The 60,948-nt window shown below is 51.4% G+C and overlaps 1 protein-coding gene across 1 annotated transcript; it reads right to left on the reverse strand.

Moving 5' to 3' along the window:
• Positions 1-13,008: 13,008 nt before the first annotated feature.
• On the reverse strand, positions 13,009-52,113 carry snx20 (sorting nexin 20). The gene is made up of 4 exons (XM_072518230.1): positions 51,980-52,113; positions 42,528-42,690; positions 40,438-40,589; positions 13,009-13,838 (listed from the first exon to the last, which is right to left on the reverse strand). The coding sequence occupies exons 2-4, from the start codon at positions 42,676-42,678 to the stop codon at positions 13,167-13,169; spliced, it is 975 nt and encodes a 324-aa protein (XP_072374331.1). The 5' UTR covers positions 42,679-42,690; positions 51,980-52,113; the 3' UTR covers positions 13,009-13,166.
• Between the last annotated feature and the right edge of the window lie 8,835 nt (positions 52,114-60,948).

The following is a 60,948-nucleotide window of genomic DNA, read 5'->3' on the forward strand; positions in this document are numbered from 1 at the left end:
AATGCTGCAGCCGGCAAGACTGTGGGTCACATATCAAGGGAAGCACCACGACTTTGAAACGGCGGATGAGGCATGGACATTTATTGTTGAAGAGAAATTGGAATGAGTGGGTTATTAAAAAAGAACGTTTGAGACAAAGTGGTGGGGCGAATATGGGGGGCGAAGAGGGGGGAAAAAGGGGGGAGAGATGATTTTTATGTTGTTAATCCTGCGACCTGGTAACTTTTCTCTCTTCCACAGGTTGTGGGGGAGGGAGGAAGGGAGGTGGAGGAGTTGGGGGCGTTGGCCATTGGGGGCGGGGCCAAAAGGGAAGCGCGGGCTTTGTTCCCGCGCTATGATAATTATGGCGGGAATAGGGAAGCAGGAAGGAGGGGGCGTCGCACGGTGCGAGCCGAGGTCACGGGGGGAAGCCGAGGTCGGCCAGAGTTTGCTGACTTCTGGGAGCAACATGGGGGGTGTAACTATGCTAGTGGGGGATCTAGCAGGGGGGGGGGGGGGTGGGAGGGGGGATTTACTGGGTTGCTGCTGCTGGGGAGAAGGGGGAGCTGGTATGGGGTGGGCGGGGCGGGGGGGCACCGCGTGGGGGGGACACAGCTGCGTGGGAACCGGGTGAGGAGCTGGGTAAAAGGGGATGGCTAATCGACAAGGGGGGGGGGGGGAAAGAGCCCCCCAACCCGGCTGATCACGTGGAATGTGAGAGGGCTGAACGGGCCGATAAAGAGGGCACAGGTACTCGCACACCTTAAGAAACTTAAGGCAGATGTGGTTATGTTACAGGAGACGCATTTGAAACTGATAGACCAGGTTAGACTACGCAAAGGATGGGTGGGGCAGGTGTTTCATTCGGGGCTAGATGCGAAAAACAGGGGGGTGGCTATATTAGTGGGGAAGCGGGTTATGTTTGAGGCAAAGACCATAGTGGCGGATAGTGGGGGCAGATACGTGATGGTGAGTGGCAAATTACAGGGGGAGGCGGTGGTCTTAGTGAACGTATATGCCCCGAACTGGGATGATGCCAACTTTATGAGGCGCATGTTAGGACGTATCCCGGACCTAGAGGTGGGGAAGTTGGTAATGGGTGGAGATTTTAACACGGTGCTGGAACCAGGACTGGACAGATCGAGGTCCAGGACTGGTAGGAGGCCGGCAGCAGCCAAGGTGCTTAAAGACTTTATGGAGCAGATGGGAGGAGTAGACCCATGGAGATTTAGTAGACCTAGGAGTAAGGAGTTTTCGTTTTTCTCCTATGTCCACAAAGTTTATTCGCGAATAGACTTTTTTGTTTTGGGAAGGGCGTTGATCCCGAAGGTGAGGGGGACGGAGTATATGGCTATAGCTATCTCGGATCACGCTCCACATTGGGTGGACTTGGAGATAGGGGAGGAAAAAGAACGGCGTCCACCCTGGAGAATGGACATGGGACTAATGTCGGATGAGGGGGTGTGTCTAAGGGTGAGGGGGTGTATTGAAAAGTACTTGGAACTCAATGATAATGGGGAGGTCCAGGTGGGAGTGGTCTGGGAGGCGCTGAAGGCAGTGGTTAGAGGGGAGCTGATATCAATCAGGGCACATAAAGGAAAGCAGTAGAGTAGGGAACGGGAGCGGTTGCTGCAAAAACTTCTGAGGGTGGGCAGGCAATATGCGGAGGCACCGGAGGAGGGACTGTACAGGGAAAGGCAAAGGCTACACGTAGAATTTGATTTGCTGACTACGGGTACTGCAGAGGCACAGTGGAGGAAGGCACAGGGTGTACAATACGAATATGGGGAGAAGGCGAGCAGGTTGCTGGCCCGCCAATTGAGGAAAAGGGGAGCAGCGAGGGAAATAGGGGGAGTGAGGGATGAGGAGGGAGAGATGGAGCGGGGAGCGGAGAGAGTGAATGGAGTGTTCAAGGCATTCTATGAAAGATTATACGAAGCTCGGCCCCCGGATGGGAAGGAGAGAATGATGTGTTTTCTGGACCAGCTGGAATCTCCTAAGGTGGAGGAGCAGGAGAGGGTGGGACTGGGAGCACAGATTGAGACGGAGGAAGTAGTGAAAGGAATTAGGAGCATGCAGGCGGGGAAGGCTCTGGGACCGGATGGATTCCCAGTTGAATTTTACAGGAAATATGTGGACTTGCTCGCCCCGCTACTGATGAGAACCTTTAATGAGACGAGGGAAAGGGGACAGCTGCCCCCGACTATGTCAGAGGCAACGATATCGCTTTTCCTAAAGAAAGAAAAAGACCCGCTGCAATGCGGGTCCTATAGGCCTATTTCCCTCCTGAATGTAGACGCTAAGATTCTGGCCAAGATAATGGCAATGAGGATAGAGGATTGTGTCCCGGGGGTGGTCCATGAGAACCAAACTGGGTTTGTGAAGGGGAGACAGCTGAATACGAATATACGGAGGCTGCTAGGGGTAATGATGATGCCCCCACCAGAGGGGGAAGCGGAGATAGTGGTGGCGATGGATGCCGAGAAAGCGTTTGATAGAGTGGAGTGGGATTATTTGTGGGAGGTGTTGAGGAGATTTGGCTTTGGAGATGAGTATATTAGATGGGTACAGCTGCTGTATAGGGCCCCGATGGCGAGCGTGGTCACGAATGGACGGGGGTCTGCATATTTTCGGCTCCATAGAGGGACGAGGCAGGGATGTCCTCTGTCCCCATTATTGTTTGCACTGGCGATTGAGCCCCTGGCAATAGCATTGAGGGGTTCCAGGAAGTGGAGGGGAGTACTCAGGGGAGGAGAAGAACACCGGGTATCTCTGTATGCGGACGATTTGTTGTTGTATGTGGCGGACCCGGCGGAGGGGATGCCAGAGATAATGCAGATACTTGGGGAGTTTGGAGAATTTTCAGGATATAAACTGAGCATGGGGAAAAGTGAGTTGTTGTGGTGCATCCAGGGGGGCAGAGCAGAGAAATAGAGGACTTACCGCTGAGGAAGGTAACAAGGGACTTTCGCTACTTGGGGATCCAGATAGCCAAGAATTGGGGTACATTGCACAGGTTAAATTTAACGCGGTTGGTGGAACAGATGGAGGAGGACTTCAAGAGATGGGACATGGTATCCCTGTCACTGGCAGGGAGGGTGCAGGCGGTTAAAATGGTGGTCCTCCCGAGATTCCTTTTTGTGTTTCAGTGCCTCCCGGTGGTGATCATGAAGGCTTTTTTCAAAAGGATTGAGAAGAATATCATGAGTTTTGTGTGGGCCGGGAAGACCCCGAGAGTGAGGAAGGGATTTTTGCAGCGTAGTAGGGATAGGGAGGGACTGGCACTACCGCGCCTAAGTGAGTACTACTGGGCCGCCAATATCTCAATGGTATGCAAGTGGATGGGAGAAGAGGAGGGAGCGGCGTGGAAGAGATTGGAGAGGGCGTCCTGCAGGGGGACTAGCCTACAAGCTATGGTGACGGCGCCGTTGCCGTTCTCACCGAAGAAATACACCACAAGCCCAGTGGTGGTGGCTACTCTGAAAATCTGGGGGCAGTGGAGACAGCATAGGGGTAAGACGGGAGCCTCGGGGTGGTCCCCGATAAGAAATAACCATAGGTTTGCTCCGGGGAGAATGGATGGGGGATTTGGAACATGGCAAAGAGCAGGAGTAACACAATTGAGAGATCTGTTTGTAGATGGGACGTTTGCAAGTCTGGGAGCGCTGACCGAAAAATATGGGTTGCCCCAAGGGAATGCATTCCGGTATATGCAACTGAGGGCTTTTGCGAGGCAACAGGTGAGGGAATTCCCGCAGCTCCCGACGCAGGAGGTGCAGGACAGAGTGATCTCAAAAACATGGGTGGGGGACGATAAGGTATCAGATATATATAGGGAAATGAGGGACGAGGGGGAGATTATGGTAGATGAGCTGAAAGGGAAATGGGAAGAGGAGCTGGGGGAGGAGATTGAGGAGGGGCTGTGGGCTGATGCCCTAAGTAGGGTAAACTCATCGTCCTCGTGTGCCAGGCTAAGCCTGATACAATTTAAGGTGTTACACAGGCGCATATGACTGGAGCACGGCTCAGTAAATTTTTTGGAGTAGAGGATAGGTGTGCGAGATGCTCGAGAAGCCCAGCAAATCACACCCACATGTTCTGGTCATGTCCGGCACTACAGGGGTTTTGGGTGGGGGTGACAAAGGTGCTTTCGAAGGTGGTGGGGGTCCAGGTCGAACCAAGCTGGGGGTTGGCTATATTCGGGGTTGCAGAGGAGCCGGGAGTGCAGGAGGCGAAAGAGGCTGATGTTTTGGCCTTTGCGTCCCTAGTAGCCCGGCGCAGGATACTGTTGATGTGGAAGGAAGCCAAGCCCCCGGGTGTGAAGACCTGGATAAATGACATGGCAGGGTTTATAAAGTTGGAACGGATTAAGCTCGTCCTAAGGGGATCGGCTCAAGGGTTCACCAGGCGGTGGCAACCGTTCGTCGACTATCTCACAGAAAGATAGAGGGAATGGAAAAGAAGAAGACAGCAGCAGCAACCTGGTGGCGGGGGGGAGGGGGTGGGGGTGGGGGGTAGGGGAGGGGGGGGGGGGAGGAACCAGAAGGACTCTCAGGGATGTTAGTGTACATGTATAATATGTATAGGTTGTTGTTATAGGTAATTGTATATTGGACTGTTGAATTGTATTTTTGGAGAGTATTTATTTGGGACAAGGCAGTTGCCATTTATTTTTGTTTTTTAATTTTGATGTTGTTTATATATTATTTATTTCTTGCTTAAAACTGGCCATTGTTATTTATATTGTTATATTACTGTGTAAAGGATACACAATGTACTGTCATGGTTGGCCAAAAATTTTGAATAAAATATATATTTTTTTAAAAAGCCCTCCAGCGAGCTCCGCATATGTATTGACCCAAAATACCTCAATAACAATATCATGAGGGGACATTATCCCATACCCAAACGGGAGGAGATCACGAGTGAAATGGCCCAGGCGAAAATATTTACGAAACTGGATGCCTCTAAGGGGTTTTGGCAGATTCAACTCGATCCATCCAGCCGAAAGCTATGCACCTTCAATACCCCTTTCGACAGGTTCTGCTACAACCAGATGCCATTTGGCATCATCTCGGCATCCGAGGTCTTTCATAGGATCATGGAGCAGATGATGGAAGGCATCGAAGGGGTGCGCGTATACGTGGACGCCGTTATCATCTGGTCCACCACACCACAGGAGCACATATATCGTCTCCAACGCGTTTTTGCCCGCATACGGGAAAACGGCCTGCGCCTCAACCGAGCCAAGTGTTCCTTTGGCCAAACCGAGCTGAAGTTCCTGGGGGCCCATATCTCCCGGTCAGGGGTCCGTCCGGATGCAGACAAGGTGAGCGCCATCACAGCCATGCCGCAGCCGGCAGACAAGAAAGCAGTGCTACTCTTCCTTGGCATGGTCAACAAAGGGCAGCACGGTAGTATTGTGGATAGCACAATTGCTTCACAGCTCCAGGGTCCCAGGTTCGATTCCGGCTTGGGTCACTGTCTGTGCGGAGTCTGCATATCCTCCCCGTGTGTGCGTGGGTTTCCTCCGGGTGATCCGGTTTCCTCCCACAGTCCAAAGATGTGCAGGTTAGGTGGATTGGCCATGATAAATTGCCCTTAGTGTCCAAAATTGCCCTTCGTGTTGGGTGGGGTTACTGGGTTATGGGGATAGGGTGGAGGTGTTGACCTTGGGTAGGATGCTCTTTCCAAGAGCCGGTGCAGACTCGATGGGCCGAAGGCCTCCTTCTGCACTGTAAATTCTATGATAATCTATGAAACTTCCTGGGGAAGTTCATTCCCAATCTTGCCTCCCACACGACGGCTCTGCACCACCTCGTCAAAAAGTCCACAGAGTTCCAGTGGCAACACACACACCAGCTGGAATGGGAGGAGCTCAAACTCAAACTCACCACTGCACCGGTATTGGCGTTCTTTGACACTCTCGTGCCACCAAAATCTCGACTGATGCCAGCCAATCCGGCATTGGAGCAGTGCTCCTGCAGTGGGATGACACGTCGTCATGGGCCCCAGTTGCCTATGCATCGCGAGCCATGACCCCCACAGAGCAGCGCTACGCGCAGATCGAAAAGGAGTGCCTGGGCTTGCTAACCGGTTTAGACAAGTTCCATGATTATGTATATGGTCTTCCCCGGTTCACTGTCGAAACTGACCACCGCCCCCTGGTCAGCATCATAAACAAGGACCTGAACGAGATGACCCCTCGCCTCCAGCGTATCCTACTTAAACTCAGGAGGTACGACTTCCAACTGGTCTACACTCCAGGGTATGACCTCATCGTGGCGGATGCCCTATCCAGAGCAGTGAGCACGCCGCCAGATTCGGAGGGGTTCGTATGACAGGTCGAGGCACAGGTGGCCTTCACATCAACAAATCTGCCAGCTGACGACTCCAGTCTGGCCCGTATTCACCGAGAGACCGCGGCCGACCCCCTACTACAACGTGTGATGCGCCACATGACGGGAGGGTGGCTCAAAGGGCAGTGCCCGCCGTTCTACAATGTCCGAGACGACCTGGCCATCATTGATGGTGTCCTTCTGAAGCTGGACCGGATTGTGATTCCGCACAGCATGCACAAGCTGGTTCTCGACCAACTACACGAAGGCCACTTGGGGGTTGAGAAGTGCAGACGGAGGGTCCGAGAGGCGGTATACTGGCCGGGCATCAGTGACGATATTGCCAACGTGGTGCTCAACTGTCCCACCTGCCAAAGGTTTCAGCCGGCGCAACCTCCTGAAACGCTTCTGCTCCATGAGCTGGTGACGTCCCCCGGGACGAAGGTGGGTGTGGACCTATTTCACGCGCTCGGCAGGGACTATGTCATCACCATTGACTACTTCTCCAACTACCCAGAAGTCATACGCCTGCCCAATTTGACGTCGACTGCTGTCATCAGGGCTTGCAAAGACACCATTGCTCGCCACGGCATTCCGATGACTGTCATGTCGGACAATGGGCCCTGTTTCGCCAGACAGGAATGGTCACCGTTTGCTGCCTCGTATGGCTTCACACATGTGACGTCCAGCCCTCTGCACCCCCAGTCAAATGGAAAGGCGGAGAAGGGTGTTCACATTGTCAAGCGGCTCCTCTGCAAGGCTGCTGCTGCCGGGTCGGACTTCTGCCTCACCCTGCTGGCCTATCGCTCGGCCCCACTAGCCACTGGTCCCTCACCAGCCCAGCTGCTGATGGTCCGCGCCCTCCGGAACACTGTGCCTTCCATCCTGGCACCCACAATAGACCATGCTCCGGTACTGCACAGGGTGCAACTGCAGCGCGGTCGCCAGAAGAGGTCATATGACACACGGGCAACTGATCTTCCTGCCCTGGCCCCTGGAGACGACGTCCGCATCCATCTACCAGAAGGTGGCTGGTCAGCACCTGCCGAAGTTCCCCGACGCATGGCTCCCCGCTCGTTCCTGGTTCGCATGCCTGATGGATCCGTGCGTAGGCGCAATCGCCGGGCTCTTCGCATACTTCCACGCTCGCAACGAGACCTTACACTGACACCGTGTCCTCCTGTGGTTCCTGATAGCGACTTCGTGGAGCTGCCTGTTACCATGCCCCTTCCGTCGCCGCCCGTGGCCAGGCCTGCACCTCAGCCGGTGGTTCCAGACCCACCCTTGAGGCGGTCAACCCGAATTCGTCGCCCACCTACTAGACTGGACTTATGAGACTGTTTACACATTGAACTCATGCAACCACTATTTTAACATGCTTATGTTCTTATCGTTCCAGGAATTTGTTTTATCGTTCCACATTTCCACGTTCTTTGTTATGGTACAACCTCGTTATTATTTCACACCCGACATCGCCCCTTGTATATAGTTAAGCCCCATGTACATGCTGTAAATATTACACACACACACATTTAGCTGCACTCAGTACACATCTCTATTTATAACCACATTGGCACATAATCTTGTAAAAAAAAGGGGGGATGTCATGATATTCAAGTGAACATCACAGCACACACACACATACATAGCGATGGACAGATCAACGGACCAATTAATACACACAACACGACAGCCAATCACAGACAAGAGCATACACAGTACAAAACAAGGAACACGACATTTCCTGGGCAGTCCAGCAGGAGACGGCTCAAGGCAAGGACCTCCAAGCCAGACACTCAGACAGTCACCATGTGCTGAGTACCAGAGTTTGTTATATAAATAGTTAAAAGAAATAAAACTGCGTTGTACCAATCGCAACCGTGTTTGTTCGTCTGTGTCTCAGAGTACCCAACACATCACAGAGGTGGTCACAGAGGGCCAGACAGGCTTTGTCAAGGATAGACAGCTAACTGCGAACATCAGATGGCTGCTGAACATGATACTGGCCCCATCCGGGGAGAGAACACCGGAGGTGATCAACTCCCTGGACACAGAAAAGGCCTTCGACAGAGTCGAATGGAAGTACCTCATTCTGCTCTGGCCACGATGGCGTTCCCATCCCTACCGGCAAAACACTCAACCAGCCCAGTGGTACTAGCAACACTAAAAACCTGGAACCAGATGAGACATCACCTCAGTCTAACCGAGGTGTCACGTCTGCCGCAACCACAGGTTTCCATCAGCCATTCTAGACGCCACCTTTAAGAGGTGGAGACAGGACGCAGGGACGCCAGCAATTGGGGGCTTTTACACTGGGGACAGGCTTGGGACCATAGAAGAGCTAACGGAGAGACTGGAACTACCGAACGGACAGGAATTCCTACATTTACAAGTCAAAAACTTTCTCCAGAAGGAGACAACGAGGTACCCTCAAGCCCCGAGAGACACAATGTTGGAGGAGTTGCTGGACAGGACAGTCTGGAAGAAGGCAACTGCGGTGACATATGTGGATGACTTTTAGAAAGGACGGGCTCCCCACTGGACGGAACAAGGAAGAAATGGGAGGAAGAGCTAGGGACGGAAGTAAGGTGGACACTCTGGAGTGAAGCAGTGAGCAGGGCCAACACCACCTCCTCCTGCACAAGGCTTATGCAGCTAAAAGTGGTTCACAGAGCATACCTGACATCACCCCGAAGAGCAGGATCTTCCCGGAGGTGGAGGACAAATGTGAATGGTGCCAGTAAGGCCTGGCCAACTATGCCCACATGTTCTGGGCATGCCCCAGATTTGTCGGGTTCTGGACAGCCTTCTTCAAGTCAATGTCCAAGGTTGTGGGAGTGAGGGTGGAGCCGTGCCTGAGAGTGCCAATCTTCAGGGTATCGGATCAGCCAGAACCTCATTTGGAGAAGGGGGCCGATGCCCTTGCATGCATTTTGCTTCCTTCGTAGCCTGCCGGAGAATCCTGCTCGGCTGGATGATCAGCAGCACCACCCACAGCTGCAGACTGGCTGGCAGACCTGGCGGAATTTCTCCACTTGGAGAAGATCGGATGAGGGCTTCCACAAAGCATGGGGTCCATTCATCAGCCTGGTCCAAGACCTGTTTGAAGCCAACAATGGATAGAACGGTGGGGAGGGGGACGGGCGGAATGTATGGAAACCACCAGGGCCACAGAAATCAGATAGTAACGAGGCGGAGCAACAGAGGGGGAGACCCAAGACGCCAAGGGAACCCAGGGAGAGACTGACAGCGGGGCCAGAGGGCCCCCACAAAGCTATAAGAGCCAAACAAACGGCAAAACAAACCATCTGTTATGAAGGGAAGGGCCTAGGATAGGACCTAGAAGGGGGGGCGGGGGGGAAACAAAGGGCGGCTGGAGAGCGGGTGCCGAAAAGAATAACGGGTAAATTGTAAATAATAATTGTTTCATCCATCTGTTGTACAGTGTAAAAATGTGAACTTTAATAAAAAATATTTATTTTTTAAAAATGGAGATCAAAACTGTGCACAGTACTCCAGGTGTGGTTATACCAAAATATGAACCAGGAGCAGGACATTCGGCCCCTCAAGCCTGCTCTGCCATTCAATAAGATTGTGGCTGCTCTGATTATAACCTCAACTCCACATTCCCGCCTACCCCCATTAGCCTTTCACACCATTGTTTATCAAGAATCTATCTACATCGGCCTTTAAATATTTTAAAAGTCAACCTCCATTGCCTTTTAAAGAAGATAGTTCCAAAGATTTACAACTCGCTGAGAGAAAAAGATTCTTATATATGTTTTAAATCGACGACGTCCTATTTTAAAATAGTGAGCTCTAGTTCTAGATTTTCCACATCTACCCTACCAAGACTCCTCAGGATCGTTGTTGAGGTACCAGGCAAGACCCCAGCTTTTGTTAGGATACAGGACGAGAAACCGCAAACAATTTTCAATTTGTAAAGCTGTGAGGAACAGATACTTCACCTCAAGAATGAAGATTCTGAACAGTAGGTATCTTTTATGTAAAAATAAACTTTTATTTAAACACAGAATCAACCACATGAACATCAAATCAATAGTTTTACAATTAACAGTTAATAGTTCTTAACCAAAATGAAAAACTGTAACTCACTATCTACACCCGCCACTATATATATTCTAACAAAGCAACCCAATAGAGTTCAAAATCCACACATAAATAAAGTTAGCAATCAGGGTAACTTGCTGTTCTCTGTGCAGACCTCTGGAGAGAAACCCTTTCAGAAACAACTTGAAAATTCTTCTTTTTTGTCAGACTCAAATCCTGCATCAAAACCACAGACAGACACGGGCCAGGATTCTCCGGTATCCGGCGGGGCGGGCTGTATTGGCGCCAAGGGGTGGCGTGAACCACTCCGGCGTTGAGCTGCCCGGAAGGTGCGGAATCCTCCGCACCTTCGGGGGCTAGGCCGGCGCTGGAGTGGTTGGCGCCGCGCCAACCAGTGCTGAAAGGCCTCCGCCGGCCGGCGCAAGTTGGCGCATGCGCAGAAGTGCCAGCATGTTCCCAGAACCGCTGGTGTGATTCCTGCGCATGCGCAGGGGATTTCTTCTCCGCTCCGGCCATGGCGGAGCTTTACACAAGCCGGCGCGGAGGGAAAGAGTGCCCCCATGGCACTGGCCCGCCCGCAGATCGGTGGGCCCCAATCAGGGGCCAGGCCACCGTGGCCCCCTCCCCCCCACCGGGGCCGGATCCCCCCCTCCCCCCCCCCCCCGAGGACTCCGCAGGCTTCCCTCAGAGCCAGGTCCCGCCGGTACGGACCTGGCCTAATCTACGCCGGCGGGACTGGACAAAAATGGGCTGCTGCTCGGCCCATCGGGGTCCGGAGAATTGCTGGGGGGGGGGGCACTGCCAATGGCCCATGACCGGTGTAGCGCGGTCCCTGCCCCCGCCAAAAAACCGCCGCCAAAGAATTCGGCAGCTGGCGTCGGAGCGGGGGTGGTCGGAGAATCACGCCCCTGGTTCCTCCCATTAATTACATCATCTGTATCCCACTAGGATGCCCCATGATCTGCTTAGCTATGACTAAACACCATCCTTCATAATTATCACACCCCAGGGAATTCTATAAACAATATTCCATTAGCAATCTCTGCAAACAAGTAAATGGTTAAAATCAATGAATTCCTCATCTTTACGACTCCTTAATCACAGCTTTAGCAGACATACTGCCTGTATGTATCTGAACCCAGGAATTTTAATAACATTACTACAATAAAATATAATATATAATTTCCTGCATCCATTACATCTTATATGCTTCAATTAAATTGCCTCTTACTCTTCTATACTCCAGCGAATATAAGCCTAGCATATCCAACTTCATAAGACAACCCATCTATTCCAGGTATTAGTCTCATAAACCTTCGCTGAACTACATTTAATGAATTTACATCCTCCCTTAAATAAGGAGACCAATACTGTACCAGTATCCAAGATTTGGTCTCACCAATGCTCTGTAAAACTGAAGCATAACCTCTCTACGTTTGTATTTAAATTCCCTCGCAATAAACAATGACATTCCATTAGCTTTTCTGATTACTTGCGGTGCCCACATGTTAATCTTTTGAGATTCATTCACTAAGAAACTGTCAGGAAAATATTTGTGATATGGAAATATCACGGACATGCAAGAAATTGGAATATTTTTCTAGCTGGTTATATCATTTAAAACTGTGGGAAAATGTAAGTTAATTAAGGCAGGTACAGCATGGATGTGTTATTGGAACTAGTGCTTTGGAGATGTTAATGAGCTTAATAACACTGCAAACAGAGGTTTACCTCAGGCAAGTTAATAAAAATGGGGGACAGAACATGAATGAATTTGAATAAGTTGTTGAAGGTTTCAAAGAAAAAGATACAAGATGTGAAAAGAGATGTGTGAAGAAAGGTTCATAAAATGAGTGCACTTTGAGGTGTCCTCACGTGGGGAGAGAGGTAATGCTCATATCTGCGAGGAGTGATATTGCCTGTGGGTGGGGGTGTGGGGCACCCTCAAACTCACTCCGACATTGGGCACCGTTTCGAAATGGTGCCCCAATCTCTGAGCAGCCGATCTATCCGGTGAGTTTAGCTCCCACTGCTGAAACAATTTCTAAGTGTAGAAAGGCTAGGGAGAAACATCCTGAGGCCCAAAAAAGCAACTAAGTGTGAGCGAATACCGGTCTGGATCTCATTCAAAAAGTCAGTGGAAAACAACCTGCCAAAATCACCCAAAATGACACTTGGAGATATTTGGGGGGAATCATGCCCATGATGTGCCTTATCAAGTGCCTTCTGGAAATATAAGTACAGTCCATCTACCAGTTCCCCTTTATCCACAGCACATGTGACTCCTTCAAAGAACTCCAATAAATTGAGTAAACATGATTTCCCCTTCACAATACCATGTTGACCCCGCCTGATTACCTTGAATCCAGAGTCCGCTGCTTGTAATTCTTCTTTGCAAATCCAAACACTGATCAGTGGTGTTATCTATCTGCCCACTTAAAAATCAGGGAGTTCAATTTTTAGTTCTTTAAAACCACAAAGCCTGGGTTATAGATTATCCTCAAGACATGCCATATATAGAGAAGCTGCGGATTTTATGGCTAATGCACCCTACAGCCTTCTAGTAATCTTATACCTCTTTTTCTATATCTATATATTCACGAGAGAACAAGAGAGAAAATGATTTATTATGTTATTTATTAGAAAATTTGATAGAATTGACTAGTAGGATTTTTAAAAAATGTACAGAAAATATTTTAGCAGAAGTGTGGCAATAACATTTTGGGCATTTTAGTTAACTATTCAGAAGAATTTTGGGGGGAGCTGTGGACTTAAGCCTTATTGTATGTATTCTTGTACCACAAGCTCTTTCAGTGAAGGCAGGTTGCTTTGGCAGCCATGCAATTCCTCTAATTCAGTCACCTTTTGTTGGAGGTCTCTCATGTTCTTGCCCAGCTCATTACCTAGAGTTATCTGAAGCGTCAACAAAGGGATAAGGTACTTGTGGCAACTGTGGTTGTACAAAATAATTCCACCTTTCTCACAGAATTGGTAGGCATCCTCGATATTACTCAAATCTCTGCAGCACACACTGAGAGCGCTGAGTGTAAGAACAAGACGTTCATAGTAACGCGTACACAGTTTTTCCTGCAAGCTCAGTACATTCAGAAGGCAATTCAGAGCCCTGACATATTGTCCACTTCGAAGGCAGTTGTATCCTTCTTGCACCTCTGGTAGGAAGAAGAACTCAATGAATTTATCTGATTCACGGATGTCTTTGATTGCGTGCAACTGTCGTAAGTAGTCCATGAAAGCCAATTTACGTTCAGTGATTTTCTCTTGCATGAAGCACCTGGCCATGGTTTTCTTTGGGAATGTAATTTCTTCTATCTCTTCTTTAAAATCCTTCAGGATGTTTTTGTGTAACTTTTCAAAGTCCGAGTATCGCCGTTCAACGTAAGCCTGGCTGCCGTCATAGGTGCCGGACTTTATCACCACCACTTTGTACACCTGGGGAAGCAGGAAATACTGGTTAGAATAGTTGTGAGCAGTTTCAACTCATGGCACATGTTTAATTTGAAAATAAAGCGATGCCGCGAAGACTCTTATGGCTCAGACAGTACCATTTTCTTTTCTTTGCTAGCTTTAGCGCTGGCCTATTTGGAGTAGCACAAAGCAAAATTGTAATTCTGCACCATAACACCTTTTGAGAATTTCAGATCCCTTTTTACATAAATACAATTCAGAAACGCTACCCCACAGAGGTTTGTGGGATTACTGTTATTAATTAATGACTATGTTTTCCTCCCTGTGGTAGTCCCAGGTATTGCGGTACCTAAGAGGTGGATGACCATTGGTTAGACCCAGGAGTCTACCATTGGCTGTTGTACATAGCTCTGCCCTGAGAGGCGGAGTATAAGAACCGGTGCCATCCCAGCAGCCTTCACTTTCTGTACCGAAGCTGCTGGGGTAGAGTTCTAGCAGATTAAAGCCTTCAGTTATGGAATCACTTCGTCTTGAGTGTAATTGATTGCGCATCAATTTAATCCGCTACAACTTCAGTTGGAAGGATGGATCTCCGTATCAAACCGGAGTGCCTCCAGCTCAGCACCCACGGGGATAACTCTGCTGCTATTTTTAAACACTGGCTGGCGTGCTTTAAGGGCTACCTCGACACGGCCGTAGGAACCCCCACGGAAGGACAGAAGATGCATCTCCTGCGCTCCCGGGTCAGCCCTGGGATCTACCCCCTTATCGAGGAGGCGGAGAACTATGCCGCCGCTATCGAACTGCTGGAAGGACATTATATCCGCCCGTTAAACCAGGTCTACGCTCGTCACCTGCTTGCGACTAGGCGGCAAAGCCCTGAGGAAACGTTGGAAGATTTCTACCGGGCGCTACTGGTGCTGGGCCAAAACTGTGGCTGCCCGCAAGTTTCGGGGAGCGAGCACACGGAACTTTTAATCGGGGGTGCTTTCGTGGCAGGTATGACCTCCCCCGATATCCGCCGAAGGCTCCTAGAAAGGGACACTCTGGGACTTACAGAGGCACGGGCCCTTGCAGGGTCCATGGACGTTGCCTATAAAAACGCGCTGTCCTTTGCACCTGATCGCGCGGCGGCCCCCTGGGCTGCGTGTCACTCCGCAGCGGCAGCCCTCAGACCTTCCCCCTGGCCCCGCAAGCCTGCGCGGCGAGACAGTCCGCTAACGCCACCGGACCCCGCTGTTTCTTCTGCGGGCAGGCGAATCATCCCCGCCCGCGCTGCCCGGCCCGCACCGCCACCTGCAAAGGGTGCGGCAAGAAAGGCCACTATGTGGGGGTCTGCTACGCCCGCGCCGTGGCCGCGGTTTCCAGCGGCTATGGGCCGCCGCGGCAACCCTCCCTTCAGGCCCCGACCGGCCAGCTCTCACCGCTCCCCCTATCCTAACGCCACGTGCGACCCACGGGCGTGGCCATCTTGCCCCCTGGACCCCAGGCTGGACGGGTGGGCGCCGCCATTTTGTCCATTGCCGACGCCATCTTCATCCTCGGACACCATGTGCGACCCATGGGTGACGCCATCTTGGATGGGGCCCCAGGCCCCCAGCTCGGCCGACTACACGCTGCCCGATCAGAACTCGCAACTGCTTCATCTGGCCTCAGTAACACTGGACCACAGTCGACCTCGGACACTCGCAATGGCTACAACGACGGTCCTCATCAACGGCCACGAGACGTCGTGCCTGGTTGACTCTGGGAGCACGGCAAGCTTTGTTCACCCCGACACGGTAAGGCGCTGTTCACTTGTAAACCACCCTGTAAATCAAAGGATCTCCCTAACCCCCGTGTCACACTCGGTGGAGATACAGGGGTTCTGCCTAGCAAACCTCACTGTCCAAGGTAGGAAATTCAACAATTTCCGCCTGTACGTCCTGCCGCACCTCTGCGCGGCTACCCTCCTGGGGCTGGATTTCCAATGCCATATGCAAAGTCTGACTTTTAAATTCGGCGGCGCTATACCTCCCCTTACTGTCTGCGGCCTCGCGGCCCTTAAGGTCGACCCGCCTTCCCTGTTTGCGAACCTCACCCCGGATTGCAAACCCATCGCCACCAGGAGCAGACGGTACAGTGCCCAGGACCGGACCTTCATCAGGTCCGAGGTCCAAAGGCTGCTGGGGGAAGGGGTAATCGAAGCGAGCAACAGTCCCTGGAGAGCTCAGGTAGTGGTGGTAAAGACCGGGGAGAAGCATAGGATGGTCATCGACTACAGCCAGACCATCAACAGGTTTACGCAGCTGGATGCGTACCCTCTCCTCCGTATAGCCGACCTGGTAAACAGGATCGCACAATACAAGGTTTTCTCCACGGTGGACCTCAAGTCCGCCTACCACCAGATACCCCTCCGCACTAGTGACCGCAGGTACACTGCCTTCGAAGCAGATGGGCGGCTCTATCAATTTTTAAGAGTTCACTTTGGTGTCACTAATGGGGTCTTGGTCTTCCAGCGAGAGATGGACCGAATGGTTGACCGGTACGGCTTACGCGCAACATTCCCGTATCTGGATAACGTCACCATCTGCAGCCATGACCAGCAGGACCACGACACCAACCTCCGCAAATTCTTCCAGACCGCGAAAATCCTTAACCTGACCTACAATAAGGATAAATGCGTGTTTAGCACCGACCGTCTAGCCATTCTAGGCTACGTAGTGCGAAGTGGAGTCTTAGGACCCGACCCTGAGCGCATGCGCCCCCTCATTGAGTTCCCCCTCCCTCACTTCCCCAAGGCCCTGAAGCGCTGCCGAGGGTTCTTCAGCTATTATGCACAGTGGGCCCCCAATTACGCAGACAAAGCCCGACCCCTGATCCAGTCCACAACTTTCCCCTGTCGACGGAGGCCCGCCAGGCCTTCAGCCGCATCAAGGCAGACATTGCTAAGGCCACGATGCGCGCCATCGACGGGTCCCTCCCCTTCCAGGTCGAGAGCGATGCGTCCGACGTAGCTCTGGCGGCCACCCTCAACCAAGCGGGCAGGCCCGTGGCTTTCTTCTCCCGTACCCTCCATGCTTCCGAAATTCACCATTCCTCGGTCGAAAAGGAGGCCCAGGCCATAGTAGAAGCTGTGCGACACTGAAGGCATTATCTGGCTGGCAGGAGATTCACTCTCCTCACGGACCAACGGTCGGTTGCCTTCATGTTCGATAATGCACAGTGGGGCAAGATTAAGGACGGCAAGATCTTGCGGTGGAGGATAGAACTTTCCACCTTCAATTACAAGATCTTGTACCGTCCCGGGAAGCTAAACGAGCCTCCTGATGCCCTGTCCCGTGGCCGCACAAATGGACCACCTCCGATCCCTCCACGAGGACCTCTGCCACCCGGGGGTCACTCGCTTTTTCCATTTTATCAAGGCCGGCAACCTGCCCTACTCTATCGAGGAGGTCAGGACAGTCACCAGAGACTGCCAAATCTGCGCGGAGTGCAAACCGCACTTCTACCGGCCAGAGAGGGCGCACCTGATAAAGGCTTTCCGTCCCTTTGAACGCCTCAGCATGGACTTCAAAGCCCCCCTCCCCTCTACCGACCGCAACACGTACTTCCTTACGTGATTGACAAATACTTCCGGTTCCCATTCGCCATCCCCTGCCCAGACATGATCACCACCACCGTCATCAAGGCCCTCCAGGGTATCTTTACACTGTTCAGTTTCCCCGCATATATACACAGCGATAGGGGGTCCTCCTTTATGAGCGACGAACTGCGTCAATTCCTGCTCAGCAAGGGCATCGCCTCGAGCAGGACGACAAGTTACAACCCCCGGGGAAATGGACGGGTAGAGAGGGAGAACAGAACGGTCTGGAAGACCGTCCTGCTGGCCCTGCGGTCCAGGAATCTCCCAGTCTCCCACTGGCAGGAAGTCCTCCCGGTGGCCCTCCACGCCATCCGGTCGCTGCTCTGTACAACCACAAATCAGACACCTCACGAACGTCTCCTTGTTTTCCCCAGGAAGTCCTCCTCCGGGACCTCGCTCCCAACCTGGCTAGCGACACCCGGACCCATCCTGCTTCGGTAACATGTGAGAGCGCACAAGTCGGACCCGTTGGTCAAGAGGGTCCACCTGCTGCACGTCAACCCCCAGTACGCCTACATAGCGTCCCTGACGGCCGGCAGGACACAGTCTCCCTTCGGGACCTGGCGCCTGCTGGAGCCCCACGCACACCCAAACCATTTCCACCACCCCCCCCCTCCCCACAGCACCTAACTGGAGGGTCAGTACCCCTGCCGCTCCTGCCTAGGCCCGACCACACACCGACGCCCCCTACAGGCGCTTTCCCCCCCTGTCCACCTTTTGCCCCAACAGCGCCGCCTAGGGGTGATGAAGCTGTCAGGGAGGACGACATCACGCTCCCGGAGTCGCAACCGTCGGGACCCCCATCAGAATCACCGCCGAGGCCCAGACGCTCCAGAAGGACGACCAGGCCACCCGATCGACTGATTGCTGCACTATGAACACTTTGTAAATACCCTCTACATCACGGTACCTCCATACCTGGTCATACCATGCGAAAGGAGACTATTAACGCTGGCCACCACCCCCGCCGGGCTCTTTTTTAACAGGGGGTGAATGTGGTAGTCCCAGGTATTGTGGTACCTAAGAGGTGGATGACCATTGGTTAGACCCAGGAGTCTACCATTGGCTGTTGTACATAGCTCCGCCCTGAGAGGCAGAGTATAAGAAACGGTGCCGTCCCAGCAGCCTTCACTTTCTGTATCGAAGCTGCTGGGGAACAAGTTCTAGCAGATTAAAGCCTTCAGTTATGGAATCACTTTGTCTTGAGTGTAATTGATTGCGCATCACTCCCTAACTAATTTTAGCACAAAAATGGATGTGAATATAAAGCAGGGAGCAGAATTAGCAAGCGGAGGAAAATATCTCTCCAAGGGCACTATTCCAATCTGCAATATTAGCCAAGAGCAAACTAAGAAGTGGATTTTTTAACTAAAGTAGAAGATTTCCCACACTTTCTTCTGACTAGCAGTTGTGGAATTCTGTATAGTCACTGGTGTATGTAGAATTCACCTGGGGAGGAATAGAAGGCTCACAAGTATGTCAGAAACATTTAGAATTAGAAATATCTAGAATTCAAATGTGAATGTCAGTCGAGGTTGCAGTAATGTGACATATTGGAATCGTCAGCTTGAAGTGGAACAAAACTCTTGAGAAGCAACAGCAGTGAATTAATGGGAACTTATTGGCATTTTGATGAAGGTTGATCAATGTGTTATCAAATGGGATGTAAAGATCATGCAAAAGTGCATACAATAATAATAATGTCTGGTTTGCTGTTTGGAATCTACCCACAACATTGCAAGGCTTGTCATCCTGATATCATAACCTTTGGAGGAGGGAAAGATAACATTTGTGGATTTCTCTGATGGCAAAATGATGGATGGGATTCTCCCTTTCCCGCTGTTCATTTCCTCTTTTCTAATTACAGAAAACACTTGGCATTGGTGAAGTGGCCAGCAGCCACAACAAGGTTGTTGATAAACATTATGGTTAAGATCAATAGAGGGTACTTCAGATGCATTCAGGCCTTAAGTGAAAGATAAATAAACAAACCTCCAGCTTGCTGTGTTTAACCCATTACGCTATCTATCAAAGGCTGGTTCGGCACTGTGAAATTGAATGAAGGCTAAGCATTTCAAAGGATCTCAGGGGATTTCAAGGCTTTTCAAGTGTTATGGGCTTTCTGGGAGGGCTTGGACACTTCAAAAAGCAGCAATTTTAAATGCATATGGCTGAGGGAGCAGATGTGAGGATTGGGAAAGCCTGCCTGGCTTGCATCTTCAATGAACTGTCTGGTCTGCTCATCCGCTGTCAGGCAGAGCAGGTCAGAGTGAGAAGGCCACTTCAATATTTAAACAGGTCAGACAAGAACAAAGAACAATAAAGCACAGGAACAGTCCCTTCGGCCCTCCAAACCTGTACCGGTCATGATACCAACCTTTGCCAAAACCCTCAGCACTTCCTTGTGCCCTATCCCTCTGTACCCATCCTATCCATGTATTTGTCAAGATGCTGTATGAACACCGTTAATGTATCTGCTTCCACAGCCTCCCCTGGCAACGCGTTACAGGCACTCACCATCCTCTGGGTAAAATACCTGCTTCGCACATCTCCTCTAAGCTTTTCTCCACGGACCTTAAACCTATGCCGCCTGGCGACTGACCCCTCCACCCTGGGAAAGAGTGCCTGCCCATCCACCCATCCATCCTCATAATCTTGTAGACCTCTATCAGGTCACCCCTCCACCTCCGGCTTTCTAATGAAAACAGTCCGAGTTTATTCAGCCTCTCCACATAGCTAACACCCTCCAGACAAGGTAACATCCTGGTAAACCTTCTCCAACCTCCACATTCTTCTGGTAGTGCGGTGACCAGAATTGTGCGCAATATTCCAAGTGCGGCCTTAGCAAGGTTCTATACAACTATAGCATGACTTGCCAGTTTTTATACTCGATGCCCCATCCAATGAAGGCAAGCATTCCGTATGCTTTCTTGACTACCTTGTTCACTTGTGTTGCCACTTTCAAAGATCTGTGGACCTGCACGCCCAGATGTCTCTGACTTTCTATATTCTATATTCCTAAGTGTATTGCCATTTACTGTGTATTTCTCCTACCAAAAGGCACTACCTCACATTTGTCCGGATTAAACTCCACTTGCCATTTCTCTGCCCAAGGCTCCAACTTATCTATGTCCTGCTGTGTCCTCTGACAATCCTCAACACTAACTGCCACTCCACCAACCTTGGTGTCATCCGCGATGACATGACAATCTTTGATGATCTTTGAACAGAAATCTGCCTGACATCACCATGCCAAGAGTGATCTTCAGGTTGCGAGATAGGAAGGGGCAGTGCAGACATGGGACCCTCTTCCCAGGGCACGGTCCCAGGGTCAGCTCCTTACCCACAGCCCCAGCCCCCAGGACCTGTGGGGGACCCTCCCTCTGGAGCCTGGCAGTGGCAGAGGGGCACGTGAACAATGGGCTAACATCATTTGAACCCCTCCCCCCGCCTCAGGGTGCAGCGCACCAGGCTAGGGTGTCACTGCCACGGTGTCAGTGCCATGGTGCCAGAAGGAAGTGCACCTTAGCCAATACCAGACTCAGGGAATGAAGGGGGGCTCTGAAGAGGGGACGGGGTGAGCTGAAGGGGTCTGGTAGATGGAGGGGCGCTGAGGGAGCTGTAGGGATTTGGTGGGGGCATTGGGTCACCTCATGTGTGTGTGGTGTGGGTGGGGTGTGACCCGTTATTTCCGTGGTGGGAGGGGAGGAAAGATGTCCCTCCTTGATGAGGAGTTGGGATGCTCTCCTTGTCAGCAGGGCTGGTCAACCATTGCATTGTGGCATTGAACTGTCTCTGGACCCTGGGATTGGGGTGCCCATTCAAAATGGCAGCCCAACACCAGTAAGCGCTGGGAAACCAGCGTGCTCGTCGCTATACATTATTTTGCATGGCAAGGGTCTGTGAATACCATCTTGGCGATGCTCCTGGAACAGTCCTAATTCTCTGCTGGCAGGAGCACTTTTCTGGAACAGAGAATCATGCCCAATAATTTAGTGTGTAATAAAGCAACTTTTTTAGTGGAGTTTGCACATTCTCCCTGTGTCTGCGTGGGTTTCACCCCCACAATCCAAAGATGTGCAGGTTAGGTAGATTGGCCACGCTAACTTGTCCCTTAATTGGGAAAAAAAAAATAATTGGGTACTCTAAATTTATAAATAAATAAATAAAATAAAGCAACTTTCTCTGAGAGATTTTTATTGCGATTAAACCTAGTGTGAATGTTTTAAACAAAAAAAAATTATATCTACCTTTTGCTAATCATGAGAACCTTTGGTGTTTTGAAGAATAACTTTATAATCGAAAGGTCTGCATTGCCCATAGTTGATTGGTGGAAAGTCAAGGGTTAAATCCTGCTGTAAATGTTTCTTTTTTAAACTGAAGTGACAAATAAATATCTGTGGCAAGTTGAAAACTGAGCATGGAGTTCCAGTGACACTGACATTGAGTAGGTGAATTGTTTTCATTCGCACTGTAGAATATGCCGGCATCAAACTGGGACATAAATTTGTATTTTGTCAAAGCGTGGCCCTATGTAATAACATCTATCAGCAACCAGTCTTCCATGACAAAATGTGGACCATGAGTCATAGCAGCATCTATTGAGGCCATTATACCTATGCCCCTTGAGTCCTCCAGCAGCAATATGTCAAATTTGAGGATTTCTATGCATCTAGCTTTCCTAATGTCTTGGAAAATATCAGTTGTACACAGTTGTACATAAGGAGCCCTCCATGCACCTTCTGGAATTCATCCAGTTTCTTGTAATTCAAACCCGCTGGATTTAGATAGATAGACAGCATATCGTGGACTGGGTAAAATCAAAAGTCTGGTTGTCAAATCTCCACAGTTGTGCTAAGATTTAACACTTGGGGCAGGGGGTGGCAATTTTCTAGTGCAGCACACATTTGACAGGCAGCGGTTGCACTACACCTGCCCGATGGCTGTAATGTGAAGCCCAAACCATTTTCATGGTAGGGCCTCATCTCAAAATTCTGGGTCAGTTCTTGCTGTCTGAACCTAATCTCTTCAAGTCAGCCATTGACGTTGCTGCAAGTGCAGATTTTGACAGGTGAAGGGAACGCCCAAGTCATGGGAGTGTAATTCAAATCACCCTTCCCCTCACCAAGCACGCCATATTTACTACATCTGTCTCAAACCACTCAGATACTGTATCGCAATGTGTTACTTCCTGAAAGAAATGCATTTCCCTTGCATCTGAATGAGCGAAGTTTTCTGGCGAAACAGATTTGCATGCCTGACAAATCTGTTAAGAGTTCTTTGAGGAAGTAAAAAGGAAGTTGTGGAGAAAGGGGAACCAGTGGATGTGATTTATTTAAATTTCCAGAAGGGTTTTGACAAGGTGCTGCATGGGAGACTGTTAATAAGTTAAGAGCCCATGGTGCAAAGGGTAAGTTCCTGGCAAGGATAGAGGATTAGCTGACTGGCAGAAGGCAGAGAGGGGGGATAAAAAGGGTCTTTTTCAGGGTGACAGATGATGACTAGTGGTGTGCCTCAGGGGTCAGTGCTGGGATCACAACTTTTCACAATATACATTAATGATCTGGTAGAAGGAACTGAAGGCACTGTTTTTTTATTAACATTTTTTGAGGTATGTATGGTTTTACAACAACAAAATAAACAATGTACATGAATGTATAAACATAATGCAAAAGCCGTCTTCCTCCCTTCCAGGTCCCACCTTTACTAACCCCCTATTCTAAACTAAGCTAACCCCCAGCCGCCCCTCCCCCCTTCTTCCCCCCCCCCCCCCCCCCCTCTGCTGATGGTTAATTTTCCGCCAAGAAGTCGACGAACGGCTGCCACCTCCGGGTGAACCCTAACAGTGACCCTCTCAAGGCGAACGTGATTTTCTCCAAGCAGAGAAAGCTAGCCATGTCCGATAGCCAGCTCTCCAACTTCGGGGGCTTTGAGTCCTTCCAAGCAAATAATATCCGTCTCCGGGCTACCAGGGAAGCAAAGGCCAGAACGCCTGCCTCTTTCCCTCCTGGATTCCCGGATCTTCCGACACCCCGAAAATCGTCACCTCTGGACTCGGTGCCACCCTTGTTTTTAACACCGTGGACATGACATCCGCAAACCCCTGCCAGAATCCCCTCAGCTTTGGGTATATCCAGAACATGTGGATATGGTTCGCTGGCCCTCCCGCATACCTTGCGCACCTATCTTCTACCCCAAAGAACCTGCTCATCCGGGCCAATAACAATGGGGGCGGGATTCTCTGGCTGCGCCCGCTCAGCGCTCGGAAATTCCCGCCCAATGTCAGTGGACCTTTACATGGTTACCGTCCCGCCCGTGGCGATCTTGTGCTGGGCGGGGCAGAAGAATCCAGCCCTTTGTCACTTTATTGGGCCCTGGGGAGTTTCTCACCGGTTTAACCCACACTTTGAATTTTCTTCAGCACTGAGGAGCTGAACTTAGAGATCGGGCTGCCATTTTGAAAGGTGCCCCGATCTCTAAATGAGCTTGTGGGTCCCCCACATCCCACACCCACAGGCAATGTCACCCCCCACACACATGGACAGTACGCACACCCCCAAGTAAGGACACCCTTCTAATGGGAACCTGGGGTTCTCTCCTCTTCAGGCCACTCAAGCCCCCTTACAGGTACCCCTTCCAGGATCACCACCTGTCATCCCCAACCTCACAGAGGCCCCTATGTACCTGCCATGCACCCACCCTATCCTTCAAACCCCCCCCCCCCCCCACTCTCCTTTCATGAGCATGGCCCCTCTCAGCCCCCAAACCTTGGTAGTGCCACCTTGGCACCTGGGCACCCTTGCACTGCCAACCTGGCACTGTTCCTGCCATGTTGGGCATGCCACCGGGCACCTTGGCAGTGCCAGGATGGCAGCACCAAGGTGCCGGCTGGGCTGTGTCAAGGTGCCCACGTTTCAGGGGGAGGGACAGGGAGGTATCCTGCACTGACCTTACCACCCAGGGTCTCCGATGCCCCAGGAGACCCCCTGGGTGTCGTCCCGCCTGGTCCACATTTGTGTGGACAATGCTGAACAGCTCACAGCTGCAGCCTCACTGGAGAGGCCGGTTGATCCCAGCAATCAGCAAAGGAAAAGTGATAGGTGATGAGTTCCGAGATAAGACCAGAAGACCAGAAGACATAGGAGCAGAGTTAGGCCACTTGGCCCATCGACTCTGCTCCGCCATTCAATCATGTCTGATATTTTTCTCATTCCCATTCTCCTGTCTTCTCCCTGTAACGCCTGATCCTCTTATTGATCAAGAACCGATCTATCTCTGTGTTAAAGACACTCAGTGATTTGATCTCCACAGCCTTCTGCGGCAGAGTCCCACAGATTCACCACCCTCTGGCTGAAGAAATTCCTCCTCATCTCCTTCATCCTCCCCTCACACACCTCCCCTCACCCCCCTCCTCTCACCCCCCCTCTCTTCACCCCCTTCATCCTCCCCTCACACACGTCCCCTCACCCCCCCTCCCTTCACCCCCCATCCCTTCCTTCACACCCCTCTTCCCCGCGCTGAACCACCCATGCGGCTAACGAAGCCCTCTTTGTGTCTCCGGGGCAGAAACTGTCCCACAATCATCGGGAGAGGGCCTGGCCTGGCTTCGGGGTGTCACACTTAAGAATCCGCACTACCTTCGAGGAACGGGCCCTGGTGGTTACCGGGGTGGCCGAGGACAGAGCGGTCACCAACGCGGAGGTCGGCACATGCCACAGAGGTGAGAATCCACCCCTCTCACACTCCTCAGGATCTGTCAAACGTGATTTGTTATTGCCATACAAGCTGACCCATCTCGCCCACTAACCACGTGTCCATTCTCCTGCAGGACCTCCAGCCAATGGCGCTGGCCCATCCCGGGATGTCTCCCCCCCTCCCCCTCCACGGCTTCCAGCAGAACACCTCGGAGGAGAGCTCTGAGAATGCAACCATCGATGAGTCACAGCTGTCATCCCCACCCTCCACCATCGCAGATACACACATCTCGGTGGGCAATGTTAGTGATCAGGCTTCTGGGGCACATGCTGGTGAGCACCACACTGCTGATGCACATCAGGTGGAGGCAGGAACGCCCAGGCGAGATAGCAGTCGGATGTCTGCTGGATCCCAGGACCCAGCTGGGCCCCAGTCAGATGCTGAACCCCTGGAACAGGTTTATCCTGAGCTGATGGAGACTTTAGGTTTCAGCCAGGACATTCAGAGGGAGATGTCAGCGACACTCCAGCAAGTCCATAGCACATTGGAAGAGTCCCAGAGGCAATGCGTGGCGCTGAAGCCAACAATGCACGACACCAGCACCATTAGTGGAGGTGTCCAAGGCATGGCGCAGTCGGTGACGGGCATGGCTGAGGACCTCGGCAGAATGTCTGATTCACTGGGGGCATGACCCAGTGCCAGGCTGACCTTGATGAGGCGCTGAGGGACATGTCCCGGTCTCAGATGGGAATGGCTGAGGTGCTGTGGAGCTTGTCCCAATGCAGGTAGGCATTGCCGAGGCGCTTCAGAGCATGGCCCAATCACTGAGGAGCATTGCTGAGGGTGTCAACATCATGGTGCAGAAATTGGGGAGCTGCCAGGGCTGGTAGGGCCAGATGATGCAGGAGCATCCCAGGCTCAATCCAGCTGCCACTCGTTTCTGAGGTGAACCCCAGGGCCCTATGGGCACCAATCGGGAGAAGGGGGCACTGGGCGACAGTAGCCACTAGTTCCCCTGAGTTCCACCCCTCTGACGAAGCCGCGTATCGCCGTCAGCACCCAGAACAGTGAGGCACGGTTGTGCATGTGCCGTTGTCAAGTGCACTGGGGCCCTCAGGCCCAGGAGCCCCCAGAGGACACCCGCCAGGGGAATTGAAGGCCACGGGACGAAGTAAGCAGCTGGCTGCCTCCATCTCTGATGTAGCAGAAGAGCAAGGAAGGCCAAGTACGTCGAGGATCACTGAGAGGCCACTGGGAGGGTGGGGGGGGGGGGGGGGGGGGGGGGGGGGGGGGGCGGGGGTAGGGGGTAAGGAAGAGAGTGTGTATGCTGGGAGGAGGGAGTGTTGGGGAGTGGAAGGGAGGGTGGGGATAGTGGTGTGGCACCATTGGGAGAGTGGGGCAGTGGTGTACACTTGTACAAGTAACATTAAAATACGCTCACCACAACCAGTATGATGCCTCCGGCTCTTTGTTCCACGATGCGGCTGACTACCAATCCCATGCCCCACCCACCACAGACATTGTGTCCTGCCCCCCCCCCCCCCACCCCCCACCTGGCACACCCTGCCCATGCACACCCGGTACCTGGGTGTTCGGAGGGTGGTTTCTGCATCCATAGTGCTGCCTCCTGCAGTGTTCAAGCACCATGCCCATGCATCAAGGTGTGCTTGGGTTGCTAGGCAATGGGCCCACATGCTACATGCCACGCCCACCCACAAGATCCACTTGGGATGTGCAAGGTGCTCACTTAACCACGACTGCAGATTTCCTATTAGCGATAGCCTTCAGCCACACGGCCAGAGGCCTGCGCGGTCAGTGGGAGTTATGGGTGGTTGGTGGGGGCAGACAAGCAGGGACTAGGGTTTTCCCCCAGAACAAGAACTCACGATCCGGGGGGTTGGCATGCAGGACACATGCATGGTTGCCCCCTGCAGCAGAGACTCCTCCCCAGCCCCATTTCCCCCCCCCCCCCGCCCAGCCTCGATACCCCCACCCCCCCATGGCGACTTACCCCCAACTGTGGGTGCATCCCCCCCCCCCCCCCCCATCGGTTTCCCCCACCCCAGTGGGGGGCAGTGTTGTACACTTGTACAAGTAACATTAAAATACCCTCTCCACAACCAGTATGATGCCTCCGGCTCTTTGTTCCACGATGCGGCTGACTACCAATCCCATGCCCCACCCACCACAGACATTGTGTCCTGCCTCCCCCCCCCCCCCCCCCCCCCCCACCCCCCACCTGGCACACCCTGCCACGCACACCCGGTGCCAGAGTGGGGGGAAGGGAGGCCAGCTCACCGGGCTGCACACCCTGCACCCCAGGCCTGAAAAGCACGTCGCCAAACTCCGAACAGCAAGCCCTGTGGCCTCAGGTTCATTGCCTGTGAGCAAAGTTGGCGACTCACCTCCTCGGCTCCCCCGCCAGGTTCACGTTTTTCAAAAGGAGTACTAATTGGCGCCAGAGTGACCACTTGCTGGGGAGGCCGGAGGCTGTTGGATATGGGATGGCTCCCGTTAAACGTATGGAAATAGGGCTTAAGTGGTGATTATTGGTTTCTCCCCACACTACAGCAAGGTCCCGATTTCGCCCACAGGAGTGGGCCATTTGCATCGCAAACGGTTTTGCTCCTGGGTCGGTTGTTGTTTTTGGAATCTCTCGTTATTCACTTGCCTTGGGCTGCACTCGCTCGACCAAAACGAAGCGACTGAATCGCGCCCAATATTTTCTCTTTAACAAAGAACTCTTGTCTTTGTGTTCAACTGGACATTAAGTTTCTCTCAGAAACTCACTGTTCCTCTTTTTTGTTGCTTAAATTGATATTTTTAAGGCATATCACATCATTTCTGATATTAATGGGGAAGTGGTTACAAAATGTACCGTGCCATCTGACAATCATTTTCAGACAAAATTAGTTGAAGACAGATCTAATGGGGGTAACAGGTGAAGACAGAAATGGCATGAAGTATGTTTCCAGGAGATCATTCTCAGAAGCAGAAGAAGGAACTTTGGCCGTGATTCAGCGATTGTGTTGCGCAGGGTGAATCCTGGGAGAGTCGAAATCGGCGAGGTCCAGATCTGCAGATTTAATTGAGCCATTAGGCTCATTTAAATATCTGGATGCCGGATTAATCCAGCTCCCTGGAGTCAACGGCCGCATCTGCAAGAACTCGTCAGGGTGCCTTTAGTACTGGTCTACACAATCGTGGAACAGGCGAAAAGGCATCTCGGGCGGGCCGCGCAGGACATTAGAGACCCCTGGGTGGTAAGGGCAGAAGGGTGTGTACCCTGGCACTCCCCCGGCACTTGGGCACCTTGGCACTGCCAGCCTGGCAGGGTACCCAGGTACTGGATACTACCAGGGTGCTGGGGCACTGCCAGGCTACCAGGCTGGCATTGCCAGGTTCCCGAGGTGCCAGGTTGGCACTGCCAGGGGTCGGGCTTGGTGGGGCCTTGCCAGTTGGCGGGGGAGGGGGGGGAGTTTATATTTTTGCAAATGTAGGTTTGATTATTGAATGTAAGAAGTCACAGGAAGTGTATTTTGTATTATACTTAGTCAGCTTCCTCTCTCTGGTATGTGTAAAGCAGGGGACGGAAGGAAAATCAATGGAGCAGGAAGAAAAGTCAACTTCCTCTAGCACATTCTCTTTTTTAAATGTGCAGTTGAAGAATTATGTAGCATGTGAAATTACCAAGAAACTTTGATGTGTTTCTGAAGTCGCTGCATGCATCCTGCATATCTGTCAATTTTCAAAATTACACAGGCATTTATTTTGCGTATCATTTTCTGTATTAGCTCTGTATCAGATTTCTTACAAGACATATTTTCCATGCTTTTATTATATCCTAATTTGTACGTTATCGATGCTGGGGAGTAGAACATTTAGTGCTATTGCTGATATCTACAGTATATCCACCTCTTCTTCTACTCTGTACACTTTGCTCCAGACGTTCAAAAGTATTAAGGGGAGAAAGGGGGCTACAAAGTGTCTGTTGGAAGTGATACGTGGCCACCCAACAGTTGTAAATAAAATCCAAGATACGCCTGCACACCTCTGGCATCGGGCGCCATCTTGGTGGAAGGGTTTATGCACCTGTCCACAATGGCCACCATACAGAGCGTGCAGATTAGGGCATTCATCAGTGGGAAACATTGATTTGACCCCAGTGTTGCCCTTTTCAAATGCCGAGCCCTAACCTACACTGCGTTTTAACCTCATACAGCTGAGCACATTAAAAGCTGTGAAGAACTCTCATCGGTGCTACATAAAGGCATCATGCACTGCTTAAAATTATTTCTTCTGACTTCCGGTTGCGGCGATGCGGAGCTAAGCCGCACGTTTCGGCAGCTCCCGTGACAACGGACTTTCGGGCTCTCCAGAGGAGCCCCAACGGAACTTTTTTGAATTGATCCCGTGTGGAAAGGTGCAGTAAGGTCCCCCCTTATGAGATATGGCCGAGATCAGCGGTGGAGCAGCGAAAAAAGAAGCTTTGGAGCAGCGGCAAAATAGAGGGGGAAAAAGCAAGATGGCGGAGGGCGGAGAGCGAGCAGCATGGGGGCCGGACCAGCAGGAGTTCCTTAAGCGCTGTGTGGAGGAGCTGAAAAAGGAGATGCTGGCGCCAATGCTGTTGGCGATGGAGGGGCTGAAGGAGACCCAGAAGGCCCAGGCGGTGGAGCTTCGTGAGGTGAATGATAAAATGAATGACAACGAGGACGAGATCCTGGGCCTGGCGGTAAAAATGGAGGCGCACGAGGCGGTGCACAGGAGGTGGGCCGAGAGAATTGAGGTCCTGGAGAACAGGTCGAGGAGGAAGAACCTCCGGATTCTGGGTCTTCCCGAAGGAGTGGAGGGAGCTGATGCCGGGGCGTATGTGAGTACGATGCTCCATGTGCTGATGGGAGCGGAGGCCTCCCCGACCCCCCTGGAGCTGGAAGGGGCTCACCGGGTCCTGGCGAGGAGACCCAAGGCTGATGAGCCGCCAAGGGCGATATTGGCAAGGTTCCATCGCTTCGCGGACAAAGAAAGTGTGCTGAGATGAGCCAAGAAGGTACGGAGCAGTAGATGGGAGAACGCGGTGATCCGAGTTTACCAGAATTGGAGCACTGAGGTAGCAAGGAGGAGAGCTGGCTTCAATCGGGCCAAGGCGGTGCTGCATAAAAAATGAGTCAGGTTCGGCATGCTGCAGCCTGCGCGACTGTGGGTCACTTATCAGGACCGACACCATTATTTTGAAACGCCAGAAGAGGCTTGGACCTTTATTCAGACGGAAAAACTGGACTCGAACTGAGGGGATGTGGTTGTGGGGGGAGATGTTGGTTGTATATGGGGTTGTAAATATGGGTAAAGAATAATTCATGGGTGGGATGATGGAGGGGGATGTGGGTAGAGTTTGTGGTGGTATGTATTAGGGGTAATATGGTACACCACGTGTCAACAGGCTATTGGTGGAGGGATGCCAGGTCCTGATAGGATCTGCCACCTACTGGACTCCACCCAGAAATGCCGGTAAAAGAACCCAGCTTTTCCCTCCATTTCCCTCAGCAGCTGCATTCTGTAACCACGCTGCTGGGGATAAAGTTCTGCTTAATAAAGCCTTCAATTGACATTACCTCAACCTGCCTCGCGTCATATTGACGGTGCTACAGAGTTCAGGTTCAAATTCCTAAAATTTCCCTTTTTTTCTTTTCTGTAGATGAGATGATGATGATGGGGAATGTGGCGTCGGTGCTGGAGGGAGGTGAGACTCGGGATGAGGGAGCTGGGATAATGACAATTTATTAAGCAGAATTTAAATTGAAGAAAACGACGTGGGAACATGGAGCTCCGAATCACCCCGGAGTGCCTGCGCATCGCACCCCAAGCAGCTAACTCGGCCTATATTTTCAAGCACTGGCTGGCATGCTTTGAGGGCTACCTCCGAACGGCACCCGGCACACCGACAGACGAACAAAAGATGCAGGTCCTCTATTCCAGGGTGAGTCCTGACGTCTACTCCCTTATCGAGGACGAGGACGGTTTCACCGGTGCCATCGCCGCGCTGAAGGATATCTACATCCGGCCCGCCAACCAGATTTTTGCTCGCTACCAGCTCGCTACACGACGGCAATTTGCGGGGGAATCGCTGGACGAGTTTTATAACGCCCTGCAGATCCTGGGTCGAAACTGCAACTGACCGGCGGTAACAGCGAATGAACAAACAGAGCTACTGGTCCGCGATGCGTATGTGGCAGGTTTGGCCTCTTCCCCGATCCGCCAGAGGGAGTTCCGAAATTACCGGCTGTATGTCCTCCCCCATCTCTGTACGCCCACACTCCTAGGGTTGGACTCACAATGCAACGTCCAGAGTTTAACATTTAAATTTGGCGGCCCTATACCCCCACTGACTGTCTGCGGCCTCGCAACCCTCAAGGTTGAACCGCCTTCCTTGTTTGCGAACCTCACCCCGGATTGCAAACCCGTCGCCACAAGGAGCAGGCGGTACAGCGCCCAGGACTGAGCATTTATCCGGTCCGAAGTCCAGAGGCTGCTGAAGGAAGGCATCATCCAGGCTAGCAACAGTCCCTGGAGAGCCCAGGTGGTAGTCGTTAAGACCGGGGAGAAACAGAGGATGGTCATCGACTATAGTCAGACCATCAACAGGTACACTCAGCTAGATGCGTACCCTCTCCCCCCGCATATCCGACATGGTCAACCGGATTGCACAGTACAAGGTCTTTTCCACCATGGACCTGAAGTCCGCCTACCACCAGCTCCCCATCCGTCCCGGTGACCGCAACTATACTGCCTTCGAAGCAGACGGGCGGTTATACCACTTTTTAAGGGTTCCATTCGGCGTCACGAACGGAGTCTCGGTCTTCCAACGAGAGATGGACCGAATGGTTGACCAGCACGGTTTACGGGCCACGTTCCCGTATCTCGACAACGTCACCATCTGCGGCCACGACCAGCAGGACCACGACGCCAACCTCCAAAAATTCCTCCAGACCGCTCACGCCCTGAACCTCACTTACAACAAAGAAAAATGCGTGTTCCGCACCGATCGTCTAGCCATCCTGGGCTACGTAGCGCGTAATGGAGTGATAGGTCCCGACCCTGAACGCATGCGCCCCCTCATGGAGTTCCCTCTCCCCCACTGTGCCAAAGCCCTGAAACGTTGCCTGGTCTTCTTTTCTTATTACGCCCAGTGGGTTCCACAATATGCCGACAAGGCCCGTGCGCTAATCCAGTCCACTACTTTTCCCCTGTCGACAGAGGCATGCCAGGCCTTTAGCCGAATCAAAGCGGATATCGCAAAGGCCACGATGCGTGCCATCGACGAGTCCCTCCCCTTCCAGGTCGAGAGCGACGCATCGGATGTAGCTCTGGCGGCCACCCTCAACCAAGCAGGCAGACCCGTGGCCTTCTTCTCCCGAACCCTCCACGCTTCAGAAATCCGCCACTCCTCAGTGGAAAAGGAGGCACAAGCAATAGTGGAAGCTGTGCGACACTGAAGGCATTACCTGACCGGTAGGAGATTCACTCTCCTCACTGACCAATGGTCGGTTGCCTTCATGTTCGATAATGCACAGCGGGGCAAGATCAAGAACGACAAGATCTTGCGGTGGAGGATCGAACTCTCTACCTTCAATTATGAGATCTTGTACCGTCCCGGAAAGCTGAACGAGCCATCCGATGCCCTATCTCGCGGCACATGTGCCAATGTACAAGTGGACCGTCTACAAGCCCTCCACGAGGACCTCTGCCACCCGGGGGTCACTCGTTTCTACCACTTCCTTAAGGCCCGCAACCTCCCTTACTCCGTCGAGGACGTCCGAACAGTCACCAGGAACTGCCAAATCTGCGCAGAATGCAAACCGCACTTTTTCAGGCCAGATAGCGCGCACCTGGTTAAGGCCTCTCGACCCTTTGAACGCCTCAGTTTGGATTTCAAAGGCCCCCTCCCCTCCACCGATCGCAACGCGTACTTCCTGAACGTCGTTGACGAATACTCCCGTTTCCCTTTCGCCATCCCCTGCCCCGACATGACAGCGTCCACGGTCATTAAAGCCCTCGGTACCATTTTTACACTGTTCGGTTTCCCCGACTATATCCATAGTGACAGGGAGTCCTCCTTTATGAATGACGAACTGCGTCAATTCCTGCTCAGCAAGGGCATAGCCTCAAGCAGGATGACCAGTTACAACCCCCGGGGGAACGGGCAGGTAGAAAGGGAGAATGGAACGGTCTGGAAGGCCGTCCTGCTGGCCCTCCGGTCTAGGAGTCTCCCAATTTCCCGCTGGCAGGAAGTCCTCCCGGATGCCCTTCACTCTATCCGGTCCCTGCTGCGCACCACCATGAATCAAACGCCTCACGAGCGCCTCCTCCTCTTTCCTAGGAAGTCCTCCTCTGGAACGCCACTTCCGACCTGGCTAGCAGCTCCGGGACCCATTCTGCTCCGGAAACATGTGCGGGCGCACAAGTCAGATCCGTTGGTGGAACGGGTGCATCTCCTTCACGCCAACCCGCAATACGCCTATGTGGAGTACCCCGATGGCCGACAGGACACGGTCTCACTACGGGACCTGGCGCCCGCCGGAGCTACCCGCACCCCCCCAACGCCAATCACCACCTCCTCACTCCCGCCGGTTCATCCCGCAGCCACCCCCTTCCCGGGGGTTCGGTTCGCCTCCCAGACCCGCCCAGGAGTAAGGACACGGGACAGCGCTACGCTCCCAGAGTCGACGGGACTCGAGCCAGCGCCATCACCACCACGCCCGAGACGATCGGAAAGGACGTCCAGGGCGCCCATCCGGCTCATCGAATCACTTTAACTCTCAACGTTTTCAGTTATTGTGTCTTGTTATAGTTATGGCATCATGCCGACCCTGTTTGGCCCGTTGGCCCAGTTTTCAGTTATTGTGTCTTGTTATAGTTATGGTATCATGCCGACCCTGTTTGGCCCGTTGGCCCAGTTGAAGCGATAATTTTGTGTTTTGTTCAAAGTTACGGCACAGTACCGACTCTGTAAACCCCTAACACCATGCGAACCACCATCCCATCGGGTTCTTTTTCAACAAGGGGTGAATGTGGTAGTATGTATTAGGGGTAATATGGTGCACCACGTGTTGACAGGCTATTGGTGGAGGGATGCCAGGTCCTGATAGGATCTGCCACCTACTGGACTCCACCCAGAAATGCCGGTATAAGAACCCAGCTTTTCCCTCCATTTCCTTCAGCAGCTGCATTCTGTAACCACACTGCTGGGGATAAAGTTCTGCTTAATAAAGCCTTCAATTGACATTACCTCAACCTGCCTCGCGTCATATTGACGGTGCTACAGAGTTCAGGTTCAAATTCCTAAAATTTCCCTTTTTTTCTTTTCTGTAGATGAGATGATGATGATGGGGAATGTGGGCGTCGGTGCTGGAGGGAGGTGAGACTCGGGGATGAGGGAGCTGGGATAATGGCTGCAACAGGAGCTGCGCCACAGGGGGCGGGCTGGTTCAGGAAAGCGCGGGCTTTTTCCCGCGTCAAAAGGGGGGGGTGGAGGAAGGCAAGTAGGAGGAGAGACTCCACATGGGGAGATCAACGGGAAGGCGGGGGAAGCCGGGGTCAGCAGAAGTCAGCTGACTCTCGGAAGTAATATGGGGGGAGCAAAAGAGCTAGATGTGGATCTAGCGGAGGCGGGGGGGGGGAGGGAAGGGGGGAGAGGGGGTGATTCTAGGGTTGCTGCTGCACTGTCCGAGGGGGAACTGAAAATGGAAGAGTTGGTCGAGGCCTGGGGGACTAGAGGGTGCAGGAGGCGCGAGCACGGGACTGGCCTAAGATAGGAGATGGCTAGTCGGTGGGGCGGGGGGGGGGGGGGGGGGGGGGTAACCCGGAGGGGGGGTGACCCCCCAATCCGGCTGATCACGTGGAATGTGAGAGGCCTAAATGGGCCGGTTAAGAGGGCCCGAGTGTTCGCGCACCTAAAGGGACTGAAGGCAGACGTGGCCATGCTTCAGGAGACACATCTGAAGGTGGCAGATCAGGTCAGGTTAAGAAAGGGATGGGTAGGACAGGTGTTCCATTCGGGGCTGGATGCGAAGAATAGAGGGGTGGCAATACTGGTGGGAAAGCGGGTGTCGTTTGAGGCCAAGATCATAGTAGCGGATAAGGGAGGCCGATACGTGATGGTGAGTGGTAGGTTGCAGGGGATGGAGGTGGTACTGGTGAATGTATATGCCCCGAACTGGGACGATGCTGGATTCATGAAACGGATGTTGGGGCGTATTCCAGACCTGGAGGTAGGGAGCTTGATAATGGGTGGGGATTTTAACACAGTGCTGGACCCAGCATTAGATCGCTCCAGATCTAGGACGGGGAAGAGGCCGGCTGCGGCCAAGGTGCTTAGGGGGTTTATGGACCAGATCAGGGGAGTAGATCCATGGAGATTTGCCAGGCCTTTGGCCAGAGAATTTTATTTTTTCTCCCACGTACATAAGGCCTACTCCCGGAAAGATTTTTTTGTTCTGGGCAGGGCATTGATCCCGAAAGTGGAGGGAACGGAGTATTCGGCCATAGCCATTTCAGACCATGCCCCACATTGGGTGGAGTTAGAGCTGGGGGAGGAGAGGGACCAACGCCCGCTGTGGAGGTTGGAAGTGGGACTGCTGGCAGATGAGGAAGTGTGTGGGAGGGTGCGAGTGTGTATTGAAAGGTATCTGGAGGCCAACGACAACAGGGAGGTGCAGGTGGGAGTAGTATGGGAGGCGCTGAAGGCGGTGGTTAGGGGAGAGTTAATCTCCATCAGGGCTCATAGGGTGAAGAGGGACGGCAGGGAAAGGGAGAGGTTAGTGGGGGAGATTTTAAGGGTGGACAGGAGCTATACAGAGGCTCCTGATGGGGGACTACTCAGGGAGAGACGAAGTCTCCAGACGGAGTGCGACCTGTTGACCACAGGGAAGGCAGAGGCACAGTGGAGGAAGGCACAGGGGGCGATATATGAATATGGGGAGAAGGCGAGTCGGATGCTGGCACATCAGCTCCGTAAGAGGATGGCAGCGAGGGAAATAGGCGGAGTCAAAGATGGCGGGGGAGCTACAGTGTGGAGTGCAGGGAAAGTGAATGAGGCTTTTAAGGCCTTTTACGAGGAACTGTATAGGTCCCAGCCCCCAGGGGGAAAAGAGGGGATGCGGCGATTCTTGGACCAATTGAGGTTCCCAAGGGTGGAGGAGCAGGAGGTGGCTAGTTTGGGGGCGCCAATTGGGGTGGAGGAGCTGGTTAAAGGACTGGGGAGCATGCAGGCAGGGAAGGCCCCGGGACCGGATGGGTTCCCGGTGGGGTTTTATAGGAAGTATGTAGACCTGTTAGCCCCGTTGCTGGTAAGGACATTCAATGAAGCAAGGGAGGGGGGGACCCTGTCCCCGACAATGTCGGAGGCGACGATCTCTTTGATCTTGAAGCGGGATAAGGACCCACTGCAATGTGGGTCGTATAGACCGATCTCGCTCCTTAATGTAGATGCTAAGTTGCTGGCAAAAATGTTGGCCACGAGGATTGAGGACTGTGTCCCGGGAGTGATTCACGAGGACCAGACGGGATTCTTAAAGGGTAGGCAGCTAAATACTAATGTGCGAAGGCTCCTAAATGTGATAATGATGCCATCGGTGGAGGGAGAGACGGAGATAGTGGCAGCCATGGACGCGGAGAAGGCCTTTGACCGAGTAGAGTGGGAGTATCTCTGGGAAGTGTTGAGGAGGTTTGGGTTCGGGGGAGGGTTTATTAGTTGGGTCAAGCTCCTGTATAGAGCCCCGGTGGCGAGTGTGGTCACGAACCGGCGTAGGTTGGAGTATTTCCGGCTGTATCGAGGGACGAGGCAGGGGTGCCCCCTGTCCCCTCTGCTGTTTGCATTAGCAAGTGAACCTTTGGCCATGGCGTTTAGGGAGTCGGGGAAATGAAAGGGGGTGGTTCGAGGGGGAGAGGAACATCGAGTGTCGCTGTACGCAGACGACCTGTTGCTGTATGTGACGGACCCAGTGGAGGGGATGGTGGAGGTAATGCAGATCCTACGGGAGTTTGGAGATTTTGCGGGCTATAAGCTCAATGTGGGAATGAGTGAGCTCTTTGTGATCCATCCGGGGGACCAGGGAAGAGGAATAGATGACCTACCGTTGAGGAGGGCGGAAAGGAGTTTCCGATACTTTGGGATTCAGGTAGCTAGGAGCTGGGGGGCACTGCACAAACTTAATTTGACGCGGTTGGTGGGACAGATGGAGGAGGATTTTAAAAGGTGGGACATGTTGCCAATCTCGTTGGCGGGTAGGGTACAGTCGGTTAAAATGGTGGTCCTCCCGAGATTTCTTTTTGTATTCCAATGCCTCCCAATTGTGATTACTAAGGCCTTCTTTAAGAGGATAAGCAGGAGCATTATGGGATTTGTGTGGGCGAGCAAGACCCCGCGGGTAAGGAGGGGGTTCCTGGAGCGTAGCAGAGATAGAGGAGGGTTGGCGTTGCCGAATTTGGCTGGTTACTATTGGGCAGCCAACGTGGCAATGATCCGTAAGTGGGTGATGGAGGGAGAGGGGGCGGCGTGGAAGAGGTTGGAGATGGCGTCCTGCAAAGGAACGAGCCTGGGGGCGCTGGTGACGGCACCGCTGCCGCTCTCGCCGACAAGGTACACCACGAGCCCGGTGGTGGTGGCAACGCTGAAGATCTGGGGCAGTAGATTCGGCACAGGGGTGCGAAGAGAGCCTCGATGTGGTCCCCAATCAGAGACAACCATCGGTTTGTCCCAGGAAGGATGGGCGGGGAGTTTCAGAGCTGACATCGGGCAGGGATTAGAAGAATGGGGGACCTGTTCATTGACGGGACGTTTGCGAGCTTAGGGGCGCTGGAGGAGAAGTTTGGGCTACCCCCGGGAAACGCTTTCAGGTACATGCAAGTGAGGGCGTCTGTGAGGCGGCAGGTGAGGAAATTTCCGCTACTCCCGGCACAGGGGATTCAAGATAGGGTGATCTCGGGCGTATGGGTCGGAGAGGGCAAGGTGTCGGCAACATACCAGGAGATGAAAGAAGAGGGGGAGGCTTTGGTAGAGGAGCTGAAGGGTAAATGAGAGGAGGAGTTGGGGGAGGAGATTGAGGAGGGGCTATGAGCTGATGCCCTAAGTAGGGATAATTCCTCTTCCTCGTGTGCCAGGATAAGGCTGATACAATTTAAGGTGGTTCATAGAGCGCATATGAGTAGGTTCTTTGGGGTGGTGGACAGATGTGGGAGGTGCTCAGGAAGGCCGGCGAACCATGTCCATATGTTTTGGTCATGCCCGGCACTGGAGGGCTTCTGGAGGGGAGTGGCGGGAACAATATCTAAGGTGGTGAAAGTCCGGGTCAAGCCAAGCTGGGGGCTAGCACAATTTGGAGTAGTGGACGAGCCGGGAGTGCAGGAGGCGAAAGAGGCCGGTACTCTGGCCTTTGCATCCCTAGTGGCCCGGCGAAGGATCTTGCTAATGTGGAAGGAGGCGAAGCCCCCCAGCGTGGAGGCCTGGATAAATGATATGGCTGGGTTTATCAAGTTGGAAAGGATAAAGTTTGCCTTGAGAGGGTCTGCGCAGGGGTTCTACAGGGGGTGGCAACCGTTCCTAGATCATCTTGTGGAGCGTCAGATGAAGGTCGGACAGCAGCAACAGCAACCCGGGGGGGGGGGGGGGGGACATCGTTCGTGGGGGGGGGGGGGGGTTCTCTGGGGGGCATTTGAGCAAGAAAACACATGAATGATACGGAAACTGACATGTACGGGAAGAATCCAATGTACAAAGTTCTGTATCGTATTGACTTGCCATGTTCATGTCTTGCCACGCGAGTTCTCTTTCTTTTCTTTGTTACGGGGGGGGGGGGGTGTTTGTTTGTAAGGTGGAAAATATTGTTGAAAAATTCTTAATAAAAACATTTTTTTAAAAAAAAAATGATTTCTTCTGGCTGCTGGTGCAATAGCACATTTTAGTTTGGTACTTTCCTACATTTGCGTAAAGCTTCAATAGTCTACAGCCTGGTACTGAAGTGTGCCTTGTTCACTTATAAACTTGGATTAAGTTGCTTCCAAGCAAGGGTGGTCTGGTAGGCCTTTCACTGGTAATTGAGTAACTGAGAATGAACAAAGGCCATGTAGAGCAGGACAAACTGCCAGAAGATGGAGAAGGAGGAGGAAGAGTACAGCTCTCAGCAAGAATCTTTAGGGAGAAAACTTCTTATCAACTTTAACAAAGACCAATTCTTGATACATTAAGGAGGTTGTGACTGAAATCTGCTAACTGCTGGTGCTGTAAAGCTGGACAAAGATAGCATTGCTTGTGGCTGGCAAAGTGATTGCAGATCATGGGCTGGATTCTCCACTGGTGGAATCCTCTGTTTCGCCGGCAGCTCACTCACGACCGCGGATTTCCAGGGTGCCCACAATGGGAAACTCCATTGGACAGCAGCTGGGATGCTGCTTGCAGGGGCATGCCGCACCTTGGCAGTGCCAAGGTGCCAGGCTGGCAGTGCCAAAGTGCCCAGGTTCCAGTTTGCCTGTGTCAGGGATTGGGCCCGGAGGTGCCCTGCCCTAATGAGGTGGGGTGAGGGAGGCTGAGGACCCTCTCACAGATAAGTTGTGATACTAGGGGGGTCTGGAGGCTGCAGTGGGGATGCCGAGGGGATTCAAAAGTTTGGGGCAGCATTTAAAAATGGCGCCCCGATCTCTTCCCGTAGTGACGAGCTGAGCTCCGTGCAGGAAATTAGGTAAGTGAGGTAAATGCGACCTCAGCGGGGAGTTCCTCACCGAGGCGTTTGATAGCACTACAGGCACCAAGAAACACCCTGTTAAACGTATCTAAAACAGGATCTGTTTTTGTCTTGTTACATCACGCCTTCTGTCTCCTTCCAGTGTGCTGCTGAAGATAGAAGCAACAGCTTGCAGTTTGCACTACACTGCCTAAGGAAAGTAAAAGGTTTTCTACACACAGACAGTGACCCAGGGTCAGGATCAAACCTGGGTCCTCAGCACCATAGGCAGCAGTGTTAACCACTGCGCCACCGTACCGCACATGTTATAGATTTGTGATTGTGCTAATACGTTTGAAGGATTACTTGTCCATAATTTCACTTTGGAAAAACAGGGCACTTTGCACCCAGATTTTTCAATTTCACCCAAAGTGACAAGTATATCCCTAAAATGATTTTGTCTGAAGCTTCAGGTGTCAGTTGTATCCAGCTTGGTATTTTGGTCTAATACCCTATGTACTCCTTGTAATCATTCTTTGTCCAATAGCTGCTGTATAATTACATACGATCCAGCTTGCTGACTGAAACTTACCACATATTTGGACCCCTCATCTTCTACAGTTCTCGTTTCTGGTATTTCAAAGAGCAGTCGGATTGGCTTCACCTTCTTATTCACAGCGTTCCAGTACTGCAATAGTTGCTTTGTGGTTAGTGTAGCTTCCGGGGCTGCTGTTCTGGAAGGGGCTGAGGAAGGGAAATAACATAAAAAGTGCATTTGCTTTTGTCTTATTGGAACATGAGTAAAACATTCAACTTTTTGTGACTGTCTTAAAATCAACCTAGTAACTCCATCAATATAATACTTCAATCCTTCGTTGTGCTGGATTTTAATAGAATACTTATGGCAGTTATAGTGTTTGTGTGCCTGTGACCTATCGCTCCGTAAGATAATAGAAATTATACTACAATAGAAATTATACTATAAAGGGAAACCCTTTGGCCTATTGTACCAGCAGCTAAACTAGATCTTGAGCTGAAGCTATTCAATCTTTTCCCATGTACTGCGATTCACTTATATTCCTTTAAAAAGGTTTATCCACTTCCCTTTCAAATCATGTTCTCGGGCGTCATTCTCCGACCCCCCGCCGGGTCGGAGAATCGCTGAGGGCTGCCGTGAATCCCACCCCTGCCGGTTGCCGAAGTCTCCGGCACCGGAGATTCGGCGGGGGCGGGAATCGCGCCGCGCCGGTTGGCGAGCCCCCCCGCTCGATTCTCCGGCCCGGATGGGCCGAAGTCCCGCCGATAAATTGCCTGTACCGTCGGCGTAAATTAAAGCACCTATTTACCGGCGGGACAAGGCAGTGCGGGCGGGCTCCGGGGTCCTGGGGGGGGCGCGGAGCGATCTGGCCCCAGGGTGTGCCCCCACGGTGGCCTGGCCCGCGATCGGGGCCCACCGATCCGCGGGCGGGCCTGTGCCGTGGGGGCACTCTTTCCCTTCCGCCTCCGCCACGGTCTCCACCATGGCGGAGGCGGAAGAGACTCCCTCCACTGCGCATGCGCGGGAATCTGTCAGCGGCCGCTGCCGCTCCCGCGCATGCGCCGCCCCAACATGCCATTTCCGCGCCAACTGGCGGGGCAACAAAGGCCTTTTCCGCCAGCTGGCGGGGCAGAAATTCCTCCGGCGTCGGCCTAGCCCCTCAATGTTGGGGCTCGGCCCCCAAAGATGCCATTCCGCACCTTTGGGGCGGCGCGATGCCTGTCTGATTGGCGCTGTTTTGGGCGCCAGTCGGTGGACATCGCGCCGGTTCGGGAGAATTTCGCCCATGAACTCTGCCCGAATAGATATTTACAATAAAAACTGCTGTTCTTGTAACACCGTGCTAAAACTTAAACATTGATGTCATTCTTTTACTGAAATCCTGAAGTCCACGCCATGCATTACTAATTTGCTACAGTTAGACGAATATTTCACTATTCCCCTTTTATAAATCTCCCAACTTATAAAATGTATATTACTTCTCTCCCTTAACTTTTTCTGTCCTTAAAAAAATGTTTCTGAACCTTTCTTCGTCTCATTTCTGGAATGAGTCTAGTGAATCTTCCATGATGATATAATTCCTAAAATGAGTTGCCCAAAACTGCACGCAATATTACATCTGTGGCGTAACCAATTTACTTTTAAATCAACATAATTTCCTTTTATGTTCAATGCCCCTTTGTATAAAACTCAGATTCTTGTTTATTTTTCTAAGTGCCCTTTTTTGCCTTCCATTCCACTTTTAAAGATCTTTTAAACCACAGTCCTGGATCATTCTTAACTCAGCAGATGGGAGTTTGTGCTCCGGTGAGTGGAGGATCTGTTCATTAAACTGAATAAATGGAACACCAGTGGCGTGTGAGCCCAGAAGCAGAGAAATCTGGCCAGTCTGTTGGTTTAATATGCTGTGCCAACATACTGCCCTGGCTGTTCCAAGGTTTAGGGAGAATAATTCACTCCTGTTTAATTCCTTGTGCTGTTTTACTTATAAAAACGAGCATAAAAGAAGCCAACAAGACTTGGACAGAAATCCTGAATGGGTTGGAAAACATTCAAATTGCACAACAATAACACAATTTAGCATTAAATGTAGGTGTGAAACCATCAGATACACCAGAAATTGCCAGATACACCACCTCACTTACCTTCTTTATTTTGCAATGTACTCCATCCTTGTGCATTGAGAACTGCACTCCCCGCACCAGTAACACTTTCTTCCTTAATAGGTTTCTTATTGCAAAATGCTGCTGAAAGTTCATTGTTCACTGATGAATTTTGGTGTTTGTTCTCTTCCATTGTTTTAACAACCTGTGCACAGTAAAAGCACAAAATTAGTATTTTGAAATGATAATCTTTATTATTGTCACAATAACACTGAAATAAAGTTACTGTGAAAATCCCCTAGTTGCCTCACTCCAGCGCCTGTTCGGGCACACTGAGGGAGAATTCAGAATGTCCAAATCACGTAACAGCACGTCTTTCGGGACTTGTGGGAGGAAACAGGAACACCCGGAGGAAACACACGCAGACACGGGAGAACGTGCAGACTCCGCACAGACAGTGACCCAAGCCGGGAATCGAACCTGGGACTCTGCCGCTGTGAAACAACGGCGCTAACCACTGTTTTACCATGCCGCCCCAATCTGCCTGTTACAGGAGAATCTTTGGATGGCTGATTGATTAGCGTTAACTAACTGTAAAAGGTTGTTGAGGTGTCGATGAGCAGTACTGTAAATGTAATATTTTGTACCCATGTATATCTGAAGCTCAGCTCCTAATTTGGAGGATTTGTTCTTTGCACTTATCTGAAAGAATGAACAAAAGAAAGGCACACATTTATATTCTCAGAACTTTCTCAAGGTGCTTAACATTTAAAGGATTCCTGGAACCGTACTGAGACAGGCAGTTATTTTGTGTTTTGAACTGGTCTAATTTGCCAAGGCGGGTCGATTGCACGGCTCACCAGATTGATGCTGCCAGCTTGCCATAATTCTGAAGACGATGCCCAAAAATACAAATTTGGAATGGACCCCAAGCCTCGCTGTCGTGGCATATCTCGGCTTTGCACCACATGGACCACAACCAGTTTTTGGTGCAACCGTCTTTCCTATTTCTTGAAATTGGAGTATCCTAAATTCATTAGCGCCCATGGGAAATCCCTTTGATTTCTCTCATGAATGCCTCCTAATGTCTGCGTAACTCTAATCCTAATATCATTTTTGTCATATAATAATTTTCAGTTCTTTAACCAGGCACTTTGTAGGTCAATCTGTTGCTGTCCCTCTGTGAGTGTTCTTTGTCCACCCTTTTCACCTTGTTCCATCCCTGTTTAAACATTGGTCATCAATAATGTCTCCCTCTGAGTCTTAGTATCGAAGCAACCAGGCAATAATTGGATAAAAGAAGGGGTGAATTTTAGCCAAACAAAAGCTCAAATTCTGAAAATTCATATGTGGATGCCATGTAGATCACTGGGTCAATCTTACACTTATAAAATTGAATGTAATTAAACAGAGCCAACATGGTTTTATGAAAGAGAAATCATGTTTGGCTAAAGTCTGGGAGCTCTTTGAAGAAGTAACAAACAATGTGGATAAAGGGGAACTTGTGGATGTAGTCTGCTTAGATTTCCAGAAAGTATTTGACAAAGTGCCACATCAAGAGTTACTATGCAAAATAAGGCTTCATGACATTGGGGACTAACATATTGGTATGGATAGAGGTTTGGTTAGCTAACGGGAAACAGAGAGTAGGCACAAGTGCTTCAATGGTTCCCAGAGTCTAACTGAAATTGTACCTTCAGCCTTACCTATGGACCATTTTGTGTTTGGGAACAAATTTCAAAATCATTAGTTTTCCTTTGGTTGAAAACAAGATTTAAAAGCTCATCCAGCCAGTCAAAAGATTGATAACAGTGATTCAACCAACTCCATCTACCATATGTAAAAATGCTTCAAAAGAGGAAGTGACTATGTCAAATGAAAATACTTGTCACCAATCCCTGACATCTGACAGTCTAAACTCATCTGTGGCATTATAGGCAAGTACAGCTAAGTCTTTAGATTTTACTCATAGACAAGTCATTTCCTGTGCTTACACATGGATGCACATTTGACATGCCTTTTATGTAAATATTGTTAAATAAAGCACTTTGGCAATCACCTTCTGAAACTTCTGTGATTGTCAAGCAAAAATCCCTAAAACCTGCTTCTATAACCATGTTGAAAATGCACAGAAGCTTTCTTGAACTTTTAGCTCCTCTCCTGAGCTTTAGGGGACATCGGATACTTTCATTAATCCAAATAAATCATCTTCAAGACTGGAGCTACCATCACTGGGCCATTTGGAACCTATGAGTCATTACAACCTAGCCCAAACAAACTTCTATTTTGCAGTTGACTTGCTCTGCTTGAACTTCATGGGACAGGGAGTTTCAACTGAGCAGTTGCTAGTATTTGACCTGAATGGTGGATGAGACAGAACATTAATATTTGTTTGTATACGTACTGAAAATGAAGGGAAAGGTTCAATAAACTGGTCCATGAATGCTCTCTGATATGCAGCTAAAGTGGCCCAGGAGGGTAAAACATTTGGATCCACCTGTCCTGGAACATTTAGAAAGAGACCAATGCTCTGCGAATGCTATGTGGGCTGATTGTATAATTGCATAGAATTTGACAGCACAGAAATGGGTCATATGTGGCCCAACATCTCATGCTGGTGCTAATATTCCACGTGAGCCTCCTTGTACCTTGCACCATCTCACCTCATCAATATGTCCTTCGATTCCTTTATCCTTCATTCACTCTTCTAGCTTCCCTTTAAATGCCTCAATCATTCCACGTGGTCGCAGGTTTCGCATTCTCACCAAAGAGCAACAAAGTTTCTCTTGAATTCCTTGTTGGATTTATGAGCGATGATGTCTCATGTCAGACCGCTAATTTTAGACTTTGTAGCCCAGTCGAACCCCTTTGTGATTTGAAATTTTAATCGGTCACTTCAGTTTTCTAGAGAAATGAGCCCAGCCTGTTCTGTCTTTCAGAATTTCAAACCATTGTAAGGGACATTCTAGCAGAGAATATTAACAGTAAGTTGACTTTCTTTAATTTATGGAAAGTATTCAGTTATTAGTAGTTTTACTACAAACAAGATTATTTATGTGGCAATACAATTTACAATTAGAGTCAAGGCCCCATCAAAAAGTAAACCTAGGACTTCCGGGTGCAGCTATGCAGAGCTAGGTCGCATATTCGGTAGCTCTCGCTTGGAACGGACTTTTGGGATCTTTTACAGGGCCCTCACGGCATTTGTTTGACATTTCCCGGTGTGGGAAGAAGACTGCAGCATTCCCCTGACAGTGTCCCCCAGGAATGTTATGTCTTTTGGCTACCAGACCCGGCAGAAACAGTAAAAGATTTGGCTTGAGCTGCAGGAATAGACCAAAGCCTCTTCCAGCATGCAGGCGGGGTAAGGGCAAGCTTAAAGCTGCAATCTGACTTGACTCTATCAAAGGTGAATTCTAGCAGCAGAGGGAACAACTGTGAAAAGATCTACCAAGGCCATTGAAGAAGCAGGGACGAGGCTTCCGGTGGCGGCCATGAAGGAGTAGGTCGCGCATTCGGCAGCTCCCGTCTGGAACCGACTCTCAGACCTTTTTCAGGAGTTTCCATAGACTTTTTGGGGCAGACTGGTGAAGTGAACACTGCCAAAAGGATTCCCTCTCGACTTCCGGTTGCGGCTATTCGGAGCTAAGCCGCACGATTCGGCAGCTCCCGCTACCACGGACTTTCGGGCTCATTAGAGGAGCCCCAACGGAACTTTTTTTTTTTTTTTTTTTTTGACACAACCCGTGGGGAAAGGAAGAGGTCCCCCTCCAACTTCTATGAAATGGACCAGAAGTGTAACGGCCAAAGGAGCGGCACTGGAGCAACGGGAGAAGCGAGGGAAAGAAAACAAAATGGCGGCGGCCAGGGACAAAGGGGAGCTGCAGGAGTTCATCAAGCGCTGCTTCGAGGAGCAGCGCGAGGAGATGCGCAAGGAGATGTTGGCGCCTATGCTTTCGGCAATTGAAGGACTCGGGATCACCCAGAAGGCCCACGAAGCTAAGATCCAGGAGGTACAGAAAAGAGTCAGTCAGAACGAGGACGAGCTCGTGGGCCTGGCGGTGAGAGTGGAGCAGAACGAGACGCTACACAAGAGGTGGGTGGGAAGACTCGAAGACCTGGAGAACAGGTTGAGGAGAAAGAATCTGCGAATCCTGGGTCTCCCTGAGGGAGTGGAGGGGGCTGATGCCGGGGCATATGCGAGCACGCTGTTCGAGGCGATGATGGACACGAAGGCCCCTTCGAGGCCGCTGGAGTTGGACGGGGCACATCGGGTGCTGGCGAATAAGCCCCAGGCAAATGAGCCGCCAAGGGCGATGGTGGTGAGGTTCCACTGGTTCACGGACAGAGAGTGGGTCCTGAGATGGGCCAAGAAGGAGCGGAGCAGTAAGTGGGACAATGCAGAGGTCCGAATATACCCGGACTGGAGCACGGAGGTTGCAAAGAGGAGAGCGGGTTTCAACCGGGCCAAAGCGGCATTGTACCGGAAAGAAGTGAAATTCGGAATGCTGCAGCCAGCGTGACTGTGGGTCACATACAAGGGCCAACACTATTACTTCAAAACGCCTGAAGAGGCGTGGATCTTTGTACAAGCCGAAAAGTTGGACTCTAACTGAGGGTTTGTGAGGGTGGGGGGGATGTTTTGGGGTTTGATGTGTGATGGTTGTTGTATATAGGGGGTCAATCACGCGCAGGAAATGTTACATGGGCTGGGGGAGAGAGACAAGGCCGCGACAGGAGCTGCGCCAGAGGGGGCGGAGCGGGCTTTGGAAAGCGCTGGGTGTTTTCCCGCACGCGGGAAGAAAGGCAGGAAGGGGAACGAAGGAATGCATGTGGATTGGGAGACTCCCACGCGGGGAGGTCAATGGGACGGCGGGATAAGCCGGGGTCAGCAGGCGTCAGCTGACTTACAGGAGTGACATGGGGAGAGCAAAAGAGCTAGACAGGGGTCTAGCGGGGGGAGGGGAGGGGGGAAGGGGGGGGGGGGGGAAGGGTTACTGCTGCACTGGCCGAAAGGGAATGGGACACAGAAGAGGTGGTCGGGACAGGGGTCCCCCCTCTGGGGGACTGGAGGGTGAGGGAGGCGTGGACACGGGACTGGCCCAGAAAAGGAGATGGCTAGTCGGCGGGGCGTGGGGGGGGGGGGGGGTGAGAGCCCCTCCAATCCGGCTGATAACATGGAACGTGAGGGGCCTGAATGGGCCGGTGAAGAGGGCTCGAGTGTTCGCGCACTTAAAGGGACTGAAGGCGGACGTGGCCATGCTCCAAGAGACACACCTGAAGGTGGCGGACCAGGTCAGGCTAAGAAAGGGATGGGTAGGACAGGTATTCCACTCGGGACTGGACGCGAAGAATGGAGGGGTGGCAATATTGGTGGGAAAGTGGGTGTCATTTGAGGCCAAGACTATTGTAGTGGACAATGGAGGGCGATATGTAATGGTGAGCGGTAGGCTGCAAGGGACGTGGGTGGTGTTCGTAAACGTATACGCCCCGAACTGGGATGATGCAGGATTCATGAAGCGCATGTTGGGGCGCATTCCGGACCTGGAGATAGGAGGCCTGATACTGGGAGGGGACTTCAATACAGTGTTGGATCCAGTACTGGACCGCTCCAAATCAAGGACTGGAAAGAGGCCGGCGGCGGCCAAGGTACTTAGGGGGTTTATGGATCAGATGGGGGGAGTGGACCCATGGCAGTTTGCAAGGCCGCAGGCCAGGGAATTTTCTTTCTTCTCCCATGTACACAAAGCCTACTCCCGGATAGATTTCTTTGTTCTGGGTAGGGCGCTCATCCCGAGGGTGGAGGGGACGGAGTATTCGGCTATATCCGTTTCGGACCATGCCCCACACTGGGTGGAACTGGAGCTGGGCGAGGAGAGGGACCAACGCCCGTTGTGGCGGCTGGATGTGGGACTGCTGGCGGATGAGGTGGTGTGTGGGAAGGTGAGGGGGTGTATCGAAAGGTACTTGGAGGCCAACGACAACGGGGAGGTGCGGGTGGGGGTGGTATGGGAGGCGTTGAAGACGGTGATCAGGGGAGAGCTCATTTCCATTAGGGCTCATAGGGAGAAGACAGAGGGTATGGAAAAAGAGAGGTTAGTGGGGGAGATTTTGAGAGTGGACAGGAGATACGCAGAGGCCCCGGAGGAAAGATTACTTGGGGAAAGACGACGGCTCCAGACGGAGTTTGACCTGTTGACCACAGGGAAGGCGGAGGCACAGTGGAGGAAAGCGACCTACGAGTATGGGGAAAAGGCTAGTCGGATGCTGGCACACCAGCTCCGTAAGAGGATGGCAGCGAGGGAAATAGGGGGAGTCAAAGATGGAAGGGGAGCCACGGTTCGGAGTGCGATGAAAATAAACGAGGTATTCAAGGCCTTTTATGAAGAGCTGTACAGATCCCAGCCCCCAGCGGGGGAAGAGGGGATGAGACGATTCCTAGATCAGCTGAGATTCCCGAGGGTGGAGGAGCAAGAGGTGGCTGGTTTGGGGGCACCAATTGGGTTGGAGGAGCTGAGCAAGGGTTTGGGGAGCATGCAGGCGGGGAAGGCCCCGGGACCAGACGGATACCCGGTGGAGTTCTACAGGAAGTATGCAGACCTGTTGGCCCCGCTACTGGTGAGGACTTTTAATGAGGCAAGAGAGGAGGGGACCCTGCCCCCGACAATGTCAGAAGCGACAGTTTCTTTGATCCTAAAGCGGGACAAGGACCCACTGCAATGTGGATCATACAGGCCGATCTCGCTCCTCAATGTGGATGCAAAGTTGCTGGCAAAAGTGCTGGCCACGAGGATCGAGGACTGTGTCCCGGGGGTAATCCACGAGGACCAGACGGGATTTGTAAAGGGCAGGCAACTAAACACCAATGTGCGGCGTGATAATGATGCCATCGGAGGAGGGAGACGCGGAGATAGTGGCAGCTATGGACGCGGAGAAGGCCTTTGACCGAGTAGAGTGGGAGTACCTCTGGGAGGTGCTGCATAGGTTTGGGTTCGGGGTAGGGTTTATCAATTGGGTTAAGCTCCTTTACAGAGCCCCGATGGCGAGTGTAGTGACGAACCGGCGGAGGTCAGAGTACTTTCGACTGTACCGAGGGACGAGGCAGGGGTGCTCCCTGTCCCCCCTGTTGTTCGCATTGGCGATCGAACCATTGCCCATGTCATTGAGGGAGTCTAATAAATGGAGGGGTGTGGTCCGAGGGGGAGAAGAGCATCGGGTGTCGCTATATGCGGATGACCTGTTGCTGTACGTGGCGGATCCAATGGAGGGGATGGTGGAGGTCATGCAGACTCTAAGGGAGTTTGGGGAGTTTTCGGGCTATAAGCTCAATGTAGGGAAGAGTGAGCTCTTTGTATTACAGGCGGGGGACCAAGAAAGAGGGATAGGGGACCTACCGCTGAGGAGGGCAGAGGGGAGCTTTCGGTATCTGGGGATCCAGATAGCCAGGAGTTGGGGGACCCTACATAAACTGAATCTGACGAGGTTGGTGGAGCAAATGGAGGAGGATTTCAAAAGATGGGACATGATACCGCTCTCGCTGGCGGGTAGAGTGCAGTCGGTCAAAATGGTGGTCCTTCTGAGGTTTCTGTTTGTGTTTCAGTGCCTTCCCATCGTGATCACTAAGGCCTTTTTTAAGAGAGTAGACAGGAGTATTATGGGGTTTGTGTGGGCGAATAAGACCCCGAGAGTAAGGAGAGGGTTCCTGGAACGCAGTAGGGACCGAGGAGGGTTGGTGCTGCCAAACCTGGGGTTCTACTACTCGGCATCAAATGTGGCGATGATCCGCAAGTGGGTTTTGGAGGGAGAGGGGGCGGCATGGAAGAGGATGGAGATGGCGTCCTGTAAAGGAACGAGCCTGGGGGCGTTGGTGACGGCACCGCTGCCGCTCTCGCCGACAAATTTACCACGAGCCCGGTGGTGGCGGCAACGCTAAGGATCTGGGGCCAGTGGAGACGGCACCGGGGTGCAATGGGAGCATCGGTGTGGTCCCCGATCAGGGGTAACCAGCGGTTTGTCCAGGGGAAGATGCTGGCATCCAGAGCTGGCATTGGGTGGGGATTAGAAGAATGGGGGACCTGTTCATCGACGGGACGTTTGCGAGCCTAGGGGCACTGGAGGAGAAGTTCGAGTTACCCGCAGGAAATGCCTTTAGATATATGCAGGTGAGGGCTTTTGTGAGGCGACAGGTGAGGGAATTCCCATTGCTCCTGGCACAAGAAGTTCAAGATATGGTGATCTCGGGTGTATGGGTCGGGGAGGGCAAGGTGTCGGAAATACACCAGGAGTTGAAAGAAGAGGGGGAAGTGCTGGTAGAAGAGTTGAAGGGTAAATGGGAGGAGGAGCTGGGGGTGGAGATCGAGGAAGGTCTGTGGGCTGATGCCCTAGGTAGGGTTAATTCCTCCTCCTCGTGTGCCAGGCTCAGTCTGATACAATTTAAGGTGGTCCACAGAGCGCACTTGACGGGGGCGAGGTTGAGTAGGTTCTTTGGGGTAGAGGACAGATGTGGAAGGTGCTCAGGGAGCCCGGCGAACCATGTCCATATGTTTTGGTCATGCCCGGCACTGGAGGGGTTCTGGAGAGGAGTGGCGGGAGCAATATCTCAGATGGTGAAAGTCCGGGTCAAGCCAAGCTGGGGGCTAGCACTATTTGGAGTAGTGGATGAACCGGGAGTGCAGGAGGCGAAAGAAGCCGGCATTCTGGCCTTTGCGTCCCTAGTAGCCCGGCGAAGGATCTTGCTAATGTGGAAGGAGGCGAAGCCCCCCAGCCTGGAGGCCTGGATAAATGATATGGCTGGCTTCATAAAGTTGGAGAGGATTAAGTTCGCCTCGAGAGGGTCTGCGCAGGGGTTCTACAGGCGGTGGCAACCGTTCCTAGACTATCTCGCGGAGCGTTAGAGGAAGGTCGGTCAGCAGCAGCAGCAACCCTGGGGGGGGGGGGGGGGGGGGGGGGGACGCCCTGGGAGGGGGGGGAAAGGGGGGACTGCCTGGGAGGGTGGATGAGCAAGAGATAACATGAAGGGTTGGGGAAACTGGCACGTACGGGTGACGGCCAGTGTACAAAGCTGTGTAAATATATCATTTTGCCATGTATATATCTTGCTCTGCGCAATTTCTCGTTTTTTTTGTTCCGGCGGGGGGGGGTTATTGTTTGTAAGGGAGAAAAATTGTGTTAAAAAACTTTAATAAATATATTTTTTAAAAACGTAAATCTAAAATCTTGCGAGTGACAAAAATTCCAAATGTCCCACCATTGCCAAAACCGAAACATCTCTGTGCATAGTCCAAAGCAACAGATCCCTCCCACGCACAACAAAACTGTTATAGTTCTCTAGTTCCAGTAAAATTTCCTCAAAAAATATTAAACAAAACAAAATATACACTTTAAATACTTTGGGAAAGAAAAGAAAATCCAAACCTCAAATTACTTTCACTCGGTAGTTACATATTAATGCAGATTACAAAATAGGGAGCAATGAGGTAGAAGAATAAACTAACCTTTAATATTTCAATAAAGTCCTGGAGCTGGCACGTCAAAGCAGACTCAGACTTTGTTGTGATGTAAAGAACTGAAGTATGTTTCCAGTTTTACAGAACAAAAATGTTTCTCTGTGGGTGCATGCAGTTGTTTAAAAAACAGAAGCTATGCCCTGTTAAGCTCATTACTTCCTGTAAGGGAGTGGTTTACACAAAGGAAAATTGTTCTGAGCAGTTTGTTTAAAGGAGCATGTCCTGAATCTAAAGATAGAGAAAGATAAACAGAGTAAATAGGGAGAATCTATTCCCATTGGTAGCAGGATCAAGAAACCAAGGATTAAAGTAATTTAATGATGGTGAAGTGAGGAAAATCGTATTTACCCAACGAGTGGTTAGGATCTGGAATGCACTGCCTAAAAGTGCAATGAAGGCAGATTCGCTCGTAGCTTTCAAAAGAAAATTAGAACATTACCTGAAGATAAAAATTTGCAGGGTTAAGGTGAAAAGGCAGGGGATTAGAACTTGGTGAATTGCTCTTGCAAAAGTGCTGGCACAAACATGATAGGCTGAACGGCCTGCTTCTGTGCTGTAGTTATTGTATGACTCTATAAAATGTTTGCAAATCAAATTTTTGTATGTGGAAGAAGAGCAGAGGGTGTTTGCCCCATTTTTGATGTATTTGCATATTCAAATTACATGATAATGAGTTTTTGATTAAACTTCCATCATCATATGGGGAGATGGTGGTGTAGTGGTATTGTCACTGGGCTAGTAATCCACAAACTGCGGCGATGCCTCGAATCCCACCATGAAATTTACATTCAACAAAAACCTGAATGAAAAGGCTTATAATGATCATGAAACCATTGTTGATTCTCGTAAAAATAAACACCTGGTTCATTAGAAGGAAATCTAATTCCTCCCTTCCCTGGCCTGGTGTACTTATGACTCCAGATCAACAGCAATGTGGTTGACTCTTAAATAGCCTCTGAAATGGCCTAGCAAGCCACTCAGTTCAAGGGCAATTAAGGTAATCTAAAGTGGACAATAAATGCTGGCCCAGACAAAGACGAACACATCCCATGAATTCATTAAAAAATATGTTTCTAAAGCATTTATCAAATGCTCTTGCAAGATCTGATGGGTATCTTTTCAAATATACAATGGGCGCAATCTTACCAAAAAATAGCAAAGTGTCAGGTCCAGCGAGAAAAACGGTGCAAATCCCGCTGACGCCATTGTGAGCCTCTTAAACAGGAGCTATTTTCTGCAGGTGAATCACGCCATGCTCTTGGTGGTCTCCCGCAGATTTTGTCGCTGCGGGGAAACTTAATCACTGCAATCACTGGCGAGCTCCATATAAAGGTCTCCCCGGCACTTGTTCCAGGTTCATTGAAGGTAAGATGGCGGCCAGGAAGCCTTCTCCACTATTTTCGGAGGGAGCCTTGACCAGACTTTTGGATGGTGTGCAGCAGAGGAAGGATGTCCTGTATCGACACTTGAGGAAGCGTCCAACCAGCAAGGTGACCACTCCCACCTGGGAAGCTATCGCAGCATTTGCAAGTGCCAGCTCACTCCAGAAGAGGACGGGGCAGGAGTGCTGGACAAAAATGAATGACCTTGTTTGCATGGCCAGGGTAAGCCTGCCACCTCCAGTCTATCAATGCACCCCCTCACCCACCCCTCGCACCTCCAAGATGATCTCTCACCCAACCACCTTGCGGGTTGCCCATCTCTAACGGCCCCCTTTCCCTCCAATCTCCAAGGTGCACCCCAGTCTCAACTCAACTCCTCACATCCCCGCTCCCATGCAAGTCCCACGCATGCCGCTCCATAACATTTTGATCTGACAGGAGTCCCACCTACACCCTCCCCATCTGTATCCCCGCAGGATAAAATTGAGCACAAATGGCGTGAAAGGCCCCAATCACCCTTTGTCATGCGAGAGCTCCACAACCTCAGCCCACATGCGGAAAGAGGCCTTGAGCTGGCTGGGGAGGAGCCTGACTCCACCTGCGTTGGTGGCAAAATGGGGGCAGCGAACAAAAGTGAAAACCCTAAAACAAATAATCATTCCCTCAACCTCATGTGAGTAAACATCTCGCATCATTTATTCTCCGTGATGCACTAATGCCATCTCCCTTCCCATGCAGGATAATCAGACTAGCAGTCCTCTCGCCCCCGGAAACCTCTGACCTGAGCAGCTCAGAGAGTGGTTTCTCAGACATCACCATAGATGAGGCATCACAGTTGTCAACCACACCCTCCACCAGTGCAGATATCACACCTCGGTGGGAATAACTAGCAGGCAGGCTTCTGGGTCACTCACTGGTGAGCACCTCGCAGCTGAAGATCCAAAGCAGGTGGAGGCAGAGATATCCTAGGCATTCGGCACTTGAAGGGATGGCAGAGTCCAAGAGACTGCTGAGCCCCTGGCTGATGACGTGCTCCTGTGTCCGGTTATCCCAGGGCTGCTGGACTGCAAAGGCAGAGTCATGCAGGAAGGGATGACAGCAACACAATGGGGTCATTACTGCGAGGGTGGCGTCTGCAGTGCAAACCCTGGCGTGGAAGGTGCACTCCATGGGAATGATGTCTGCTCAGTGATTCAACCCATGACCTCCATGACAGAGGGCATGAGCTCCGTGGTGCAGGGCTTCAACTGCACTGTGCAGGCACTGGTGGGAATTCACGAGTGCTGAGTGCCAGTGGACAGTGGGGCTCCTGGATCTCATTTCGGCTGTCCCTATAACCCAGTGAGGAGCACAGGGGCCCCCGAAGGGTCTCCCAGCCCAGCCCAGCCCAGCCCAGGATCTCCACCCAGAGAACCCTGGGGGAGGGGGGGGGGGCAGTCCATCTGACACCTTCCTCCCTGTGAGTGGCACACCTCCAGCTGTGCACACCAAGGAGGGTAGCACTGCAACACCCATGCTGCCCAAAAGTGGGCCCAGCCCATCAAGGTCCAGGCCCCTAGGGTACACCCACCAAAGTGATCTCAGGCAACAGGGTGTGGAAGGCAGCAGGCCATCTCAACCTCAGCTGTGAATCCTGGGGATATGTCTAGACGTAGTGAGGAGGTGAGGAAGAGTAAGAAACAGTAGGTACCTGGTGGGTATGAGTGAACATAGGCACAAGTTAAAATAGGCCACTGCTGTGAAAAATCACTTGTAAACAAACATAACTCTGATCGCCAGCAGATCCTCCACCCTGTCATTTCATGACGCCATGCTTCGCCAAGCCCCACGCACACTCGGCACTTCATCAGCCCAGTGTGCCATGTAAGAATTGCAGTGCTATGTGTCTCCCACCTCCCACACTGATGACTCGGTGAAGATGCACTGCTGCTGGCAGGGAACCCTCCCACTGCTGCAGGGCACCCCCCTGCCCTCCGACCCCTGATCCTGCCTCCCCTTCTTCATAGCTCAGGACTCTCATTTCAGCACCTCTGACAACACAACAGGGCCCCTGAACTTGAGGGCATCCCTAGTTCATCAGCCCATGCAGGCCCTAGCCATGGTCCAATGTCCTTCCTCATCATCATCTCACCGTCCTCCTCGGCTTGCTCCTCATCCGAGGAGATGTGGCGCTCCTCCATCGCCTCGTGGTTCAAATGATCTCCTCTCTGCAGCGCCACGATGGGGAGAGTGCAGCAGACCACTATTATATGGCACACCCCCTTGGCACCCATCAAATGAAGAGCGCAAGGCCACATAAATGCAGTCTATCACACGCTTCTCTCAGATCTGGACAATTAAATGGCTCAATCCATGGCCCTGACGTGTTGGCTTTCCTGGTCCTGGCCTAAGTTGACATATATGTGGGCCATCGCAAAAAGAGCAACTGTTACCTCATAAATGCATTTGTCCATGACTGACTGGAAGATGCCCTGAAACAAGCCGCTCACATAGAGGCTCAGAGTGGTCATCACTTTAAGGGCCATGGACAGTGGGTGTCCTCCCATTCCTTGTGATGCCAGCTCTTGCAGGACATGGCAAAGGTGTTCCAGCATCCCCCGGGATAGATGCAGTCTTCTCCAGCACAGTGGCTCCAACATCTGCAGATAGGATGTCCGATGTTGGCATACCTTTGGCCGGTACTGACTCCAACGTGACTGTTCACTCTGTGGTTCTGCTCCTGGAACAGCTATTGGTCCAGCCTCCCCTCCTCAGCAGGGTACCTCTCTGTCTCTGCTGCTGCTCTATTTCTAGCAGTTGAAACGCCAACTTAATAGGCTCCATGATTCTCCAGAATCATGCACTGGAAAGAGAAGAACACCAAAGTGAGCAATGAAAGGTAAGGCTGCTAGGTTCATGTTTATGTAGACCTGCTGTAAATGACACTTGCTTGATGTCACACCGGCACCTGGTGAATATTTAGTGAGGGGGGAAGGTCTGGAGAGACTGCTTCCTAATGACATGCCAATGTATTAAAATGATGAGGTTCCCAGGCTCCTGTTGTGTGATTCGCACTATTCGCGGGTTTTTCAAAGTGTGGGTTGGGTCGCAGGTGGTTGTTGGGTAGGTTGCTGAGCGGTCGGTTGCGGTGTTCCTGCAGTGGTCCTGATAGCAGCAGAAGTGTCCAATGCCACGATAGGCATTTAAATTGAGAAATGCGGCCACTCCAATTTAAAATGAGAATGAAATGAGGCTGTGTGCAGTCTTCCAACCATAACGGCAGCAGTGAGCAGGACACGCACCATGCACATACACTTGACGTCAAGTGCCCTTTATGTTTGTGCTTTTGGCGCCAATTCATGGAAGGCAGCTGCTTCCATTTTCTAGCTGCTAGCAAGCAAGGCAAGAGCCTGGTGAAGATGGATTTTTTGTCACAAGGAAGAGACAGCCAGAGGCACAAATAGGCAGTGTACCTACTGGCCAGGGTCTCACATCTGAATCGGCTGGAGAGAACTGTTCAGGAGAATCCATGGCAGCGCTCGCGTTAGACCCGTACAGAGCTCCAGGGCCTCTGGTGAACAGCCTAAATCGGAGAGGAGAAATTTAACTGGGAACAAAGAAGTATAAAGATAATTTCTTGAGATATGGGGCGGGATTCTCTGATCCTGAGGCTAAGTGTTGACGCCGTCGTAAACGCCGTCGTATTTTACGACGGTGTCATCAGGTCCCCAGGAGCAGCGATGCTGAGCCCTACAGGGAGCCAGCACGGCACTGGAGTGATTCACGCAGCTCCAGCAGCCGATACCGGTGTCAAACGGGCGCCGTGGGTCTGCGCATGCGCGCTGTGGCCGGCGCGAATTTGCGCATGCGCACTGTGTCCGGCGCGAACTCGCGCATGCGCACTAGCTTCCTTCTCCGCGCCGGCCCCGACGCAACATGGTGTAGAGCTACAGTGGGCCAGTGCGGAGTAAAAGAGGCCGCCACCAGGAGAAGCCGGCCCACCGATCGGTAGGTCCTGATCGCGGTTCAGGCCACGGTGGAGACCCCCCCCGGGGTCAGATCCCCCCGACTCTCCACCAGGCCGCTCCCCGCAGGATGGACGACAAGGTCCCGCCGGGCAAGAACACCTGTGAATGGCGCCGGCGGGGCTCGGGCTATCTCGGCGGCCACTCGGCCCATCCCGTGCGGAGGATGGCTGGGGGGCGCTGGGTAGAGCGGCCCCCGGCTGGTGGCACGCCGACCGTACCGGCACCAATGGCGCCGATTCTCCGGTCACCGGAGAATCGGCGGACCGGCGTTGGGGCGGTGTCGCTTGAATTGCACCCGGCCCGGCAATTCTCCGACCCGGCCCCGAGGTCAGAGAATCCCGACCATGGGTTTTGTCAATTGTGCCAATGCAAATAAGAATGCAAAGCCCATGTGTGTTATATGCACAGAAGTACTGGAAAATGAGAGGAGAAGTTTCAGATTTTGAAAGATAAGTGGTGGGTGGAAAATTCCTTTTGAGGTTGAGGCCACAGAGTCAGTTATTAACTTAAATACAGAGCTCCAGGGCCTCTGGTGAACAGTCTAAAAGAGAGAAACTTAACTCAGGAACAAAGCAGTATAAAGATGATTTTTAAAATAATAACCTTTATTATTGCCACAAGTAGGTTTACATTTACTCTACAACAAAGTTACTGTGAAAATCCCCTAGACGCTACACTCGGCCACCTGTTCGGGTACACAAAGGGAGAATTCAGAATGTCCAGTTCACCTAACAAGCACGTCTTTTCGGACTTGTGGGAGGAAGCTGGAGCACCCGGAGGAAACCCACGCAGACACGGGGAGAGGTATAGTTTTGTCAATTGTTCCAATGCAAAGCCCATGCATGTTATATACGTACGGAAGTACTGGAAAATGAGAGGAGATGTTTCAGATTTTTAAAGAGAAATTGTGGGTGCAAAATTCCTTTTGAGATGAGATCACAGAGTCAGTTATTAACTTACAGCTGACTCCAAATGAAAAGACGAAACTGCTGTACCTGATCTGTGACAGCACATTAAAAACACCAAAAGTTCATGAGGCTGTCAGCATTCTGGAGTTGCATCTCCCAGGAGTACTCCGTGCTGAGTAAAACAAGTATTTTGTTGCTATTGCTCTTCATGACAAACTACATGTGCGAGGTTGGTTTTTCCATTCTCACGAAGGTGAAGACAGCACAAAGGACCTGGCTGAACTCTTTACCTGGTCTGCGCATTTCCCTCTCCTCCTGTGAACCTGATTGGAGTGAGATCACGAGGACCAAGCAGGCATCCCTTTTGCATTAAAGGTAAACGAAGGTGGCGTGGGTCACTAAGGTCGGCCGGCGTGGGTTGGCTGGTTGGCAAATGTGGGTCCCGGGAAGAAAAGTTTGAAAAACACTGCACTACTTCACCGAAGAGGGGGGGGGGGGGTGAAAATTGCAAATTCCAACCATGCCAGGGAGACTTGTTTTTTCTAATCTCTCCTGATTTTGAGCCCGTGTTTCTCACTGATGGAGTGTTGGCTCAAAATCGCCCCCATAATCTTTGTGGACCTCTGGAACCTCTTAATTGTGGCAAAAAATATAACAGACCCATGGATCTTTAAGTTTCAAAAGCCTAGATTTTTAACATAATAATAGAACCTGTTCAATTTGATTCTGGATCAGGGAACACTGTCCATTTGCCTTATTCTCCACTCAAAAAATATTTTTAATTGACCCGCTGATAACAATTAGAGAGACTTCATGGTTTCTAAGGGTTATTTAAAATCTGGAAATACCCTAGGATGACTTCTAAATCAGGAGCACAATAAAAATGTTCAGTACAATCTAAGTTAAAAGAGAGAACATCTGCCGCTACTCACACTTTGCATTTTGAAAGCAAACACTTCAACCTTCATGGGTTTTCAGTGGTATCAATAATAAAGGACGCACCTCGACCATGGTCAAAACTCTTAATTTTTGAATAGGAAAGCATTAAATAAATAGGTATGAATGATCTTCCATCACCTCATTTTTCAGATGAGACATTAAAACAAGCCTCCATTTGATTTCTCAGTCAGACAAAGAAGAACCCAACCATGTTTGAATAGAAGGGATGTCCTCCTCATGTTCTGGCCAACATTTATCTGTCAACTAGTATCATTAAAAGAGATTATTTGGTGATTCTTCTCATTGCTGTTGTGGGACATTGGTATGCACAAATTGGCTGCCACTTTCTCTATAGTACAATAGTAGCTAGGGGGTTGGTTAGTTTGGTTGGCTGGTTTGTGATGCAGAGCGATGCCAACAGCATGCGTTCAATTCCTGTACTGGCTGAGGATATTCATGCAGGATCTGCCTTCTCAACCCTGCCACTTGCCTGAGGCGTGATGACCCTTGGATTAAATCGCCATCAGTCAGCTCTCTCTCAAAAGCGGTAGAGCAGATTATGGTCCTCAGGGACTATAGCGACTTCTTTTCAATAGTAACTGGACTTCAAGAGGATTTGCTGTGAGATGCCAAGGTCACCAAGGGCACTAAATAAATATTTTTCAATGATTAATTCACTTTTAGCTTCTGAAATACCAAAGGTTCATATTTTTTTAATTGAAAACATGTGAAGTACTGGTTATGTGGGCCACATAATATGGATTACTGTTGCATAGTAGTTGTATTGCCAGAATAGCAATCCAGTGACCTGGATTAATAATCCAGAGACTGGTGGTTAAATCCCCACCATGGCATTTGGAATACTGAAGTTCAATTAATTACATAATTTGTCATGATAACCACAAAACTAATAGTGTCATAAAGACCATTCTTGAAATTCTTTGTACAAAGAAATATGCTGTCCTTATCTAACTTATATGGGACTCTTAACTTCCCTCTGGAATGGAATAACAAGCCACCCAGTTGTACAGGGATGGGCAATAAATGCTGGCCTTGCAAGTGACACCCATATCCTATGAATAATTTAAAAAACAAATAAATTTAAGTTTATCACGTAGACGACTGAATAATTAAAAGCACACATTGCAATGAAAAACCAGGGCCTGGATTTTCCCATTGGAAACAATTTTGGGGGGTCAGGAATCCGCCTTCATCAGAAATCTGAGTTCAGTTGCAATTTTACGGGGGTTAGCCCTTAATTGGGCTGGAGGCCCTTTTCCCATCCAATTAAAGCTGTTGGGGGCAGGAATGGAAACAGGATTCGGACACCCATGGTAGCCATCAGTGAGGTACTTGGGAGAGTACCACTGGGACCCCAGACGACACAGGGGAGCCAGAGGCCTGCCACTCATGAGGGAGAGGAGGGTCTCCATTTTTCTGAGGATGCGTCATCATGCAACAGGGGGACCTCTCTCTTCAGGGTCATCTCGGCCTGAGGGTGCTGCCGGCCACCGCCTGACCGCTCCTGGCATGATGATTTCTGAGCCTGTAATGCTCAGTTGTGATGCTCATGTATGGCCCAGTATCAGTAAAGAGGAGATCTGTCACCAAGATGATGCACCAGTCTGCAGCCACCTGTGAGATGCTGCAGAGGTCTGCAGCTGGTGAAGGCACAGATGTCAGTCCCCATCGCCTTACAAAGTCGCAGTCTCCTTTGCCAC

Source organism: Scyliorhinus torazame, chromosome 10 (genome assembly GCF_047496885.1).
Source record: "Scyliorhinus torazame isolate Kashiwa2021f chromosome 10, sScyTor2.1, whole genome shotgun sequence".
NCBI lineage: Eukaryota > Metazoa > Chordata > Chondrichthyes > Carcharhiniformes > Scyliorhinidae > Scyliorhinus > Scyliorhinus torazame.

Coding starts and splice junctions, on each gene's coding strand:
- snx20 (XM_072518230.1), bottom strand. CDS start 42,678: ATGGAAGAGAACAAACACCAAAATTCATCAGTGAACAATGAACTTTCA. Junction 40,590..42,527: donor TACATTGCAAAATAAAGAAG/GTAAGTGAGGTG, acceptor TCCCTTCCTCAG/CCCCTTCCAGAACAGCAGCC. Junction 13,839..40,437: donor ATGAGGGGTCCAAATATGTG/GTAAGTTTCAGT, acceptor CTGCTTCCCCAG/GTGTACAAAGTGGTGGTGAT.